General features: G+C 39.7%; 1 protein-coding gene across 2 annotated transcripts; it reads right to left on the bottom strand.

Annotated features, from left to right (window-relative positions):
• Nucleotides 1-19,728: 19,728 nt before the first annotated feature.
• Nucleotides 19,729-70,058, bottom strand: EGLN3 (egl-9 family hypoxia inducible factor 3). Of its 2 annotated transcripts, none has more exons than XM_039351851.1 (5): nt 69,329-70,058; nt 29,698-29,817; nt 26,557-26,693; nt 25,110-25,183; nt 19,729-24,367 (listed from the first exon to the last, which is right to left on the bottom strand). In XM_039351851.1, exons 1-5 carry the CDS (start codon nt 69,923-69,925, stop codon nt 24,330-24,332), a joined length of 966 nt encoding a protein of 321 aa, XP_039207785.1. In that variant the 5' UTR covers nt 69,926-70,058; the 3' UTR covers nt 19,729-24,329. The 2 variants fall into 2 exon arrangements, with proteins under 2 accessions (XP_039207785.1, XP_039207786.1); XM_039351852.1 differs by lacking the exon at nt 69,329-70,058 and adding an exon at nt 67,349-68,186.
• Nucleotides 70,059-72,089: the final 2,031 nt, after the last annotated feature.

The following is a 72,089-nucleotide window of genomic DNA, read 5'->3' as shown; positions in this document are numbered from 1 at the left end:
CTGTCCTAACAACTTGATATTTGTTCCCAAGCTGATATCATTTCCTTTTCTGAAGAAATATAATCACACAATCTCTAAGATACCTGGGAAATTTTGTACTTTAAATATTTTGAAACAGAAAAAGAAGTATCTATGACATAGAATGGTTCAAAAAGTCTTTGAGAAAACTAATCTTGAACTTAAAACTAAACATTAGGTTCACAGTGATAGTGGTTCACAGTTTGCTAATGGCCTTGCAGTTCAGTCCAATTGCAAGATTAAAAGTTTCAATTTTCCTCCTGTTTCATACATAGAAATAATAAGTGAACAGATTCCTGATGTGCTTTGCTTTGAAGAATAACGAAATTTGACAAATTGATCATTTTAATGTATCTGGCATCACAGTGACTGGAAAACAGGAAAAAAATCATGGCAATAAGTTAAATAGGTCCTAAATTAATTTGACCTGAAACAACGCCTTGAACCTTTTTGATATGTGCCTGGAAAATAGATAGGTCTATTGATAAATATATAACAAAAAGTCTAATTCAGAAATGAATAATTGAATGAGGATATGAACAAGCTTGCTTTATATTGTTTCTTCTTAAATATTCATAGTGACATGTTAAGAAACATGTTTAGATAATAGGTAATGGTTGCTAATGTTATAATGTCTAAGATTTGGTTAAGAACATTGGGACCATACAGAAGCTGCATGTACTCAGCATATAATTGCAGCAATATGTTGGGAACCATGAAAATCACAGCAGTCATGTGTAACCAGGAATAAACATACAGTATATCCAACTCATATGCTAGTTTCTGCTATATAATTATAACCTCACCCAGGATATCAACTGGAGCCTAGTGCTTGGAATGTTAATTCTAGCTACAATTATCTAACTAGACTGTTATGTAGCAAGCAGCTTTTGTATGCAAATAACTTCTCAAACACCTTTCATTTTTGCAATGTCTCTATTCACATAACCAGAGGGCAGCATAGATAAAATGTATCCTTCAAATGAATTATCTGGGATGTCTCATATGTGCCAGAATCTAGATTTCATTTGACACATAATGGAAGAAAGAATCAAGGTTGTGGGCTATATTTGAGGGTAATTCCTCCTCCATCTAATTGAGGAGACAATACTAGCAGAGGTTCCAATTGCTTCAAAGAACCTATACAAGAGCAGAGTGCTTCCCCTTTTGTAGAGAGCCAGGAAAATGACTTGGGAAAAGAATCCAGAAGAAAAACAGTGGAAGCAGAAGAAATAGTGTTCATTTCAGCCACCCTCAGCTCCTCTGACTCTCTGCGGCATAAGAGGGCAGAAAGGAAAGACACAGCTAAGCTTATGAAATTCTATCGTTAACTATTCGATAAAGTAATTCTAATCTTGAGGGGCAGATACCTTCCAATTCTTGCCTAGTACAATTCTTGCTGGGCTGAAAAGGTGCAGCTGTGCACCATGGCCAATACTGCATCAGAGTTACAAAACACTTTGTCTTGGATTGAACTCTTAACTCAGTTAAAATGTTAAAAACCAAGCATTTTAAAGTACTAATTAAGAAAACAAAGATGATCAACTGGTAGCAAATTATATCTTCTGCTCATAATAAAAATATTTGGTTAATTCAAGACTGAGAACAAACTGGTAATCCATCCCCCTTTTGTGCTTAAATTATCCTTCTCGTGGGATGAATAATTTGGGAGATGCTATGTCTTATCTGCGTTTCCTTGCCTCTTTTGGAAACAATAACCTTTTCTAAATGGCTTTGGAGAATAAAAGTTTATGTAAACCAACATGTTGGGCACTGGACTTACGCAGTTGTAAGGATACCCAAAAGAAAAATGGCAAAGATGACAATTTAATGATTGAGCAATTACTCTAATCCTGCATCTCTTTCCAGATAATTCATTGTATGCATACTTTCTCTGTATTCCTCAGATACCTACTGAGAAATAAAGATGAGCGAGTCATGCTTGGTGAACCTGACCTGTATAATGAAATGGTTTATGAGAAATTATGATATATGATGAAAATACAAAGCCCTGATGTTAATGGGCTTATTTATTGATTGCAAATAAAATTTGTGAAGTGTGAAGCCAGAACCAGGGCTGTAGGGAATTGAGCTAGGAGGACATTAGCCAGGGAATGTGCGTTACACCTAAATGAAGCTAAAGGTTGCCTAAAGTCCTCTGCTTCCAGAAGCAAAGCCTTTGAGGATACAACAGGAAAGCCTTTAATACAGCTAAGGCTCTGTCAAGCTGCTATTTGCATACTTTGCTGACAAAAGGGAAATGTTGTATTAATTCGTTTTTATTTACCATTGTGAGCCTTCCAACAGAAACCTCCCAGGAACACCATCCATAGTGCAGCTTTACAAGATTATTTATACAATAGAGTTGTGGTTAGGGTTTTGGAATGGAGTGAGATAGGGGAAATGCAAATAAAATTTAGGTTATTGCTGGTACAGTTATTGTCCAGACAATATCTTGAAACCTATAGTTCTAAAATTTGAATCTGCAAGTGCTTTGACCCCTTCCTGTTACTCGTCTTGCTTCTCTTGATTTTTCTCTGCCTATCCCCAATCTCCTTCCCTGGTACTTTCAGAGATTTTCTTTTTTTAAAAAAATAAAACAGTCGAATAATGGATAGAGACTCGGCAGCCCACAGCTCTATTTTCAATGCACTGACTTATTGATTTCTATTCTACCTAATACAAAATAATCCTATAGGAAATAAGCCATTCCTTCTAGACCAACTATGACTTTTTATTCATTCTGAAGAGGGCTACCACTCAGAAACTTAATCTAATCCCAATTCTCCAGAATACAATTTGTGTGGATTCCATATTTCATGGCTAATCATCCAAACTATTCTTCAGATACTTGGGGAAGAGGCCACCCTCCAGTTGAACAAGCTATAACACTCTTGTTTCTACTGTTTGATTAAAAAAAATGGTGCAATTCTTCTGCGTCTTGTTCACTCTAGAACAGAGATATTAATATTATGATTAATTTTATCATTCAGTGGCCCAATAATTTTTTTTCTGTTGCATGTTGTTCTGTTTTTCTCTTTTTCCCATGGTGTTATGACCCAGGTGGTCAAGGCAGGAAAGACTCTAGAGCAGTGGTGGCAAACCTATGGCACGCGTGCCAGAGATGGCACGCAGAGCCCTCTCTGTGGGCACGCGTGCTGTTGCCCCAGCCCCACCTCCCCTTGCAGTCCCCTCCTCACCAGCAGCCCCCCTCGAGGAGAGTTGCCCCTGGATGTGGCCCGCACAGAGTAGCACAGCCAAGGACATGGCAACTGGGCAGCAGGGACAAGACTCCACCCTCACGACCCATCATGTGCAGATGATACTGGGGATGTGGGCAGAGGGTGAGGCCACCATAGCGCTGCAGGGCCACCTGGGTGATCTGCAGTGGGCTGTGGAGACAGTAGGTGGCCCTGCAGGTGGGCAGGGCAGGGGGTGGAGCGGGGGGCAGGGCGGGCAGGGGGGGTTGGAGCAGAGGCAGGTGAGGGGGCAGTTTTTGGGCACTCAGTATCTAAAAGGTTCACCATCACTGCTCTAGAGAGTCCTTTATTTCTCTCACCAAATGGTCCAGCAACAACCCAACAGCCCTCCAACAACCAGTAAGGCTCCACCCCACACTACCTTGAAAGTCATTCTGAGTCCCTCAAATCCTATAGTACAAATAAAGTCCACAGTGTAGGAGCATGCTCACAGGGCAAGGACCAGGGTTCCAAGTCCAGTTCACAAGGCAGAGTCCAGAGACTTTTGTTCTAGGATAGATTATTTGATTGCAAATGTTGGAGAATTATTGTATTTTGAAGGTTGTGTAAGCTTTAGATCCCATTCCAAATCTATACTGAGGGATCACTGAATCTGTGGCTAGATATCTTCACTCTATTACCACACCCTGCATAACATTAGAAAATGCAGAATCTCAAAAATTTCCAGCCAAGGTCAGGTAGCTCTTGGGGCAATTCATCTTACAAGCAACACTCTTGTGATGGAGTTAACTAGATCATCTGCAAAGCTGATTACTACTAAACCACACTCATTTCAAATATAGTACTATATTATTTGCAGAATGAAAAATAAGACTTTCCAGTATTAGACTCAAGTCTCAGCTAATCATGTAGAGATTTTCCCCACCCTCACTTGTTTAAATCTAAAGCAGATTAAAAACACTTCTGGGTGAAAAAAGGATGAAAAATTGTTTATACCTAATGAACAGCAGGGATTTGCACATATAAGTATATGGATAATATGGATAATACCTATCAAAGGCAAAGGTTGCAGGTTATTATCCCCTTAAATATCTTACACAGATATTGTACAAGGATGTAGGTTAATACAATTTTTATCTAAATTACGTAAGCATAAAACAGACAAGCCCCAGAATTTTTTCAGCATTAGGAACATTTCATAAACATATTCTTTATTGCATCCAACTTTTATGTAAGAATCATCACAAAACATAAAGTCAGGATATATAATTCCCAGTCTAGTACTTACAATCAATGAATGAAAAGTTTGAGTTGATGAAGCTACAACATAGGAGCAAAAGTCTGTTATGTTGGGACAAAAAAGGTAGAAAAGAAACTGGCCAGGTTGGGTAAGGCAGTCATAAAACACTTGAATGGAAATAAATCTAGAGTTATTAAAATTTACATTTTGTTTAAAGCAAAATTTGAAGCAAATTTGATCTGTGGGTTTATTTTTCCTCACCCAGAAAATGTTTCTAAAAGTTTAATGAAGCCTGAAATAATGTTTTCACTTTAATATTTTGTTATTGTTCTTTTTAAATGGGAGGGTCAATCTCTGTACATGTTTTTTTTAAAAAATGTTTTGATAACATTTCTGAAAATCTCTGTCCATTTCCTTGGCAAGGATGGATATTTTTCCAGACACTGAAACATCTGAAAAGACAAAACACTTTGTGGATGTTCCACTCCTTCTGCTGGACTAATCCCTCTTCTCTGAGGGCTTTTCCACATGGCCTCCTTCAGCTCACTGGCTCCTCTGCTGAAAATGAAACTGACTTTAGAAATGCCTTTCCTGCTTTCAGGGCCTTCATGTTTGATGGCCTGGTGTTCATTTACCAGAGACTCTGATTGGTAGAATCTCCTGCTTCTTTACTCCTCCTGGACTGGTAAAAAGAAAAGAAGAAAAGTCCATGTTACATCACTTGCTCCCATAGAAGGGTTAGAAATGAAAGAGGCAGAATTCTGGTCAATTTCCTCTGGTTAAAAAAAAAAAAAAAACACCAAGTGAGGTTTATCCTTGCTTCGTTTCATCAATGAACATATCTAGAAAAATCAACATTTCACTATTCCCTCAATTTGCTTGTTTTTTAAATTCATTTTTGTTGCTTTTAAAATAATAACAGAGAAAGGAGAAAAAACAAAAGGAACAAAACACAAAGATATATACATTATCAAAAAAATACATAACAAGTATTTTAAAAAATAAGTGGAAAATGTATCAGAAAAACTTGTAGGGGGAGGGGAATACAGCCTCCAACCATCAAAAATCCCCCTCCCCAAGCCTATACTTTTCATAAAATTGTGCTACAATTCTGAATTCAAGAGAAGTCGTTGGTAAAGGATGTGCTTGTAAACATATGCATAGTGCTAAAAGAATATTGAGTAATGAAATAGCATTAGGTCCAAATATAATTGTCTTGGAAGCACATGACTTAGTCCAGCAATCAATGGATATCAGCAGACACTATTTTTGAAGCAAAAGTTTGATTTATTAAGAAATATATAAGAGAGAACCAAATCTCCTGTCTCTTATCAATCTCTTGCCATTTGCCCTTGTGATCAAAACTGCTCATTCGTGTAAAGAAATGTGCTAATCTCCGACACTGAGTTTACCTACATACCTATAGTATGATAAATAACATGCAGACTTCAGTCCCTCCAAGTAAGCTTGGGAGAAAACAAATCTGCCTGAAATATCTGCCTAAAACCTTGATAGTATAGTATAGTAATGCCGAACTGAAAGGGCAGCTGTCTGTTTCGCTTCCCATCAAGCAGTAGACAGTGCCACTACATCTGGGCTATAAAAATCTAGATATCACCAAGCAAAAGTTAGAGGGTAAAGTATATTTTTATTGCAACCGATAGTTGCATGGATTTTTGCAGACCTGTTCACCCTAACGCATATAGTATTTTCAGGGCAAGATGAACAATCAAGATGGAGCACACAACAAGCAACTCCATTTATATTATGTGCTACTGCAGCATCTATATTTTTCAACAGAAATATTCATCTTGTTCCTTCTCTTTTACCCATTCTGACAATCATAGCCATCTGGGATATGTTGAGCTGCTTGCTGATGAAATGATACCCTAAAATAAACATTTCAGTATGCGGATGGACTTATCACTGTTGATACATGAAAAGATGGCTAGCAACCGAAGACGTTAAGCTTTTCTAAAGAGTATTTTTTAACACTAAATTAAGGTGACTAACCCATCTTGCACCACTTGGTGGCAACACTTCCATATTTGATTTATTGAATCTTGTCAGTATTGCTGTCGTTCTGATAATTGAAAAAAAGAAGTGTGGGCCCAAGAATGAAATGCTCTACCGCTAATTACAGCAGATATCAAAGATGTCAATTTCATCATGATGATTAGTCTTCCACTTAACCATAAGTCTTTCCCCCACCCTTCTGTTCACCAACAGCAATAAATAATGTGTTATAACATTATGCTGCCTGGAATATTTTAATAAGATGTTTTGCTTACCACAGAAGCATCATTGTTGGGTCATCATCACATCAGAAATAGGGATTTCAAATATTTTCAATGTACTTAATTCCTTCTTTTTACGCTGCAGCCAAGGCAAAATTATTAGTACAATTGGTGAGATTAGTTTTTGCTTTTGTTTTAATACCATAAACGTCAAACAGAATTGTTTGCAGAGCAAGGACTGCCATCTAACATTTTCACGGCATTTTCATTGTATAAGATCTCACTTCCAGGACTTGTAAGAAGAAAGACATGTTAGTCGATGATAGTCAAAAATCAGAAGGAGACTGGCAGCACCTTTGCAGACTAACAAACATTATTACAAGGCAAACATTCTCATGACCTACTGTTGATTTCATCAGATGTATGGAGTGGCTAAAGTGATGCAAGATTTGAATTGGCATGGCGGGAAAAAGAGGAAGACAAGAGGGCTTTGCACCAGAGGCATGCTGCACTTCTGCCAGGAGAGGAGGCCTTCTGCAGGTCCTGTCAGCCTGATTATTCTGGCTTGCAGGGTCCACGTGGAGGGCCTTCTCTGCTGTTGCACCTGCCCTCTGGAACATCTCCCCCCCTTGTAAGGTTGGCCCCATCCCTCCTATCCTTTTATAAGGACCTAAAGGCTTGGCTCTGTCATTCAGAAGAGTGGAGGTGATTATTAACAATAGATCTCTCCTTCCCCCCTTCTGGCCCCGCTCTCCCCACATGTCCTTAGATTTTAATCTTTGGTTTTAATTTATTAATGTAGCTATATTTTTATGACTGTAAGCCACCAAGGGTTACCTTATGGTAAGATGGGCAGCCAATAAATGTTATAAATAAATAATAAATAAATATAGATGCTGGTTATATGAGAGACAGTTACAACTGATGTACTCTTAACAACCACAATATATTAAAAACCCATTGTGCTTATTGAGACCTTTTGAGATTGCCTGAAATCTTGTGATGTACGTGAGTTCATCAATCTTTCCTTTAAAGATACTGTTAAAGTTTTGTTTTCCCGGAGGATCACTTTGAAAGATAGATGATGTCATATCCCTCCCCCTCTGTTGAGAGAGGGCTGTTCAATTTTGACATAGATGGCGATACGACATCATCTCTCTCCAGTCTACAACACAATGCTTTCAGCAATTCCAAGAAGGCTCTACATCAGGAGTGTCAAACTACCGGCCTGCTGGCCGATTGCATCATACGGAGGCCGGGCTCACCCCAGCTCCAGCAATGCAAAAAAAGTCACGATACGTCACGACCTATCACGTGACATGGACGAGTTTGACACCTGTGCTCTACATCCATTTGCACTACTCAGGTACCCTGAAGACCCAGATAAACCTCGAGGTTTATGACTCTCTAAAAAGAATGCAAATGACCAGCTGTCTGCAAGGAATATAAATCCTTCCATTCCCCACCATCCAATCAGAGCTGAAGAAGCTTCTTGGTTGAAAAGTGAAATATCTTCAAAGAAAAAAAAAACAAAAAAGACCAGTTGCCTCATGAAAAAGCACCTTTGGGATAACTATGACCTGGATGACTGAGAATCTCCGTAGACATAAAGCACGTTTTTTTTTCCCTCTACAATCCCCAAAGGAGTTTTTTGGGGGAGGGAAAGGGGGGTAATATGCCCATTCACAAAAATGGGGGGGGGGCTTAAAAAGATTTGTAGAAAAAGGAGATATGGGGTGAAGGGGGAAAGGAAATGCCGAATAACCCCCCCTTTCCACTTCTCTGCACCCTAAATCAGCCTCTTCAGATAATTCCCATCAAAGAAGTCTCTTGTAATTGTCTTCCTGCATACACTTGTTCATAACCCAGAGTAAGTTGGTGAATTCCTCTTTGTGGCTGGCAGCTTGGTAATTAAAGGAAATGCAGGCCAAGGGAAGGGGGAAGTGTGGAGGGAGGAAAACGAGGAAGCCAGAAAACCATTTGTATTGACACTTGTTTTAAAACTAAGGACATAATTACCCTGTTGTGATCCTGTGCTGCAGCGAAAGCATCTTGTTGGGAACTAATTAAAGAATTATCCAATGTTTAGCTTCTCATAGATAAAGAAACAGAAGCTTTGAAGCAGAAGTGTTTGCAGTGAGCTTTTGAAAACTCTCTAAAGGATGGGCTTAAGACAGTTAAGCTTTTTCCTTTGCCAATTAAACAGCTTCTGAACTTTTTTTTTTTTTTAGAAAGTATGATAGAAGCTGTCAAAGCTTCTGAAATGTGACCAATATATTTCTTAATCTCCAGGCGGTGACAAACCATAGCATAATGCTATTAGGCTTGAAATTAATATTAGGTAGGTCAGGCAGGGCTATGGATGGGGCCCTTTTACCCTGCAAATGAGGGTAAAACAAACCTTCTGATTCAGGATGTCCTTCCACTTTGGGCTTTCTAAATCCCTGGGCTTAGGTGGCAGCCTGAGAGTCGGCCTCTGAATAGGAAGGATTTCCTCACCAAATCAGAAAACAAAGGGTGGGAGACAAGCTTAGGCATTATATTCCTCCTGCACTGATAAGCCATAGTATTTGATTATTTGCAATAAGCTAGGGCCAGGTATCCTGCAGGTTATGGGACCCAGAGATGTCTCCAAGATCAGAAGCTCAGTTTTCTCACAATGTGATTGTGCTCAAAGGACCCTTCTTTACTATCTTATTATGTCACATGCATCTCCTGGCAATATCATTATTTTACTATGCCTCCATGACATTGCCTTCATTTCATTCTCAGCGCATGTGTCATCTAAAATTGACCTCAGTTCTGTATTCTTTGTGTTTTCCCCTTAAGCAACAGCAACAAGCAGCAGTTTCAAGGAGATTCAAATCATAAAAACATAAACACTGCCCTGATGGAATCCTGCCCCATTTGGTCCAGGATTTTGTTCTTGCAACAGCCAACCAATTGCATAGGAAGCCCACTAGACTCCTAGCAGATGACTTTCAGAGGCAAGCCACCTTACCATCAATCCACGGCTTCTCTTAATTGGTTCAAACTTTTTTGAAGCCAGCCAAGATGGTAGCTAGCTAGCCTCCACGTCTACAGATAGCTGTCAGAAGTGCAGCCCAGTGAATTATGGGAGGTGAGAAAAGCCCAAGTGTCATAGCGCTGTTGGATCCTGGTTTGGAGGAGTCGGAGTCGAAACTGAGATCATCTGATGGGGATGGTACATCTTCTCTGAAATGTCAGGAAAGTCCAGGGTCTGAGGATGATGCTGTCCCAGGCCCCTCCAGCATTGGGGGAAGTGGTAATCCAGATGGAGAGCCAACTGCCTTTACAAATGTAGAGGATCATCTGCAGATGGGCAGCAATGATGAGAGACAACAGATCCCCTCTGATAAGGAACAGCTGCCTCCCCCACCTGATCTGTGGGCATAGAGAGTGGAGTGGAGGGAAGCTCAGAGGAGATCTACAAAGCTGCTTGCGAGGAGACAGCCCTGCCCCACTCACAAGGAACACCTGGTTCAGGGTAATTTAATTAGAGGCCAGGGGAGGGTGAGTTCGTAGGGAATAACCATTTGTCTTGCAACACTCTCCCCTGACTTTTGGAAACATTGATTCATGGACTTCAACTGTGTTTCAGCCTTTGGATTTGCATACCTAGCTTTGCAGACTCTGACTCTGGATTGTGGCTTATGAACCTTGTTCATGCACCTGGTTTGTGGGCTTAGACTTTCTTTCTATTTGGGGTTTTGGTTCTCGTGACTAGTGGACCTAGCTGGTGTGACTGGGTTCTATTGACTGTAGGTGGTTGTTTTCTGGGGAAAAATGGAGTGGAAGTTTCTCAACACCCCAGGAGGGCTCTCTGTCATGGTTTAGCAGTGCAATAAAGGACTTTATAGGTGCCTGCATCTGCCTAGGCGACCTGGGTCAGAACAGCAGCCCTTTTTTTCAACTTCTAATCAATGTAAGCAGGCCCCCCCTTCCAGTCCTTGGATATTCTCTTGTGTTATTTTTCTGGTCATCATTCCACTGAAACAGCTGGGGACATCTGTGGAGAAAAAATATTTTCTGTTTATAAAATTAAGATTAAGAATAGCAGTAAATATTTAATTCTATTCTGAGACTTAAAGGAGTATTATTAGATTTGATGGAACAAAATGGGTTTAGGCTGGAGGAGGGCCAGCGGAGGAGGAAAGCTGGCTGTAAATGGGCTGAGATGGGTGGCAGAGGGCAAAGGAGGCACTGCCAAGGGTCCGTGCCTAAATGTCCCATTCTGGACAAAATTACAGTATCTTCAAAGTTAGACATATAAAAATCAAACAGATTCCTGACAAACCTAGCAGACAATTATGTCTCCCAAAAAGTAGAGAAGGGAACTAGGGGATTAGCCATTTTGGATTTAATTCTCACTAACAGAGATGAAATGATAGAAGGCGTTGAAGCCATAGGAACCCTGGGAGGAAGTGATCATGCAATATTGGAATTCAACATTATGGAAGCACAAGCAATAGAACATAGTCAAACTAGAGTCTTGGACGTCAAGAGAGCTAATTTCAATAAACTTAGAGAGGGCTTGGGAAGGATTCCATGGATGAGAATCCTCCAGGGGAAAACAACACAAGAAGCTTGGGAAATTTTGAAAAGCAAGATAATAGAAGCCCAGTCTAGCTCAATACCAACAAAGAGGAAAAAATAACAGCTCTCAAAAGAAACCAGCATGGCTGCATAAAGAACACTCTGATAAATTGAAAGATAAAAAGAACAAGTATAGAAAGTGGAAAGAGGGGCACATAACTAAGTCAGAATATCAACAAATAGCCCGAGCCTGCAAAGATGAAGTGAGGAAAGCCAAGGCTCAAAATGAACTAAGGCTTGCGACCAAAGTCAAAAATAACAAAAAAAGCTTCTTTCAACATGTAAAAAACAAGAAAAAAGTGAAGGAAATGATTGGTCCATTAGTGGGTGAAAGTGGTAAGAAGGTGACTAGCAATAGGGAGAAAGCAGAATTATTTAACTTGTTTTTTGCATCTGTCTTTACACAAAGGGAAAAAACAGACCAACCTATCAAAAATAGTGCCATAAAAACAGTATAGAAACACAAGTTAATATAGGCAAGAAAATAATAAGTGAACACCTGTCCAGTCTAGACGATTTCAAATCACCAGGACCAGATGGATTACACCCCAAGGTTCTCAAGGAACTGGCAGATGTGATCTCAGAACCACTGGACTATATTTTTAAAGATCTTGGGGCACTGGGGAAGTACCAGAGGACTGGAAAAGAGGTGATGTCATTCCCATCTTCAAAAAAGGGGAAAAAATAGATCCAGGAAACTACAGACCTATCAACCTGACCTCAATACCTGGGAAGATTCTGGAAAAGATAATCAAACAATGAATCAGTGAACACTTAGAGGCAAACAAAGTCATTACTAAAAGCCAACATGGGTTTGTCAAAAACAGATCATGCCAGACAAACCTTATTGCATTCTTTGACCAAGTGACAAAATTAGTGGATCAGAGGAATGCTGTGGACATAATTTACTTGGACTTCAGTAAGGCATTTGATAAAGTAGATCACAACTTACTACTCGATAAGATAGAAAAATGTGGGTTAGACAGCATCACCACCAGATGGATTCATAGCTGGCTGACCGGCCGTACTCAGTGTGTGGTCTTCAATGGAAATGCATCTACATGGAGGGAAGTGTGTAGTGGGGTGCCCCAGGGCTCTGTTCTGGGCCCAGTGCTCTTCAACATCTTCATCAATGATTTGGACTAGGGGATACATGGGGAACTCATCAAATTTGCGGATGACACCAAGCAGGAATAGCCAACACTCCAGAAGACAGACTTAAGATACAGGAGGACCTGGACAGACTTGAACACTGGGCGCTATCTAACAAAATGAAATTCAGTGGTAAAAAAAGTAAGGTTCTACATTTAGGCAAGAAAAACCAAATGTGCAGGTATAGTATAGGGGATACCTTGCTCAATAGTAGTAATTGAGAGTGGGATCTCGGAGTCCTAGTGGACAATCACTTAAATATGAGCCAGCAGTGTGCTGCAGCTGCCAAAAAAGCCAACACAGTGCTGGGCTGCATTAACAGAGGGATAGAATCAAGATCACGTGAAGTATTAATACCACATCACAATGCCTTGGTATGGCCACACTTGGAATACTGAATCCAGTTTTGGTCACCACGATGTAAAAAAGATGCTGAGACTCTAGAAAGAGTACAGAGAAGAGCAACAAAGATGATTAGGGGATTGGAGGCTAAAACATATAAGGAATGGTTGCTGGAATTGGGTTTGTCTAGTTTAATGAAGAGAAGGACGAGGGGGGATATGATAGCAGTGTTCCAATATCTCAGGGGCTGCCACAAAGAAGAGGGAGTCAAGCTATTCTCCAAGGTGCCTGAAGGCAGGACGAGAAGCAACGGATGGAAACTGATCAAGGAGAGAAGCAACCTAGAACTAAGGAGAAACTTGCTGACAGTTAGAACAATTAACCAATGGAACAACCTGCCTCCAGAAGCGGTGAATGCTCCAACACTGGAAGTTTTTAAGAAGAGACTGGACAGCCATTTGTCCGAAATGGTGTAGGGTTCCTTCCTGAGCAGGGGTTGGACTCAATGACCTCCAAGGTCCCTTCCAACTTTTTATTATTATTATTATTATTATTATTATTATTATTATTATTATTATTATTATTATTATTATTATTATTATTATTATAAAATGTTGAAGCAGAGAAATTAAATGAGAACAACTTCCTTGGTGTCAGGAAAAAAAAGTATGCTGATGAATAATCCTAAGGAAGCAATTTTAGTATAGATATCAATGAGGATGGAATAAAAACATGGCTGAGTATTTTAATTAGAATTCACAAAGAACAAAACATTAAAAGAACTCCCTTTGTATTAACAATGAAAATGATCTCATAAATTACTAGCTGCCTCTGTTTGCATCATGTTTTTATGTGAATAGCTGCTATTGCTACATCTAATTAGGATATAGAATGGCTGCCTGCTCGCTCTGAGTGAACAATATTGCTGTAGCTTTTTGGCCTCATCATCTTGGCTTTTGTTGTATGGGAAGAAAGGTAATAAAAAGGTCTTCTGTTTATCCTTGTTTCTTAAAACAAAAATCAGGATTTATTGAGATAATTTAACTAAATATAAATACTTGAAAGCACTATTTAAAGATTCCAGCATAGATTCAACAAGTGTTAATGCTGAAATGAGAAATATAGGTGAGGATGGAATTCATTTCAGAACATGACTGGAATGTCAAGAGGACAAGTCTGCATTAAGCTTCTATACTTGTACACTATGAATCCATAATGACAAAAGGGTCTTTTCCTTGCTTCTAGGATGGATATGTAGAGAGATACAGATGATATAGATATTGATGACAAAAAAATAGATGGCACAGACACATCGTATGGATATATTTTGTGAAACTGTTGTATTCAGAGCCAATTCCAAGTTGGAAGGGATGGTTCATTTTCTTCTCCAAATGCTGGTTACAACCACTTTTGTTCATGTGTTCAGCAAAAATGGAAAACAATTTTACCAATGTAGTATAGCCCACAGGAAAATCACTTTTTTTCTTTTGAGGGCCTCAGTTTTGGCCTAAGGCCAAAATGAAGAAGGTTGGATCAAGAACCAGACACATCCTGAGTTTGTACAGCCTGGATAGAGTTACCACACATTTGTCCTCCGGTGCCCATCTGGAAGGCATAGCCTTAAAATAAAATATTGTCCACTTTTTCAGTACCTCTTTCTGAGTAGCAAATTCAAAGTTAAGTTCAGCTCTGTGACTTTAATTAGCTGATTGGTATACTCCCTTCCTGCTGCCTGAAATTCACAAGACCTTAATCAGTCACATCTTAAAGGCTTTTGCTTCCAGCTCTAGCACATTCCTGTGATTTTGGTGCTGGAGAAAGTTGGTTCATATACATGTAGGTCTAAGTACTATTTTGTAGTTTTTTACTGTAATTTTTGTCACAGATGCCAAGAAAGTTTAACAGTGTGTTCTTTCCCCCCCTCCCATTTGTACTCCTTTCTGTGTTCAGGGGGTCTATGACAATTTGCCACAGCCAACACGCCAGGGCCAACTTTTCACAGACAACTCACCACAGCCAACTTGCTGTGGGACAACTCGCCAGAGGACAACTTGTTGCGGGACAAAAGTTACACTAATCTCAAAGAAATGATCATTAAAGGATGCAAAAAGAAGGACAAAAATGAAATATGAATGGTAAAAATTAAAATAAATTTTAATTTATTTTAAATAATTAAATACAATTGTTAAATTGTCCTACAGTGAGTTGTCCATGGCGAATTGGCCATGGCGAGTTGGCTGTGATGAGTTGGCCATGGGGAGTTGGCCGCAGTGAGTTGGCTGTGGCAGTTGTCCCATTCCCGTTTCAGATGTCTAGTCACCATAAACCTGGATCCTCAGCATAACACTGGTGGGTATCCATCTGCTATAAATCTTCCCTCAGTATCTCCCAGGTTTTCTGTATTATTGATTTAACTTTTGTAAAAGGATAGCAAAAGAAAAGAAAAACGAACAGTCTTAGATGTAATCCATATTTCTAATAATACCTTTGGCCCAATATAGACCCTAAAAGTATTCTTAGTAAAATCATAGGGGACTGCAATATGGTCCTTAATTCGGAAAATTCCCCCCCACCCCCCCAAAAAGGCCCAGACAAGCTGGAGTAATGAAGAGCAATGGGGAGCAAACTTATTTGTTTTGGGAGGATGTTGTAATTGTCTCTCAGCCTCTCAAAGTTCAAATGTGTCAGTGCTCCCAGGTCAGCTAATGGTCACTTACTCACACACTCACAGCTCTGGAAAATAGCCACACTCAAATCACTTTCCTTCAAACACTGAGGCACAATAAATGGAGAGCCAGTGAATTTAAAATAACAGGAAAACTTTATTGGATATATAGAAAAACAAAAGAAGAATTGAACACCAGGATGAAAATACAAACAAAAGCTGTTTAATGTAAAACCACTTAGTTTTCGTCGGCCAAACTGCTGACGTCGTCAGAGTGAAAGCAAAGGATCTGGAAGTTTACTTATACGGCCTGCTGCTTCTGCGCCCTGCTCTTTGAGCGAGTCACCAGTCCATATATATATATCGGACTTGGGAGGGGTTTTCCATGTGCTAAGGCCCAATTTCTCTTGTCTGCTTCAGGGGACATTTTTTTTCTTTGTTTCCTTAACAACATGGTTCCTTCTTAACTACTTCCCCTAAGGGATCTTTTAGACAAGATTCCTTGCTGTCCTCTTGATCTTTAGGTATGGCAGCTTCAGCCTAGTCTCATGCTATAACACATTTTCTTTTTCTTTTTATGCTGTACATGTTTCTGATACGCTTCTTTCTCTCCTAAGCTTACATTGCCAGAGAAGGGAGAAAATATTCTCAGCAATCCAAACTGAGCATATGTGGATGGATTTGAAAATAAAGCAAGGACCGTATGAAATTAAGTGCTGGGTTTTGTGTGACCCTACATTTCCAGATGGCCTTATCTGGCGTAGATGTATAAAACTCATTCAGATAAATAAGGATTATTTCTGGCCCAGCACAAGCTGCCTTTCTCAGTCTTATGTGCCTGGATATATCATCATGTAGAACAATTATTCTTTTTGGTCATGTCATGTGAGTTTTGGTGAGTACCTTCTTCCCCTGGGTCCTGCATGTAGGCATAGACTCCATAGGGTAAGCACTATGCCCCATTTTAGTGTGTGTGTGTGTGTGTGTGTGTGTGTGTGTGTGTGTGTGTGTATAAAATTATTTTTACAAATAACTTAAAGTGGTGAACATATCCAACACACCTTCCTCCTCCTATTTTCCCACAACATCAATCCTGTGAGGTGAATTGGCTTGAGAGAGTGATTGGTCCAAAGTCATCCAAATGGCTTTCATGGTACAGTATATTCTTGTTACTAAGACTAAACTTTCACCTTCAAAGCATTATATGTGTGTTCTTTTCTCATCAGAATATTGCCTGGTGGTTTAATAAAAGGATAAAATAAAATGAAATGCTCTTAGGAAGCATTTTGAAGTTGATACTACTAAATGCCTATTATTTTAATAGATCTGATCATTTCAAGCTATAAATTAGAAATCAAAAGTAGCAACATGAGGCTCTTCCACTGTCTCCAGAGAAATCAAGTCTAGACTTGATTAAAACCATAAGTTCTGTTGGGATTGTGTAGTTCACAGACTTTTGTGATTGAATAATAAGGAGCAGGGAAGACTGAGCATTTATTCAAAATGTGCCACTGGCAAGTTTGCTCACACTTTGTAATTACTCTGATACTTGTTGATCCTCTGGCAAATACTAACTAGATAGACCTCTCCAACCTCCTGCTCTTCAGTTGTGTGCAGATTGCAAATCCAGTGCCTCTGAACGGTTAATATGATTCAGGAAAACACCCAGTGCAGAACTGCTTATTTACATAATTCTGTTTGGTAAATCATCATTTGATGACAAGAGAGACCTAGGTGAAGATCTCTCTCTCTCTCTCTCTCTCTCTCTCTCTCTCTCTCTCTCTCTCTCTCTCTCTCTCTCTCGTCTCTGACTTTCAGAGACTTTATAGATTACAGCTCTTTTCAGTCTTTCAATGTTTTATAACTTTATTTACTGTTTCCAGGATTAATCCTGTATTAACTTTATGGTATCTATACAGTACATTCTTTGCCAGCCTCATTTGCTAGCATAACTAATTTTTCTAAGGAATTTTATTGCATGATATAATCAAAATAAGATCATCTTAATTTGATAAACTTAACTTCCAGTGATATCTTTGGCTTGATGTCTAAAATTTGCTTATTTTTGCTACCGGGATACATGCAATAGCCACATTCAAACCCAAAATTCGAAAGAATCCAGTTTTTAAATGTTTTTTTTATTATCCAACTTTCACAATTATAGATCGTTAGAGGAAAAACAATAGCATTTACTATTCTGCATTTGGTATCAAGATCCTGGTTTTCAGGATTTTCAGTTAATAACTGCAATGTCCCCTAGTGATATTCTGCATTTAATTTAAGTGCATAGTGTTTTCTGTTTGGCCAGTTTTAGAACCAAGGAAAATAAAAGTCCTGAACTGATTATTTTGTTTTGATTCTTATTTTTTATCTAGATGTCACTATGGCAGACTATTATCTTTACTTTAATATTCTTGATGTTTAACTGTAGTTCAGTTTTTCACTTTGACTTTTAGGATATTACTTTATTTTATCTGTTTTACATCCTCTTCATTTTCTGTTGGTGACATGGTGCCATCTGCTTATCTTAGATTGTTAATATTTTTGCCACCAAATTGTATTCAGATTTGTACTAAGATTCCTGAAAACTGTCTAGAATGCAACTCTGCCTCTTATCTTTTCCTATTTTTCTTATTTGTGTTTATTGAGGATTTTATATAACATGAAAGACAAATCTAAAGAAAACAAAAGGAAAGGAAAAGAAGAAACTAAAGTTATAAAATATGACTTCTGACATTCTCTTCATCAGATAATTACAATCTTGTAATCTCTTAGATGTTTTACAAATCCCTTGCTATATAAAATTTCTCAATGTATTTCTTTCATCTATTTTTGTTGTTTCTGATCATTAATGTGCCAATTTTGTTAACTGTATTCCAGTGCAAAACTTCCAGAGCTGACAATATCAAGAATTGCATCCAAAAGAGCAATATAGCAATGATCATTGTGCTGCTTCTTCAATTTGAGCTAATCCCCTTCGTGGGATGATGCTCCCCTTTCTTAATCCCAATCTGCACATAAATTTCTCTGGATGCAACAGCTCCCAGATAAACTAGTCACTCTCATCTTTCACCAGAGAAATCTGAATCTGCTATATAAAAGCCCCTTGGTTAGGATCAAGGACCAAAATCTCTTATCTCCTAGCTGTTTTGAGGAGAGTTACCTCTGTGGGAATCCAACAGAGGAACCAAATAAGATAGTGGCATTAACTAGAGTTGTCAGCATGAGAAAATTGCTGTACTGAGATCTTTTAGTTTAGTTGGTATAATATTTGTTATAGTCTGCAGCTTCTGCTCTAAGAGAAGCATTGCTCTGTCTCCTTTCACAGAGTGTTTTTAAAACAGTGAGAAATAGAAGACATTTTCCAGGAGTGTGTAACTCATCAGTCAGGGGACACTATAACCACATCTATCAAAATGTGGTGTGTTTGCATCTTATTTAATCAACCAGATACTCCCCAGGTAGACTGACAGCTCCTTATTTTGGGATGAGAACAATGAAAGTATGGCATATAAATATTATAAATAAAATAAACTATCAGAACCTCCATTAGCCAGCCCCAAGGCTAGTTAATATGTTCTTTATATTTTAACTTATTCAACTATTCTTTTCCCTTTGAGTGATCAGAATGCTTTTTTTCTAGCTTTCCTGGTTTCCCTTCCCTTTAAATCTTTTTATTCTTTTCTCCCCAAATATCTTGCATCTCCGGGGTCTTATCACTGTACTCTTCTGCATCTCTTATTAAATGTTTCTTCATTCATCAGAAAGGAAAGGATTACAAGAGAGTAAGCAGGTATACAGTGGGAAAAACATATTGAAAGGAATGCACTGGTGCTGGCAGTCGGAAGCATACTAGGCAAACAACTGATTGTTCCCCATTATGTGCCTGCTTATTCACTGTAATCCCTTCCTCTACTCCTTAAGATGGTGGGAAATGGGCCAGCCACAGAACAATATGTATTGACAATAAGGGCAATTAATTACATGACTGAGGGATTACTGTGAAGATTGTAAACGTACTTTGGTTGGAAAATTATTTTTTCAGGACTGTCATAACTTCCAATAATTGCTGAATGGTAACATTAAGTCTATTGTATTTTTATTGTCACTTGTACATTTCCTAGAACATTTAAGGGATTGGCTGGTTTAGATATTTAGAAATAAATAATACATTGCCTATCAGTGAAATCAACAGTGGTTCAAGGCCACTTTTCCTGAAATTTTAGAAGTCCCATATAGAAGAAAAACAGACTACAATCAAATCCACAGCTTAGTTTATTGACTCCTGCAAGATTTTATTTCATTCTACATCGTTTTAAATAACACAAACACAAATGTGGATAGGATGGCAACATTCCACAGTATAGACCACTATCCAGCCCACCTGCCAGCAACAATGACCAGCATGTAGCCTGGCAAAAGGTTTGCCGTCCTGAGAGACGATTGGGGAGCCAGTCACAAAATACGATTAAGAATGGGCAGCAAATTAATGCACTTTCCAAAGCAAGCAGTAGTAGAAATAGTTACATCGAAAAGCAATCATGCAGGAATAGAACACAGTATTAATTCTTTTTTTCAAAAATGACCATCTCTGAATTCTGTTTTTCCACAAGTTCCAATCTTATTGGAAACATAGGAAACACATGAGAGATAAAATATATTTCATTGTGTTGTTTTCAAAATGTGTATTAGGTTTAAAAAATACAAATGGACTCTTCATATTAAGAAGGTGAAATTGACCATTTTGCCCAACTTTTTTCTGTAGTAAATACAATTTATTTTAAATGACTTTGTACAGTACTCAGAGGGATTAGGTCTGGTGTGATAATTATTGGATTGCATTTAAATTGACTATTAAAATAATCCTAGAAAGCTATAATCCTGACAATTTAACAATGGATACAACAACTTTTTGTAGATCGAAAAAATTATCTCACCACTCCATGAAATGTAGAAATGAACAGTTAGCCCTAGATATGACTTTAAACTGTTTAGAAATCATGGTTTATTTATTTATAAATGCAATGAAATTATTTCACCTTTGCCCAGCACACTTTCCAACTCCAATGGGCAAGGGGGGGCCTTCAGTCATGGCAAGAAAAAGGCAATAAAAGTACCTTTGGCTCCTCAACTAATAAATAGCCAAATCACCATTTTTTCCTGTTGATCCAATAACGTCATTGGTGCTCCATTATGACAATTTTTTAACAAACTGCTTATTGAAAATGCACTCAGAACCATTAAAAGAAATGTTTTTGCAATATTCTGGAAGTTAATCATTTTGCATAAATAAAACACAATGAAACATTGTAATAAAATAGGTAAATAACATTTCACTACCACACTATAATCACAGCCAATTGATGATCTCATTAACTTTTCAAGTTCTAAATTGCTTAGGCAGTTGAAGGATTCATCTATGATTGATAACAGTAGATTCTTTCCCAACTATAAAAAAGCTGATACCTTTTACAAAGGATATTACATAGAAATTGTTACCCGTTTTTTTCTCTTTCAAGACATACTCACTCTGAAGGAATTCCCCATGATATGCATCTACAGCAAGGTGGGAACAATAATAAAAATAACATTTTTTTATCTTAGGTGAATGAGAAAATAGGTCTGATTGCACAATCTTGTGCGGGAATCATAAATGGCTTTATTTTGTCACATGTGAATAGAGCAAAAACCTATTTCTTGAAAGAGAATGTGGGGTTATGAGTGTGCAGTTTTTTTTTCCTTTGAAGAAGCTTCTGTGGATGAAAGACTTGTCTCCAAATTAAAGGAGACTGAAGGATGTTATGCAAGTTTCCTGATGCTATGCAAACAGATCTTTGTTTTTCAGACATAGTGATCTGGAGTTCTATTTATTCCTAGTAATGAAGTACTGAATTCCTAGTAATTCCTATATATTTTAGCATATCTCTTCAAGGATGCATCATTGAGATGATAATGGGTTCCTTTAAGGTTATAGTTGGATAGACTTGGCAGTTGGCAAGGTAGACCTCATCCATTTCCTGACTTTCTACAACAGGGGTCTCCAAACTTGGCAACCTTAAGACTTGTGGACTTCAACTCCCAGAATTCCTCAGCCAGCCCTGTGGAGGTGAAATCCACAAGTCTTAAAGTTGCCAAGTTTGAAGACCCCTATTCTACAATTTGCTCAGACTGCCTTCCACTTCATGATTCAACTGTTCCGTCCCAATACTGATCAGCCTTGGAGCAGACATCTTTTTCTGTTCTTGAGACTAGAGACCTGAGACTTGGACATTCTGACACAGAATAGAAATAAATATGCTTAGGCTGATGCCCATCTTCACTTTCATGTAATTGCTAGAAGATTGGCTATTATAGTCTGTGGCAGCCAAAAAGAAACAAAAAAAATCTATTATAGTCAACTGTAGTCTAAGAGAGTTAAGCTATAATCCATATCAATCTTTAAGATGCCACCAGATGCTTCTCATGGTTTTTAAAATAAATACTACCATCTTTTGATTTGTAAAATCTCACTTTGATGCCTATAAAATTCTCCTGCTGCAAATATATACTGTATAGCCACACTTTCCTTCCAATTATGAGCTCTTTACACAAGAAAGGGGAGGGAGGAATCACTCACTAGCACAAATGAAAGCAATTAATTTTTAATTCTATTTTGCACAAGTCAAATTTAACTGATTTGTTCTTTCCTGAAATATTTTATACAAGAAAAACACATCATAAACTCTCCGTGTATAAAACTATGTGATCAAAGAGGAACATTCAAGGAAATATTTAAGAAGAAAGGGAATCATCATAGAGCATCTTAAAATTCAGACATCAAATGCAGGCAGGAGAGCCTTGTTTCCTGAAGTAAACAATGGCAATTTTATTAGAAATTATATTGCTTTATACATACTGTGTTGCTGAAAAAAATATTTTCAATTGGATTTGGGCTTAGTCCGCATAATTCTTAAATATATTAGCCTTGTTCTGTGGCTCATGTTTTGGGGAAGCGACTTCCATGTCTTCAGAAATTACAAGGAGATATCATATCAGCCATCCCTTTTAAAGCCATAATAGTCAAAACTGAACTAAAAAGTTTAATTGGAATGAAAAGGAAGAATAAAAATGGAACCTGGAGAAAAGTATGGACACTTGGAAGAACAAATAATCTCCATCACAATATTCAAAACACTGCTAGAGACAACAGAGAAATGAGCAATTATCTTCAAAGGATTGAATTGCATTCATTCATTCATTCATTGCATATTTTGATGAAAACAATTTGTTTTTTTGTCTAAGTGCATTTACTGCTAAGTTTATTCATTAGAAATGCTTTTCTTTGAAAAAGTGACATTAGAAGAAAGTATGTGCTTCATAATCTCTCTCTGTAAAACCCATGGCTTCAATGCAGGAATTTATGTGTAGCAAAGTGACATTTGGGACCACATTTTATATTTGTATTTGTAATCTCAATACATCACGATAGCAACATCTATCCTGACCTCATACTGGTAACACAGATCTATGAATCTTATCTTAAATATTTTCATAGTGCATCTGCTCTCCAAGATTCATGCTATATGACACTGCATAGGTACAGCAACTGGAACATCCCATCCAACACATTATTTATTTATTTATTTTGCTGGCATCTCAAATCTTAAGACTGAGTTGTAAGTCTACAGTTCAAAGCACACTTTCTTACGGGTTCCAAAACAATAGTGATTAGGTCTGAAATTCAGTTGTACAATCTTAGCCCCATTTATAACAGATCCAAAATTTACACCACAACCGAATGCCAGTTTACATGCCATTTTCAGTGGCCACTGCAAATGTTTCCCAAATATAACAGTTAAGAGCCAGCTGGACATTGCTTTCTATGTCTCTTCAACAGCTAGTTAGTTATCAAGCCCATCTTAACAATACGCTTGATTGCCAGAGTTCAGTTTTTGTCACATACAATATGTGACTAGTGGAAGATCAGTTGAAAAATATTAAAATGAAAATGAAATTTGATTAGATGATTTCTTGGCATACTTTCTCTTAGCTTGCCATCAAATTTCCCAAAGTTTGTAATGGGTAGGAGCTGGTGAGGCTGGCTAGCTATTTTGCCAAACAGTTTTAAAAGATGATAAAAATAATTCTCAGAGCTAACCCACAAAGGAAGTACTTTTTAAGAACACTATAAGTAGGTGCACAATGGCTACCACTTCTATTTGGGGGCTCTAAAAAGGCAAAGTGATAGAACTGCTGTTGCTTGGCTTGAACAATGTGGATAAAATCCAGGCAATTTTATGGCAAGCGGGAGGCTTTGATTTGGCAATGAGACAAGTCGAAGAAGTCTGTAATAGTCTGTAAGCAAAACGATGAGGCACAACATCAAAAGCTCTGCACCGACATAATGAAACTAGTTCCTGACAAGTATGCAGTTCTGGTTTGCATCTTGGCTTGCTTATGTTGCTCATCTGAAGTTTGCCAGTGAGGATCCTTCGTAAAGTTCCTTTCTACCGAACCAGAAAATGTAACTAAAGTGCAAATAGATTCAGGTTCCTCCAATTGTTCAAATGTTTAGTATTTTTATTACTAGTATTGCCATCTTCACCTTGATATCATATGAGATTTGGTGATATTCTTCATTCTGTATTCTTCAATTAAAAGGCAAGAACAGAAGAGGGATGTTTACGCCAAATAGAAGAGATTGGAAGCTGTCATGAGTACCATCATGGTAATATGCAAACATTAGTTAATGTCAAAAATAGTGCACTGAAGAATATCCAATAATCATAAAAAACAGACCATGTAATCTTTGGATCTTATTGCTTGCAAATAGTCCGAAAATTTTCATTATACAAAAATTGTATCAAATTATTTGTTATTCAGTCTTTACCGAGAACTGCTTCTGTCTTTCCTGCATCTGCAATGAATAATTGAAGAGATGGTTAAATAGCCACGCAACAGAGAAATAAACAAATTCATACGCAAGCCCTGCGCCAAGTTAATAAGGATGAACATTTCATATGCTCTTTGATGACTTTTCTATTTTTTGTTGCAGAATAGTACACATGAAATTATAAAAACAATATAATAGAAGCATGAAACACAAAAAATCCCCTATCAGGAAAAATAAATCTAACTGTAAGTTAAACATAGAATGTACATTTAATTCCACGTCCAAATTTTCTTTAGAATGCTTAAGCCAAGAGAATTTTAATTTAAGACTGAAAAGAGCCAATCTTTTGGAAGATACCCTTAAGTTCAGTGCCTTCACAGAAAAGATCCATTTTTGTACACACGTAGCATTTCTCTGAACAAAGATATGTAAAGGAATTCTTTGAGATGTCAAACTGATTATTATCACGGGGGGTGGGGGATTATTGCTATTGATTATTTTTATACTAGTTTTTTTTATCTTTCTAAGCCACCAGGAATCAATGAAAGCTGAATAGCCATATACATTTTCTTAAATAAAAGAAATTCATATTTGGGTCCGAGTCATTTAGTCATGAAATGGGCATAAAAATGAACAGAAACTTGTTTCAATGTGTAGTTTGTATTTCTGGACTGGGCAAGGTGTTCTCTATGTAATTAATAATGTGACATCAGAACATAGTAGAATGTGTTCCCGGAATACATGGGTAAAAAGTAAATTCTCATACCAACTAAATTCCTGAATTTCTTTTTGGCTTCTGCTCTTTCCTCAGCATCGAAATACCACACAGTCATTGCATACCTACAAAAGGGGGGAAAATCCATGATCCATTACATTGAGGCTTTATTATGTCTTTGGAAATTCATAGAGCATACAACTTATTATATTGCTCGGTGACTTTAGATGGCAATAGTTTCAAATATGAAGACAGACAGAGAGTTACTAAACTATCTTCTTCATTTTGGCACCTTCAGCTGTGCTGGAACTGCAACTCTCATTACTCCTACAGTAACCAATAATGCAAGCCCAACCAAACTGGAGGGCACCAGCTTGGGGAAAACTATTGTGAAGTCTGTAAGTCCTCCTAAAGTGCCATGTCTTGCTTACATATTGCTATGAAAAGGGACATCATTAGTAAGAAGCAGATGGGCACATTCTCTAACCAGGACAAAAACAATTATTGAGAAAGCATCAGTATCACAGATGCAGTAATGCTGAAAGAGGACTTCACTATTTAATTTGGCAGCATAAATAATTGTCATGGGTGCTTGTGACAAAGAAAAAAAATGTCTAGATTCCAAAAAAGCCATTACTCATAATTTGCTATATGGATCCAAACACACCTATCAAAATTTTACCAATTTTGCCTAAATTGGTTAAAAAAAAAACTCTCAAAGGGTTTGTGTGTGCATGCACATGTATATAAGGGGGTTCTTTAACCAAGGCTGAATATCTGGAACACAGAACTAGAGGACAGAAACACCTATTGAGCTAGGAAGTTAACATTAATTTGCATAACTGCATACTTTTTTTTTCTTTCTGTTCAGTCATATCTGATTCTTGGACATTGCCTGGGCAAGTCCTGCAGTTTTCCTGGCAAGGTTCCCCCCCCCCCCCGGAAGTGATTTGCCATTGCCTCCTGCCTAGAGCTGAGAGAAAGTGCCTGGCTCAAATTCACACAATTGGCTCTGTGACTAGACAGACTAGAACTGTGAATGACTCTCAGTTCCCAGGTTGATGCCTTAATCGCTACATCAAACTGGCTCTTAACTGCATACTATGTATATACACATAGTAAATACCAATCAGCAGATATTCAATACAGAATTAAACATGAAAAAATGCAATGATTTCCTTTTCAATAAAGTAATTAGAAAAATGGGAGGATAAAAGAGCACACTTTCATATCAAGTGTTTCTACATAATAGATACTTCTATTTTTCCAGTATAATTCCCAAATTATATGATTTAACCAGAGTATTGTTCCTTTCATCTAGCAAGTTTGAAAATTCAAATTTCAGAAGTCTATTGGATTCAGAGGTCTTTCCTGAACCTGCTATCTGAAATCATTTTACTGACAATGCTGAAATAGTACATCTAACTATATATGAAGTCTGTCCCTAAGCACAGGCTGCTTTCCTACATTAATTAAAACCCACACCTGCAGTCTTTACCTTGTTGCATAGGAAGGCTGCACTTCATGTGGGTTCCTTCGGTCTGACCAGAAAAAAAGTAATCTGTCAAAGATGGGTTCGACATCCGCTACATAGGACTTGCCCTCTGGGAATATTCGTAGAATTCCTCCATGCAGCTTAAACAGAAAGAAAAGAACCAGATCATTTTTTGATTACACAGGATAAGCAGACGGCTTAAAATGGCTTATTTTCTATATATATGTGCATAAAAACATAAGTCAGATGGGGAGATTTACTGAGGACCCAACTGGACATGAATGGGGAGAATGAAGAACTCATCTGCTGATGAAAAATTTGCCACAGCCATTGGGGCCCCATCCTGTCATGTTCCTTCAATAATCCCAGGGCTGACCTAAGTATATACCATTTGTGTTGCAGTTCCTGAAGGGTCTTTGGATATAATATAGTCTAAGCTCTTGCCAAATCACATTCTCTCTGCTCTACTGTAATGGTGGACATTTTTACTGATGTGCCTGGAGACATCTAGCACCAATTTAGGTGTATCTCTGTCAGCTGAGAAGCACAAGAGGGCAGTTGCATCATTTGTGAAGTATTAATGGGAATAATTAGTGGGTAATAAATGGGTCAGCTTGAAGCACTGATCACTTCTTTTCCCTGGTACCATGAATAAAGCTAGGAATCCCGATAGATATAATAAATGAATGCATTTTTTAAAAAGGTAATCATGTCTAAGGGCATGATCATTGTTAAATATAAAGCAAGTAAAATAGTAATGTACAGATAATACAATTCTTTAAAATTGTATTTTTACTTAGCCAAATTAATTTGCTCTTTGTGTTTATTGAACAAATCTTAAAATGAATCAAGTATTAATACAGTGGATGGGGAAAACAATGCTCCTTTTCTCAAGGCTTTCTAACCACAATTTTGTCTGGTTTTCCCTAGCAGACCTGTTATACTCTTTTTTGTTATGATAAAGCTCTCGCTATCATATCCAGATAAGTGAACCACTTCCATCCCCATACTTAAGTGTTATATATAATGAGCAAAATATTTTTTTTAAAAAATAAAGTTTTATTTTCTGCTGGAAATTCTAATTCAGTTTGCTCTGTCGTTTCAGAAGCAGGCACCACAGTATGATTTCATATAAAACTACGTGTGTTCTAATTTATTTAAATGTAAACATTTAATTTGTTACAGCAATTAAAATGTGCAGAATCCCTTGACAATTCTTCAGAGAATACTTTATTTAGCCATTTATTTTTTAACAAAAAGCTGGAAGATTCTTGACACCTTCTAGTGTTGGTGGAAAGCAGTGTCCAGAGATGCTGCACAATTAACAGGTAATTATTATTATTATCTGTTAGATTTATACCCCATCACCATCCTGTCTGTAAAGTTGATTGAGAGAGAATGTCACATTCCAAGTCATAGTTTCTCAGTGGCTGAGGGGAAACTTGAACCTGGCATGGTTACCGTGTTTATGTCAGATTATGCCAAAAGCACTTTCACCAAAATATTAACATTTTAAATTTAACTGTCCCCTTTTTCTATTTAAAACTTTCTCAGATCAAAATTTTGTTCAGTTTTGTGCTATTATATTTACTGCTATGTTCAAACTTCTGGACTATTATTTTGCTCCTTTTATTTTCCTTAATCCAGAATGAAGAATATCTCACTGTTTGTTTCTTTTTCTTTCCTGCTGTTCCAAAAACATTTCTTTAACTTTCACACTGTTGTATCCAAATGTACTTAAGAAAGTGAGGTTTCGGTTAAACTCAGTGTCCTTAAAGAGTCCACTGTGGCTATGAGCTAGATTTCTCTCTCTCATTTCCCAGCCACTCAACTCGTGAGTTGACCACAAGGATCTTCAAATCCTGTGGACTTCTCCAGATGAGTGCAGGTGGGCAATCTTTGGGTCAGTCCTTATCTAGAGAGGCTCCCCTGGCCTGTACTAGTTGACTGGCCACAGGTAGCACTATAACACAGTCTTCACTCCCTCAGAGATGTCCTAGTTTGCCATAATATTCATCCAGAAAGTGGATCTGCCCAGACTTAACAGAACACTACTATAATACCACTCTATGCATGCCATGTTGACAGTGAGGTTTTGCAGCCAGATTGTTATTATAATCAAATTTACATCTTTCTTATCCAGATAACACCTGTGGTCTTTTATACCATCAAATATATCTATTCATCAGAGGGCTGCAGTAAGAGTTCTTCCAGTATACTTACTACATTGGCATTAACATACAGAGGTTTAAAACATATAAATAATTTCCTTTATTGCTTGGATGCATCCAAATTATAAGAAATATCCCTATGTCATCTATTCATTTTGGTGTATTTTTTTAAAGAAAAGGAAAGGATTGTTTTTATTTTCCACTCTGAGAAAAGTCTGAGGGATCTCAGTGTCATATTAAAAAATAATGCTCAAGTTTTCCTGGGTATCCACAAGAGTTGGACATGGTTTGAAGTGGGCATTCTTCTAGATTCAGGGCTTTGAGTAGCTGAAAACAGATGCTTTTGACAGTTAGCAAACCTAAAGGCAGAATGTCAACTTGCTTTTCTTTAAATATATCACAGCAAACAGCCTCTAAGCTCTCCCACACATGTGTTAGCAAACACAATGCTTTTTATGAGGCCAAGGCATGGCAAACAGAGGGAGAAGTTTTCATGATCTTATACTGTGTGTAGGGCAAAATCAAACAAATATTCTTTTTCAAAGAATGTTTTATATGGGACAAAAAAAAAAAAAAAGATGACCACAGCTGAATCTGCCAATCTTCAGTTAAACTACCTCAGTTGTCAGAATCCATTTATTCCTTTATAGGCACCCATTTGTTTTCATCAAACTAAATCCTTTGTTAGCTGTATCTTTAAATAGTGACAGTCATGCCAATGGCTTAGAAATTCTAAGTTATCCCCATCTTCAATAAGCTGTCTATCGATTTGAAATTAAAAAATAATGCAAACATAAAATGGATTTATCTTCACATCTCAGCTACCCAGAAGCAACGGTGTTGTTGTATTCAGAAATTTCACGGTACTTCATAAAATATGGAAGAGCAAGAAAACAAATATGTGGAGAAGAATTGTTTCCGGAGTAGGTTCCTTTTGAGTCTGCATCTCAACTACATGTGAGGAGCTACATACCTTTGAATCCCAGTTCTTGTTCAGGTAATAAATGCAGGTGATACATCGCCCATCTCCATTGGGATTGTCCACATGACGCACATAGCCAGTTCCATTCCCAGGATAGCAAGCTACCATAGCCTAGAAGGTGATATAAAAAGAGAAGAACGATGCTTAGTATTTTTTCCTAATTTGGCAGTTTTTTTAAAAAAGTTTCTATTTGCTTTTCAGATGCAAATCAAAATATAACTTTAAGCTATCTGTCTTACAATGAATAGTTTCTGTAGATGCTGTTAAATTTAGTCAGACATATTTTATTATTCAAAGTAATTCTGCTCCTACAGAGCAGTGCTTTTAAGGAGAAATGCTCCTAGTGAAGATATTAAATCTTCTTTGACCTGACTGACTAGCAAATGTAGGCTGGAAATTAGAAGCCGATATTAACAGTCAGTAAAGAAATCATGGAGGTTATGAATAATTTTTAAAATGCAGCAGGATTTCACTTTATTTTATTGAGTTATTTGATCAATTCATATGGCTGCTCATCTTGCAGCTTAGCAACTCTATTTAAGAATAGTTGTCCACCAGAAGTCTGAAATGAAACGATTAAGATATGACACAGCACACCATAAGGGCAAATGGTTGGAATGTGATCTTAAGATCCATTCCATTCCTACTGGACACTACCGAGAAATACATATAATATATCTACAAATGTCTTCCCTGTACCACAAGCATGAGGACCTTTAGAGATATACTTTTGAATTTGAGTAGAATAACCTTCTCTATAATAATCTTTCCTAGGCATTTATATATTTATTTCAGATTTAAACTATTTTGCAGATTTAAACTATTTATTTCAGATTTAAACTATTTTGCAGAAGCACCCTGCCTCAAATGGGTACCTTTGAAATGTGTTGGTATTACAAATCCTGTAATTGCCTGAACTGTCAGGCCCTACACATTTGGAAATTATCTGAATGGGTTAAGAAGTATCCTTAACTTGTAGAAAAGTGCGAATACCACTTTTTTTCAGGTATTGTAACTCAGGCTTTTCCCTCTATATTCCCACTAAATAAACATAATAAAACAATCCATTTTCCACCCCTCAGGATGTTTATATCTAATGCCTTGATGAAAGTAAAACTTAGATACTGTGCACAGTTGTTCATTTCTTGTCAATATGGGACTGTAAGGACCTCCCTTGTCAAGGCTTAAACCACAGAATTAGTCAAACGTGTTTCAGAAGTAATTTCTTGTTTTAATATTTTCATGCCTGCTAATATAACCATCTTCCTTTTGTGGAATTAATCAGAAGACTAAATATGAAGCTACCCTCTTTAAGAATCATAAGGGAATGCCACAGAGGATATGAACGAAACCATATTTAGCACTGGTTATGGAGGAAATGGGCTCTTCACAGTACATACTCATTCTGGTTTTTTTTTTTTTTTTTTAACGCAACTAGAACCATGTCAGAGGCCTAAGGCTCCCATTCCTGATTATAGTAATCACCATTACCATTTCATGAAACCCAAAGCCCTATGGCCTGAGGAGGCAGATTTTAGTCATCAGAACAGCATATTCCTCAACTCATTTTTCTCTCAAAGACAAAGGGTATCATAGCATAAAACCATAATGTGATGACAAGGCTGTGAAAAAAAGTTATAGCTGGTGGGACAGCAATCATCACTCAGAATGGCTCCGGATAATTAGAAATGAATTGCTACATTTCTGCAGGGCAATAAACTAGGGAAGATTCTATCTCCTTCTTTCTTCCCCCTTTCAAAGAAAATCCCAATAGAGTAGTAGTTAGGCATTTTTAAAATATTTCCTTAGTTACCACCAAAGACCATTTTACACTGCAAAGAAAGACAAAACAAAAAACTTACTTCAACAAATCATCTGTCATTTTCATTTGAGAAACCTAGATTTAATGTAAGTTTTCTACATTCTTGCCCTTTTTCATGGAAAGCAAGACAGAATTATCAGAAATTAAAAATGGAAAAAAAGATTGCAAATCCAATTATTCATTGTCTGGTTCACATCTTTTTTCTCACCAGTACTTCAGTCCACCATTTACTACATCTTCTGGTACATTTTCTCAAATTAATAAATACTTGGCTCTGTAAATTTTTACTGATCCAAATATTTATAGAAGGAGCGACCAGGCTTCAAGTCACTTATCTTCTAACCTCACAACCAACTGTAAACATGTATGTGAGTTAAATTTGGATGCAATATGCAACTTGGGCAAAGGTTAAATAAGAAAGGTAACCTATAAATAAGAGCTACTTGTTTTAAGGCACGGACTGGTCCTGCTAGAATGTCAATTTTTGTCCTTTCTGAAAATGATGCATGCAATCCATCTGAAGATTAGAAGACTGAATGGAGCTAGTATAATATAATTATTAAAACAGGAATAAGAAATCTAAAATCCTCCACTGAGGATTAGAATCTCCTTTTTGCTAGCTGCAGTCAAATGCTAGTCCAACAGCATCTAGACCAGTGGTTCTCAACCTTTTTAATGCTGCGACCCCAACCGGTCGTAAGTCGAGGACTACCCAACTGGTTGTAAGTCGAGGACTACCCAACCAGTCATAAGTCGAGGACTTTCCCTGCCCAGGAGCCCCGCACATGCATGGTGCCGCCCCCTGCGCCGGCCAAGGTGTAGCTGGCAAGGAGCAGCGACGGCGCAGGCCGACCATCGGCTGGGCCACCAGCTGGCCCAGCCCAAGGGAGGTAAGGCACCCACCGGGCCCCACGCGCGCCAGCAACCCTCCCTGCGCCTGCCGGCCTCCGACCTCCCACCCCTGGCCCTCTTTTACTTATATTTTTAATAGTTGCTCAGCAGGGAGGGGTGGAAGCTTCCAGACAGCTCGCCTTCGCTGCAGACAACTTGCAGCACCGTTTGCAGAATGGAGCTTTTGGTGGGCTCAGCAGGGCAGAGACAGCCTGAACAATTCCTATTGGCTTTTGAAAGCCAATAGAATTAGACTCTATTCAAGAGAGTCTATTCTATTGGCTTTCAAAAGCCAATAGAATAAAAAGGAGTAGCACAGCTAAGGAAAAGGGGAAAAAATGGCGGACTGTGTTGTTTGGCGACCCCCGTGAAATGGTCATTCGACTCTAAATGGGGTCCCAACCCACAGATTGAGAACCGCTGATCTAGACTGAAAAAGGCCTCCACTTCTAAGGTTCCAATTTAGTCCTAGGCATTGTGAAGTAGGAAAATTCGAAGCATCTGAAAGCCTGAAGAACTACTTAAGGACTTTACTCGTGTTCTGTTTCCTCATCTTTGAGAAAAACTTCACATCTGAACAGAAAAATGTTCTGCACAAGAAAGATATACTTTCACCCAAAGAGCAGGTAATTCAGTTTAAAAATGAGAGCAAAAAGGAGTACTGAAATATTATAAATTTCCTTAAACCAGCAAACAATTTGGATGGAGGTTTCAACTAGCGGATCTTTCTGGATTTTCTAGACCTTTTGGAAGAAGATTATCAAAGTTCCATCTGGAATAATTCCAGCACAGATGAGGCTAGCCTCCATGTAGAAAACTGGCTGTTGACTGCTTCTTTTGGATGAATCTAAAAGCAAATATTAAAGACAGAAGAGGAAAAGGACCAGAAGGAGGAGCCAAGTGTCATATCAATAATTGTAGAATGTAGCTTAAAATAACTGAAAGTGGCCGAATCAATACGGATCACATCTTCCTCTGTCAATGTCCCAAATAACATTATGCACTTTGCATTTTCATAGCTGTGATATTGATACATAAACACCAAGTTTATTTGACATAAGCACCAAGTTTATTTGAAGTCCTTGTTTCTGTGTTTCGTGCTGATTTTTAAAAATTGCTTAACTCTATTACTTAAACACACTTTGGAATCCACTTTCAGTGGTGACAAATGATACAAACATATTATAAACAAGCATATAAGACAAAGAAGATAAGTTATTCCAAACAATGTTATTTATTTTTTTTAAAAAGGGGGAGGTTGCACTTGAACTATGTTTTCTTACAATAGGCCTCTATAAACCAGAAGCATGTTGGAAGTTTGTTTGAACCAGGCTTAGAAATGGGATCTTAACAGCTGAACACAAAATCAAGGCAGTCTCCAAAACAATGAGCAAAATTCTTCATGCCAAGCGCATGCTACATATGATCTTAAGTAGCATAGTGAGGGATTTCTTTTCATAGCACTTTTCTCAAACATGCCTTTTTTATGAGCCTAGAATGGATGACGAAGTAGGAGATATTTATTTTCTGAGCCTCAAGTCTCAAGATTCTGGGCTTGAGAAACATTTTTTTTTTCATTTGCCAGCTTCAACAAGAGAAACTGGTTATTTCCAGATCAAGTGGGGGTTGGGAAGAGAGCTCTCATGCAGGGGTAGCCAATCCACCTCATTTTGGATTCAGATCAGCAGACTTAGGTGTTTACAACTGCAGTGTTTCAATGCTGCAGACTGGCAACACCCTATTGAAAACTTCATCTCCAAAGCAGCAAGACAGTTTTAGATTCACCTTGTGAGCCTTGCCTCCTGCAGATGGCTAGAGGTATGCAAAGGAATAATTCCATTTCAATGTGTCTGACAAATGTAATTTTTCCATGTAATAGTATCAGCCAATTGTAGTGTAATGTCCCAGAAATGCAGTTAATACTGGCTAACAGTTTATGTTATCGCTTCTTATTCTCACTTATGAAGTTGCCCGGAAAGCCTCTCCTGATTTAGCATTTCCAAGCAAGATGACTTAAAAGACTTCTTGACTGCCGCTTACCTAATATTTTAAATTAGCATCAGCTATTTATAGTTGACCCCTAATTTTGGGTACTCATTCTTGGCTTAAAATTCAATAGTGATTTTCTTTTCAAACAATATATTTAATTATCCAGAACTAACAAATGATATACAGGTACTCCTCAACTTACAACCATTAATTTAGTTACCATTCAAAGTTAGAACAGCACTGAAAAAAATGACTTACAACCAGTACTCACTCTTATGACTGTTGCGTTTGCGGTATCATAGGGTCATGTGATTGCCATTTGCGACCTTCCCAGCTAGCTTTGGACAAACAAAGTCCACAGGGAAAGTCTGATTTGCTTAACGGCTGCATGATTCATTTAATGACTACAGTGATATGCTTAGCAAATAGTAGCAAAAAAGGGCCAGAAAGTTAGAATGGAAATTCACCAGTCAGGGACCATGTAAAATCTAGTTCAAAGAAAACTATGGGTCATCACCTGGCCAAAGTGTAGGAAACTACTGAAATACAGAAAGGATTTTTGAAATCCAGTTCAAAAAATCATTTCCACCTGATTTACTCATAGGAGTCCAGCAATTTAAGGTTGCAGTGTAGAAAATTCATTAAAATGAAAACAGTGGATTTCAACTGATGAAAATGTATATTTTTAAAAACAGGAGACTTTGAAATAAAAGGCTTAGTACCCCTATGAAAAACAATCTACTTGTAATTCTATAATACTTCATATTATAACAAATGGCTATAGCCGTTCATACTTTTTCTGTCTTCAACCTTATTGTTCAAACAGGAATTTTAATAAACTCTAAAGCAGGCAACTATTCTAAAATTTAAATTGGCCTAAATAAAAATATTATCACTGCGTATTTTTCATTCTGATTCTTACCATATGCAGTATACTAGGTAGGACTAGCAATCTGGTTCAGAATGAACTGGCACAATATTGTTTTTGGTTCACCAGTCATGGGATCAGATATTTTAATGGTTGTTCCAGGTGGCCTTCAGGAAATACAAGAGGTCTTGAGAAAGACACATTTACAACTGGTGAATTATTAACGCTGATCAGAGTATATAAATCTCTACAGGAATTTTCTCATACCCTACACTGTGTACCAGATTAACTCATGACTTGGGGTGGGGGTAATGAATGGGGAGGACATTGGTCACACTGGTTTGGAAGCAAAGGCCAGATCAAAATCAAATTAAGTTTTACCTTATGATAGAGGAGGAAGGAAGTCAAACATGCAAAATTTGCCTATCAACCATTCTATCCACTTGGCTTGGCAGAATTATATTGCAAGGCTGAGGGTTAATTTTGAAGGTATAAATTAATGAAATACATAAATAAAAGCCTGCAATCCCCATTGTAAAACAGTCTGTCAAAGCAGGCTGCATTTTGTCACATTGCATTTTTAGGACAAAGCAAAATGCTAAAGGCTATGACAACAACACTGAGGCTGAAGGGAATTCACTAGATAGAGAATCATAATTCTGCTTGCAATGAACACCCTCGTCTCTTCCCATTATCAAAACAATTAATCTTTCTTTTATAAGAAGGGTGTTGCCTTGCTCTTTAGCCTCACATACTTCAATATATACTGTGATGAATATTTATCTGTAAGCATCGTATTGCTCATATGCTTTCATTTTAGCTTTCCTGCAGTCCTGACTCTTATACTTTTTTTTCCTTTTATAAAGTTAAAATTGCTGCCAGCGGATGTTCTCTTTTATGTCTACAGAAGCGCATGTAATTTCAAGAATCATCTAGACCAAAGCACTGCCTGCTGAGAGCAGCCATACCAGTGCTACTTCAAATGCAAAAGGCTGTTTTTTTTTTTTTCTTTTTAGTGAGGACAACCCAAGCTAGCTTCCAATTAGCAGAAATAAACATTCTTCCTGCACTGATGTACACACACATATATATCCACTCTTTCGGTTTAGGAAGACTTCCTCAGAACTGTTGTGTGATCTGGCTCCTGGCCAGCCATATGATGGCTTAATGACAGTGCTACGTGCAGTGCGTGAGGCTATCAGCAATCAAACACTAACTTCGCTCCTGAGTACACTTCACAGAGAAACGGCTGAAGAAAGCAAAAACATATAGAAAACATACAGAACTGATTCTTGCTGAATACTTTCAGAAATCAGGAGGGACGAGGATGGGAGTTGTTTGTCTTCCCTCTCCTTTTCATGACAAATACATATATTCAGAACTTTTCTACTTGTTGTTTTTGTTATGGTTGTTTGTCTCTCATACTTTCTTTGAAACCTCAGCTCAGGAGAACGGGCCAAGAGGGAAAAGTATAGCAATTTGCTATTGTTTTTCTTTTTTTCTTTGGAAAAAAAAATCAAAATTCTAAAGCCCTGTTTTGACAATTTCTAACTTTAATGTTCTTTTACACCTTCAAAAAAATTGCTGCCAGATTTATTTCTCTTGTGCTTTAAAGGCCGTGAGATAAATTTTATAAGAGAGACCACATTCATTATTGCTGGGGTTCCCAGCAAGGGCGAGAGGGGGGGACACCAGCTTCTCCTGAAAGCCTTCCTTGAGAAACAACTAAAAGAAATTTTGAAAGACAATAGGTGGAAACTATTTAGTTGCACATAAAATGCTACTTCTCCCATTAAGGAGAAAGCAGCTGAGTTGAAGATGAGTTGTTTTGTTTTTTCAATGGCCTTTTAATGTTACTGTCCTTAGGATCATTTCATCTTTTTAAAGTAAGTCAAGAGAATTAAAATAACACATATATAATTTAAAATTGCATTTAAAAAGTGAGTGGGATTTTAAAAAATGATTTCATCTGTTTCACAAGGGAATGCATACCCCTGATCTGATAAAGACACAGTGGCCACTGCAGATAAGGTCCTGCACTCCTGGTAGATAACAAATAGAGCAGGGTTCATGGCAGAACTCATTTCTACACATTCCAGAATTAAGGAGCAGATGTAAAGGAAATTTAAAGATCATCTAATATAATCTTTCCTGCAGTGTCAATTCAGGATCTGCTATATAGGATAAGATTCTAGAATTCCTGTCAGACAGCCATATACGTACTGTTTAAATATTTCCATCATAAGAGAGCCAACTATCTTCTGAGGCAATCTGTTCCATTGTCAGTTTCTCTAATGTTTAGCCGAAATCTATTCCTCAGTTATTTCCACGCAAAGGTTCTACCTTTTTCTCTGGATCAACAAATAAATCTGTTCATCTTCCACTAGACAGCCTAAGATATCTGAAAGGCTGTTATGTTTCTTCTTAATCTTTCCCCCTAAGGCTAAACATATCCAGCTCTTTCAATCATTCTTTCTAAGATGTGGTTTCCAGACATCTCCACATCCTGTCTGCCCTCCTACTCTAGTTTGGTAAGGTCTTTCTTCGAAAAATAAACTGTCAAGATACTTCAGTAATCAGCAAAAGATTACCCAAAACTATGAAGGACAATGAATAACAGAAGGGCTCAACACAAAATAAATAAATACTCAAAGATAATTGAAAAAAACTAAGACAACAGGGTGGGGTGCATTGTGTACCGTACTTCTTTTGATTTAAATGCATGCAAGATGAATGTACGTGTCCCAGGATAATGTTATGGGATTCAGTATGGGTTTGTCACCTCAGGGTGTGTGGGTAATGTGACTGTGCTGTTCGAGGATTGGGTCAGGAAGCTTATGCGTTGTGCCAGCTATTTAACCAGGTTATATATAGGGGTGTCTGCCCTGAGGATGGGCTCCAGTACAAGTCCAAAAGCTTGGAAGAATAAAATTCTGGTCCCAGTGATTGACTCATATTGGATCCTGCATGCATTGCTGCTTTAAAGCAGTGGTTCTCAACCTTTCTAATGCCGCAACCCCATAATACAGTTCCCCATGTTGTGGTGACCCCCAACCACTTATACATCACCAGGTGCCAGGGGCATGGCCAAAGAAAAGGGGGAAAAAATGGCGGACAGCCTTGTTTGGCGACCCCCGTGAAATGGTCGTTCGACCCCAAATGGGGTCCCGACCCACAGGTTGAGAACCACTGCTTTAAAGCAATATACATTATAAGTAATGGGACATCCTAGTCTTCCAACTAGTTCTCATTCTGGAGCCAGACTTTAGGCTAACAAGAATACCCATAAAGTTACAGAATATCCGTAGAATTACAGATGTCAGAATGTCCATTAGATCAAGGGTCCTCAATCCCTGGTCCATGGCCCAGTACTAGTCCACGGCATGCCAGCAATCAGTCCGCACAAACAAGCAAAGCCCCATCCACGAGATGCAGGCAGCACACAAAACCCCGCACTCTCCGGTCCGCAGAAAAACCTGTCTCCACGGAACTGGTCCCTGGTGCCCAAAAGGTTGGGAACCTCTGCATTAGATATATAATTAGCTGTGTTACAAGCTGTGATATCAGCAGTAAGGAACAATTAGTGACAACACTAGCAGGATATAGCAACAGGAACATGTGGGGATCAGTACTGTCTTGACAAAAAAAGCAACATATATCTGAGGACATCACTGTAAACCAGTGTTTCCCAAACTTGACAATTTTAAGGCATGTAGACTTCAACTCCCAGAATTCCACAGCCAGCGTTGCTGGCTGTGGAATTCTGGGAGTTGAAGTCCTCATGCCTTAAAATTGTCAAGTTTGGGAAACACTGCTGTAAACTGACAAGTAATGTTGCAATTTATAAGCAGCTACCAAGAGCAAGCTTCAAACGTGTAGTTTGGAACAGTTGTATTTGCATATATTGTGACCTGAAGGTTTTCTGGTCTTGCAGCTCCTGCTGCATTAGCAGGTAGAATCCATGGCCAGGTCCAAACTCAGACAAGATTCATCAAACAGCGCCGAATGTAGTCAGTGTTAATACTCAGCACGAACAGAGAAAATATTCTGTCATGAGACACATGGGATACTCAGCCTTCCAGGAATCTAAAAATACATTCTCATTATAGCCACATGAAACATCTTCTTCTTTTTCAGCATCAGGCTGAAATTGAGACATGATTTAACATAAAATAACCCAAGGAGCTTCATTTCAAGTTAATCTAAATAAGAACTATGAAATGTTTGAAACCAATACTTGAATTTTCTTTTGTCCTTTCCCCTCCTGTTTCCTCCTGATCCTGTTTTTTTTTCTCTTGTCTTTTTAAATGAAAGGCCCAAAGCAGGGCTGCCTTTGTTTTAATCTTCTTTAAGTCAATCCAAGAGCCCTTCAAACTAAAAAGTGGAATATAAATGCATCAAATAAATGCATCTGCATGACGATGGAGAATGGCTAATAATAGTTCATTGATATGTCCTATAAGAGAACATGGGCCAATTTTCTTCCAGCCCACCAACTGAATGCAGAACATAGCAAGACAGAAAAATGTACTTGCTTCCTTTGCATTTGTATAAAAAAAGCTAAAGACAAAAGCTTTTTTAAATTCCCCCTCTCTTTCTCCATTTCTCTGCTTAGCTGAAATCCATGGAAATAATTTATATTATACAAATGGGTGGCCCTGGACCTATTCTAGTCAGGGCTACTTGTTACATGGATCTTTCACATATGTAATATATCTCCCCCCCCTGTGTGTGTGTGTGTGTGTGTATGCATTAGAAAGTAAGGATATGCTTGGACCGCTCTTTCTTTCTGAATGAAGGTAACATTTATTTACTTATTCTGATTGTTACTATATTGTATTTTTTATTATTTCTCATCACCCCTTCCTCCCCCTCTGCTCTCAAAAAATCAGCAGAGAAATGTTAACTTTTCAGAAGAATTCCAGATCAAGTCCTTCTTTCTAACTCAATCTGCTAGCGGGGTGAGAACTATGCTTGCTCTGGCAGTCTGTAGTTGGGCCCAATTTTCTCAGCAGGTCTACTCAGAAATAGAAATACATTTTGTGATGGACATTGTGTCTTCCTAGTACAATTTCTAGTCAGTAGAAAAAGTTACCTGGTTGTTACAGGCACACTTTCATTTCCACTCTGATCAATGGTACCTATGGAGATCATTAAACTCAGCAAGATGGTGGATGGAATGTGAAACACAAACCCTGCCCTTTTTGTACATGCATAAGTGTCACCAGTGCTTTTTTTCTATATAAAAAAAAGGTGCCGAACTCACACACGTCATACAACCCGCCTTGCCTACCCTACAAGGTTCCATCCAAAAAGCCCTGAGTATCACACAAAGATTCAAAGGTGCTGGGGCTTGTATAACGACACTTCATGCACCATCTATCCAATGGCGACATGCAAATCCTGCAGACATCAACAGTTTGATACTGCAATCTGCAACCTTTGTTCTTCTGAGTAATATTAGAAACAAGAAAGGGGTTAATGAATAGAAGTCTCATAGAAACAGTGATTCCCAACCTATGTGAACTTTACAAACTGCTGACAGACAACATCTCTGAAATACTTTCAACTTGGTAGTTCCTCATATGAAATTCACTTCAATGTAGCAATGTAGAATGAAATCCTTTCTTCCATTCCCGCATCTTGACTGGCTGTTTACTGCTCAGATGACACTACTGTTGATTCCCTTTTACATGAACCACTGCATCCACCAAATGTGCTCATGTTTTTTTTAAAGTAACATTGACATGTCAATAAGTAAAAATTATTTTGATTGGCTAGGTGCATTCATGCCAGTTATTATTGCCCCATGTATGAGTGTAATCTGTACTTAAGAGTTTCGTACTATTCTCATTATAGAAATATCCTGAAGGATCATGCCCACAGATTTCATAATCCAGATGCACAGAAAAACAGAGAACTGAAATATGAAAGTGTAACAAAATAACAATCCTAGCAGCTCAACCCAGAGATCTTCAAGTTAAGGATACAGTATCAATACAAAATGTGATTCACAGGTTTCCACAATATAATCACTTCAAAGATGAGAATGATTTTTCAATAAGCAGGTAACAAAAGCCTAAAAGCAAAGTGGAGACTGATTCTGGAAAGAATACTTGAGCTATTGCCAAGATTACTGAATGTATCAAAGCCTGATGCTGAATTAGACACTAATACACCTGTAAGAAATTGTAAATGTTTTATATTTGTAATGCACACAAATATTCTGCAAACAGACTCTGTCCAAAGAAATGTAGAGCACATACAAGCCCTAATTCATTAGCATTTTATTTTGAAAATTGGATGCAAGCACCTAAATGAGATTCTGTATGTGTACAAAACCGAAAGTTGGAATTGTAACACACGTGAAACAATCAGGAAGGAACTGTGGATTGCCCTCTTGGCTTAACCCAAAAAACCCTCACTATTTACATCTTTTTTATATTAATGGTAAAAGCACATAACTTTATGCAGCCCTTATTGTTTCTTACATCTCACTTTTCTCAAAAACTCATTTTTGATTTTGAAACTCAGAAGGGGCGTTGTCTTATCTGAACGCCTTTTCTCAGCACGGAGAGGGAGAATCCACCAATGGGTTTTCTCTGTCTAACTGCTCTTGAGACCAAGTTAGCCAAGCTTGACACACCCCCTGTTGCTAGGAGATCCCAGTCTTGACGAAGGCGAAAGCGGCTGATGCTAGGGCCAGGTGCTGGCTCTCAAACCCCTAATTCCGGCCTAATTGACCTTAAGGATGGGTGTGGATTCTCCATCTCCATGCTGAGAAAAGGCGTTCAGGTAAGACAACGCCCCTTCTCCAGCACAGGAGATGGAGAATCCACCAATGGGACATACCAAAGCCTCACTGTCCCAATGGATGGGAAACAGATGAGGCCAGCTCCACATCCCCGGAAACTACCTGCTGAAGGACCCTCAAAGGAGGCATCTGCAGAAGCAAAGCAGTCAATCTTATAATGGCGTACAAACGGGGAGGGAGAAGACCATGTCACAGCCCTGCAAGTCTCCTTGATGGACGCCTGAGTGGCCCATGCTGCAGAGGTCGCAGCGCTGCGAGTGGAGTGAGCTGTGATATGACTTGGAGCTGGCAGTGAAGAAGACTGATATGCGTCCGCGATACAAGCCCTGATCCACTTACCTCTGGTGGAAGCGGACACCTTCTGCCCATAGAAGTCAGGAGGAAGGAGACGAAGAGGGCCTCCGACTTGCAAAAAGACTCCATGTGCTTGATGTATCGTCGTAGCGCCCTGCGGACATCCACTGCCACTCCAAATCATGGGAAGAATTGGGACAGAAATCTGGCAAAATAATTTCCTGGGCTCTATGGAAGAGCGAATTGACTTTGGGCACGAATGTGGGATCCAGCCAAAAGACCATCCGGTCCCGGTGGAAAATACAAAGATCATCCGTGATTGACAGAGCTGCTAGCTCAGAAATAAGCCTGGCTGACGTGATAGCGATCACGAAGGCAAGCTTGTGGGATAAGAACCTCAAAGCTATAGTAGTGAACGGCTCAAAAGGTGGTCTAGTGAGTGCAAGTAGAACTCGGGGCAACTCCCAAGATGGGTACCTGCGTACCACGGGTGGCTTGGTGTTGCTGGCGCCCTTGAGAAAGGCGCGTATTCTAGGATGGTGAGCCAGAGGAATCGAATTGGTGCAGGTGAGTAGGGTGGATAGGGCCGCCACCTGTCTACAGATGGTCGCAGGGGCCAGGCCTCTAGATCTGAGGGATTGTCAAGTCCGAGATGTCCAGTAGCTGCCTTACACACCAATGGCAAAAATTCCTCCATGTGGAGTCATAGATGCGATTGGTCGCCGGCCTGCAAGAGGCCTGAATCATGGAAATCGCTCTGGCTGAGAACAACTCCTGAGTCATGATTCTGCGCTTAAGTGCCAGGTGGCTAACTGTAGCCACTGAGGTTCCAGATGCCGGAGAACCCCCTGGTGAAGAGACACACGATCCGGAGGGATTTTCCATGGGGGAGAACGGGAGAGATTCAATAGGTCAGCGAACCAGGGTCTCCGAGGCCAGTATGGGGCCACAAAGATTATCTCCGCTTGCTCCTGCAGCAGCTTGAGAATGGTCGCCAGGATCAGTGGGAGAGGAGGGAAGGCGTAGAGTAGCCCCTCTGGCCATGGAATTGGCAGGGCATCCGTCCCCTCCGCCCGAGGAATGAAAGCGGGAAAAGTACCTCGGGAGCTGAGCATTGTTCGGCGAAGCAAACAAATCGAGAACTGGTTGACCCAGCCTTTGTGACATCTTGGCAAAGAGATCCGGATGCAGACTTCATTCCGAGTGACCTATGGTGGATCGGCTCAGGAAGTCCGCTTGCCGGTTCTTCTCCCCTGAAATGTGTTCGGCCCTGAGAGAGGACAGGTTGGACTCTGCCCAGGAGCCTAGTAACCGGGCCTCGGACATGAGGGACTTGGACCAGGTACCCCCTTGCCGGTTCACATGGGCCTTTGCCACCACGTTGTCCGTAAGGACTAATATGTGTCATCTCGTGACCTGGCTGTGGAAGTGGCAAAGAGATAGGTATTTGGCTCTGAGTTCCAGCCAGTTGATATTGTGCCTCAAATCTGCACGGGACCAACGGCCCTATGCAAACTGAGACCAGAGATGAGCTCCCCAACCAAACAGACTGGCGTCCGTCGTAATTGTGAGATGGTCAGGCTCCTTGAATAGTGACCCCCTGGCTACCGCTCATGAGAACCACCAGCAAAGGGACCTCAGAGTTTGGACCAGGAGCCATACCTGTTGGTTGGACGAGCTGATATTCAACCCCTGAAAGGGGAGTAGGAACCATTGGAGGCTTTCTAAGTGGAGTCTGGCCCAGGGTACTATGGATATGCAAGAGACCATCTTCCCCAGGAGTTGGGAAAGTAGGGCCAGTGAGGCAGTGAGGTCTTTGTATACTCGGCAAGCCAGGTCTCTGATGCTGTCCAGACACTCCTGGGAGAGATAAACCATGCAATCTACGGTGTCTATGATGGCCCCCAAGTGGAGGAGTCGGGTCGAGGGAACCGTCTGGCTCTTCTGAAAGTTCACCGAGAACCTGTGCTGTTGAAGAACCTGGATGGCTAAGTTCAGGTCCAACTGGGCCGCTTGGAGGGAGGACGATTGAATAAGGATATCATCCAGGTAGCACTGTACGCATACCGGTACCTTCCGTAAATGTGCGGCCAGCACAGCCAGGATCTTGGTGAACACCCTGGGAGCAGAGGAAAGGGAGGGCCCTCTTCTGGAAGTGACAGCCCATGTAGCAGAACCTGAGGAACCACCGGTGGTCGGGAAGGATGGGGATGTGGAGATATGCTTTCGTGAGGTCTATAGACGTCAGGAGGTCTCCTTTTCTGACGCTTCCTAAGATGGACTGGAGCGATTGCATCTTGAATCTTTTGTATGCAATGTGGTAATTCAGACCCTTGAGGTCTAGAATTGCCCTCCATCCCCCCGAGGCTTTGGGAACAATGAAGAGGATGGAATAGAATCCCCTTCCCTTCTGATCCGGCGGCATCGGTTCTATGGTCTATATGTCCAGAAAATGACGAATGGCCTCTTGCATAAGACCCCATTTGATTGGGTCCCGGGACAGGGGACATGGAATGAAATGACCCAGGGGACTGGACACAGATTCGAGGGACAGGCTGAATTGAATGGTTTGCAAGACCCAGGCGTCTGTGGCGGTGATTTCCCACTGATGGAAGAAAAGGGATAGTCTGCCACCTATGGGAGAGATAGCCCGAGAGTCACTTGAACCTCCTGAAGGGACAGCCTCCCCCTCGAAATGGCCATTTGCTCTGATTTTGTTGTCTGGATCTAAAGCCGGATCTGTCATAAGGACAGTCCTGTCTGGGCGTGAAGGGGTGGGTGGGCTGGGTGGGTCCCGAGTCCAATGCTGGCCGAAAGGGCTGCCTATGGCCATAAGGAGTGGAGTGTCTATCGGCTCTTTTGTTGAGATAGGCCATGACCTTCTGTTTGTCCTTATTTTCTACTAAATACGGATTCAGGGCCTCCCCAAATAGATGGCCTCCTTGGTAGGAGGCCATTGTTAGACGCCATTTGGACTTGGCTTTGGCCTGCCAGTGCTTGAGCCATAGCATCCATCTTGCTGTGACATTGGTAGCATCTGGAAGCAAAGTTGGCCGACTGCAAGGTTGCATCCAAAGCATATTCTGTCGCTGCAACTAGCTTGCTTAAGTCCTGATGGGTCCGCATGTCCTATGGAGGGAGCCTGGCATGAAGATGGCAAAGCCATAGGAGGGAGGTTCTGATAAAAAAGGAAGCGCACGTGGCCGTTTTAATCGCCCACACGGCCACCTGATGAGTTTTACGGAAGGTCAGATCCCATTTCCTATCCTCTGACATGTGCCTCGGCCATGTCCCCGGAGACTGCAGATGAGGATACAAGAGGAGTCCAGGCTTCATCCACCCCTGGTACTTCAAGAGCATCAGATAGATCTGGTGAAGTACTAAACAATTTTTTATCTGTTCCTCCCATGGAGGGAAAGGAAAATCGGTGAAGCCCATTGTTTCTGAATGCCATTGAGGAAAATTGAAGGGAAAGGGACATGGTGTTGGATTGCCACTGTCTCAAAGAACACCGGGTTCGGGTTCGAGTTGGATGGAGTTTGCGGCTGAAGGAACTGATTGGACCCTATATTGGCTGTGGTGGTGGCCTTGCGTAGCAAGGACAGAAAAAGGGCCGAGTTAAAGAGGCCTCCAGGCAGAGAGGGGTCCGGGGGGAGATCCTCCTACTCCAACCAAGGAAACTCTGGTTGGTCATAATCAGTAGGAGATGAGATGCCACTATGTGAGGAGTGGGCAGGAGACGGGGGGTCATGATATGCTGGATGCCCTGTTGGAGGAACATAGGGCGGAAGTACAGGTGGAAGAGCCTCCTGTCCGGGTAAGTGAAATGACTGTGCTGCGAGTGCTCAGTCCACGACCCTTGAGATCAGAGCTTCGAGATGCCCCTCTGAGAGAATATCTTCAGGCTCAGCCCCCATGAGCCCGGCGGCTGTTGGGGTAAAAGTGGCCTCTGGGCCTGAATGTGGGGCCTGCAAGGAAAATATCAATGGTTAGGCGGCTGTGTCGTGAGCTGCCACAGAAGGGGAACCATGTGTGGTTGGGGCCTCCACCATGGACCACACTCCCTGAGAAGAGGTCGAAGGCCCTAAAGGGAGGTCAAAGTCTGGGGCCCCTGAATGATCCACCCCAACTCTGGCCTGTCTCTGCGCTCTGGAGAACTCTGGTGCCGACGGTCGGCTTGCTTCTCCGCCAATTTTGAAGGCTTTTTGAGCATGGCCTTCGCCTTGTCCTTGAGCTTGCCTGCTACCTCCTGTTTGGAAGTTTATTTTATTTATTTATTTATTTATTTATGAGACTTATATACCGCTTTAAGTGCAAGCACTCTCTAAGCGGTGTACACCAGTAAGCAATGTATATATATATGTATATATATATATATATATATATATATATATATATATATATATATATATATATATATATAGTAACCTTAGCCGGTAGATTTGTACCACTTGCTTCGCCCACGTAAAAGTGTCTTGGCGACGTTTCGACGAAGTCCCATTCGTCATCTTCAGGCTGGTGCTTTCAGCTTCGTGCCTCGAGCAGCAGTGTGTGGTCTTGGCTGTTTCTTCCTTTTAACTGCCAGTGGAGGTATGAACTGATTGGGTGGGAGCTTGGCTGTGTTCTGATTGGGTGGAGGTGTGTTCTGATTGGTTAGGGGCTTGGCTGTGCTCTGATTGGCTGGGGGGTTGGCTGTGCTCTGATTGGCTGGGGGGTTGGCTGTGCTCTGATTGGCTGGGGGAGTGTTCTGTTTGGTTGTGCTCAGGTTAGTCTGAGTTGCAGAGGGATTCAAGATTTTGGGCTGCCCTGCCATTCCTTGGCTTCGCGTTCGTGGTCGTGCTTCCTCTTCATGGAGGGTGTCAGTTTGCTTCATGTATGGATTGGGGGGGTTTAAAGTGGCTAATGATGCAGCTGTGGTCTGGCTTCTGGTTTGTGGTCGTGCCTCATAGTCAGTGTGGCTTTGGGTTTGTTTTTTGCGTGGATGTTTGGTGGTGACCTCCTGTGTGGTTTTTGTGAGTGTGGGTCTGGTATCATTTTTTGTGTTAGGGAGTCGTTTGTCAATGAGGGCGGGTTTCCAAATGGCTGGTAGGCGGGAGGTATCATCTCTCTTGTTCATGCTGTGTGGGCGTTTTTCTATCTCGATGGCTTCTCTGATTATTCTGTTATTAAAATGTTCACTTTTGGCAATGGTTCTGGTATTTTTAAAGTCAATTTCATGTCCTGTGGCTTTAAGGTGTTGGACCAGGGAAGATGTTGGTTCCTCTTTTTTGACTGAGTTCTTATGTTCTTCAATGCGTGCACTTATTCTTCTGTTGGTTTGTCCGATGTATGTGGTGGGACAAGTGGTGCATGGGATTTCGTATACTCCTTGATTTTCTAATTCAATTTTATCTTTGGGGTTTCTAAGGATGGTGGATATTTTTCTGTTTGTGCAGAATGCTGTTTTGATGTTGTGTTTATGGAGGATCTTACTGATTCTGTCTGTGGTGCCTTTTATGTATGGGAGGATGGCTTTGCCGTTTTCTTGTTCTTTGTCTTGGATTTTAGTGGGGGTTTCTTTTTGGATTAGGTTTGTAATCTTATTTCTATGGAATCCATAAGATTACAAACCTAATCCAAAAAGAAACCCCCACTAAAATCCAAGACAAAGAACAAGAAAATGGCAAAGCCATCCTCCCATACATAAAAGGCATCACAGACAGAATCAGTAAGATCCTCCATAAACACAACATCAAAACAGCATTCTGCACAAACAGAAAAATATCCACCATCCTTAGAAACCCCAAAGATAAAATTGAATTAGAAAATCAAGGAGTATACGAAATCCCATGCACCACTTGTCCCACCACATACATCGGACAAACCAACAGAAGAATAAGTGCACGCATTGAAGAACATAAGAACTCAGTCAAAAAAGAGGAACCAACATCTTCCCTGGTCCAACACCTTAAAGCCACAGGACATGAAATTGACTTTAAAAATACCAGAACCATTGCCAAAAGTGAACATTTTAATAACAGAATAATCAGAGAAGCCATCGAGATAGAAAAACGCCCACACAGCATGAACAAGCGAGATGATACCTCCCGCCTACCAGCCATTTGGAAACCCGCCCTCATTGACAAACGACTCCCTAACACAAAAAATGATACCAGACCCACACTCACAAAAACCACACAGGAGGTCACCACCAAACATCCACGCAAAAAACAAACCCAAAGCCACACTGACTATGAGGCACGACCACAAACCAGAAGCCAGACCACAGCTGCATCATTAGCCACTTTAAACCCCCCCAATCCATACATGAAGCAAACTGACACCCTCCATGAAGAGGAAGCACGACCACGAACGCGAAGCCAAGGAATGGCAGGGCAGCCCAAAATCTTGAATCCCTCTGCAACTCAGACTAACCTGAGCACAACCAAACAGAACACTCCCCCAGCCAATCAGAGCACAGCCAACCCCCAGCCAATCAGAGCACAGCCAACCCCCCAGCCAATCAGAGCACAGCCAAGCCCCTAACCAATCAGAACACACCTCCACCCAATCAGAACACAGCCAAGCTCCCACCCAATCAGTTCATACCTCCACTGGCAGTTAAAAGGAAGAAACAGCCAAGACCACACACTGCTGCTCGAGGCACGAAGCTGAAAGCACCAGCCTGAAGATGACGAATGGGACTTCGTCGAAACGTCGCCAAGACACTTCCAATTTTACGTGGGAGAAAACCCGAACAACCAAAGATATATATATATATATATATATATATATATATATATATATATATATATATATATATATATATTTACATTGCCCCCAACAATCTGGGTCCTCATTTTACCTACCTCGGAAGGATGGAAGGCTGAGTCAACCTTGAGCCGGTGAGATTTGAACCGCTGACCTGCTGAACACGGTCAGCTAAAGTGGCCTGCAGTACTGCACTCTAACTGCTGCGCCACCTTGTGCCGTTCGCAGCTTGAGGATGGGGAGGCGGTAGCCATAGGCTGGGGAACCATGGAATCCTCCATCCTGCAACGAGCTATCTCAGGGAAACTGAGAGGGAGCTCTGGCAGGCAAGCAACTGGTGGGAAGAGTGGTTGGAGCAGGGAATATGGACTGCTCCCCTGACCATCTGACCGGGAAAACAAATCTCTCTGGTTGCCGGTCACAGCTATTGAGACTGAAGCTGAAGGCATGGTTGGGGCCCGCTGTGAGGCTCCGCTCGGTGGCCTTAGGTGGCCAGGCAACTGCACTAGAATGCCCAAGTATTGGCGCAGAGGGCCTGGCAAATATGCAGGGGAAGGCTGGATCACTCCTAAGATCAAATTGGTGGCCTGGATGGACTTCAGGGCATGGTTGTATGAGTGATCAATTTCAAATCCAAGTATCTGAGCTCTCCCCTGTACCAGCGTATGGCTGCACCCCTGGCAATCTTAAAGGGCAATGGTGCCAATGTAAATGGAGGGCCTGCAGAGGCCTTCAGGCCGGTAGCCAGAGAGCTAGGACAGCTATGTGACCAAGAAGGAAGACCGCGTGGCGCGTCCAAAATAGCAACCTCTGCAATCTCCATGAGGGGTTCCTAGGGGGGTTCGGGGCTCCGTGGTGGAGCCAGGAGCGCTTCTCCCGAGGTCGAGTGCCTTGAGCCAAAGGCAGGGTCACCTGTGCAAAAAGGATTCCCCTTTTATCGAAAAACGGTTCTGTTCCAAACTTTGTTGCCTTTGGTGGCAACCAAAATGGCGGCCACGACTTTCAGGCCATTCAAAACGGCCGTCTGAGGCCTCGTAGGGTAATTTTAGGCTGTTGTTCAGATCGTAACGGCAGCGCTGAGTGCTGCGCAGGGAAGGCTGACGAGGTAGACTTGAAGGGAAATTTCCCCAGAGCCCTGGGGAAGGAGAACGGAGAAGATACACCCCCATCCTCCCAAGGCTCAAAAGAGCCGATTTGAGTTAGCACTGATCCCAGCACTCCTGGGGAACCAATGGGAGGAAAAACCACTAACCTGAGGGGAAGTGATTGAGGTAAGGAAAATTCACCAATGGATATCTAACCTGGATCTCTGAAACCTGAGAGCCAAACCTGACACGTCCTCAAGAGCTAGAGACCAAGTCAAGACTGGGATCTCCTAGCAACATGGGGCGTGTCAAGCTTGGCTAACTTGGTCTCAAGAGCAGGCAGACAGAGAAAACCCATTGGTGGATTCTCCATCTCCTGTGCTGGAGAATAGCTATCTTACATTTTCTGTTGATTATTTTGCTCATGTTTTTTTTTAAATTTCTTATCTTTATTCCATTCCGATTTCTAAGATCAACAGCCCAACAAAAAAGTAAATTTCAAATAGATTTGTTTCAGCAGTTTTAAGAGTATGTAGAAAGGGACTAATTTCATCTGACCTGTATTATACACACGATGTGAGATTAAATATCAAAAGATAAAAAAGAACGCAGAATAACAAAGTTAGAAGGGACCTTGTAGATCTTCTACTCCAACCCCCTGTTCAAGCAGCAGCCCTATACAATTGCAGACAAATGGCCGTCCAATCTATTCTTTGTTGTTGTTGTTAATTGCGAAGTCGTGTCCGACCCATCGCGACCCCATGGACAACGTTCCTCCAGGTCTTCCTGTCCTCTACCATCTTCTGGAGTCCATTTAAGTTCACACCTACTGCTTCAGTGACTCCATCCAGCCATCTCATTCTCTGTCGTCCCCTTCTTCTATTGCCCTCAATCTTTCCCAGCATTAGGCCCTTCTCCAGTGAGTCCTTCCTTCTCATTAGGTGGCCAAAGTATTTGAGTTTCAACTTCAGGATCTGGCCTTCTAAAGAGCAGTCGGGGTTGATCTCTTCTAGGACTGACCGGTTTGAACGCCTTGCAGTCCAAGGGACTCGCAGGAGTCTTCTCCAGCACCATAGTTCAAAGGCCTCAATTCTTTTGCGCTCAGCCTTTCTTATGGTCCAACTTTCACAGCCATACATTGCAACTGGGAAAACCATGGCCTGGACTATACGCACTTTTGTTGGCAGGGTGATGTCTCTGCTTTTTAGAATGCTGTCTAGATTTGCCATAGCTTTCCTCCCCAGGAGCAAGCGTCTTTTAATTTCTTGGCTGCAGTCCCCATCTGAGGTGATCTTTGAGCCCAGAAAAATAAAATCTGTCACTACCTCCATTTCTTCCCCATCTATTTGCCAGGAATTGAGAGGGCCGGATGCCATGATTTTGGTTTTCTTAATGTTGAGTTTCAAGCCAACTTTTGCACTCTCCTTCTTCACCCGCATCAAGAGGCTCTTTAGTTCCTCTTCACTTTCTGCCATTAGAGTGGTATCATCTGCATATCTTAGGTTGTTGATATTTCTCCCGGCAATCTTAATTCCAACTTTTGATTCATCTAGCCCTGCCTTTCTCATGATGTGCTCTGCATATAAGTTAAATAGGCAGGGCGACAGTATACAGCCTTGCCGGACTCCATTTCCAATTTTGAACCAATCAGTGGTTCCGTGTTCGGTTCTCACTGTTGCTTCTTGACCCGCATATAGGTTTCTCAAGAGACAAATGAGATGGTCTGGTACTCCCATCTCTTTAAGAACTTGCCACAATTTGTTGTGATCCACACAATCAAAGGCTTTTGCATAGTCAATGAAGCAGAAGTAGATGTTTTTCTGGAACTCCCTAGCTTTTTCCATGATCCAGCGTATGTTGGCAATTTGATCTCTAGTTCCTCTGCCTCTTCGAAATCCTGCCTGTACTTCTGGAAGTTCTCGATCCACATACTGCTGGAGTCTAGCTTGTAGGATTTTAAGCATAACTTTACTTGCATGTGAAATGAGTGCAATGGTGCGATAGTTTGAACATTCTTTGGCATTGCCTTTCTTTGGAATTGGAATGTACACTGACCTTTTCCAATCCTGTGGCCACTGTTGAGTTTTCCAAATTTGCTGGCAAATTGAATGTAGCACTTTTACTGCATCGTCTTTTAAGATTTTGAATAGCTCAGCTGGAATACTGTCACCTCCACTAGCTTTGTTGTTGCTCAGATTTTCTAAGGCCCATTTCACTTCACATTCTAGGATGTCTGGTTCGAGGTCAATGATCATCTCATTGTGGTTATCTGGGATGTTAAGCTCATTCTTGTATAGTTCTTCTGTGTAGTTTTGCCATCTCTTCTTAATCTCTTCTGCCTCTGTTAGGTCTCTGCCATTTTGGTCCTTTATCATGCCCATCTTTGCATGAAACGTTCCCTTCATATCTCCAATTTTCTTGAAGAGATCTCTGGTCCTCCCTATTCTGTTGTTTTCTTCTATTTCTTTGCACTGTTCATTTAAGAAGGCATTCTTATCTCTTCTAGCTACTCTCTGGAATTCTGCATTCAATTGGGTGTATCTTTCTCTTTCTCCTTTGCCTTTCGCTTCCCTTCTTTCCTCAGCTATTTGCAAAGCTTCCTCAGACAGCCATTTTGCTTTCTTGCATTTCTTTTTCTTTGGGATGGTTTTAGTTGCTACCTCTTGTACAATGTTGCGAACTTCCATCCATAGTTCTTCAGGCACTCTGTCTATCAGATCTAATTCCTTAAATCTATTTGTCACCTCTACTGTATATTCATTAGGAATATGATTTAGTTCATACCTGAGTGGCCTAGTGCTTTTCCCTACTTTTTTCAATTTAAGCCTAAATTTTGCAACGAGAAGCTCATGATCTGAGCCACAGTCAGCTCCTGGTCTTGTTTTTACTGACTGTATACAGCTTCTCCATCTTTGGCTGCAGAGCACATAGTCAATCTGATTTCTATGTTGACCGTCTGGTGATGTCCATGTGTAGAGCCGTCTCTTGGGTTGTTGGAAAAGAGTGTTTGTTATGACCATCGTATTCTCTTGACAAAATTCTATTAGCCTGTGCCCTGCTTCATTTTGTACTCCAAGGCCAAACTTGCCTGTTATTCCAGTTATCTTTTGACTTCCTACCTTAGCATTCCAATCCCCCATGATGATAAGGACATCATTTTTTGGTGTTAATTCTATAAGGTGCTGTAAGGCTTCATAGAACCGGTCAATTTCATCCTCTTCAGCACCAGTGGTTGGGGCATATATTTGGACTACTGTGATATTGAATGGTTTGCCTTGGATTCGAATTGAGATCATTCTGTCATTTTGGGGATTGTATCCCAGTATTGCTTTTCCTGTTCTTTTATTGACTATGAAGGCTACTCCATTTCTTCTGAGGGATTCTTGCCCACAGTAGTATACCTGATGGTCATCTGAGTTAAATTCACCCATTCCTGTCCATTTTAGTTCGCTGATTCCTAAGATGTCGATGTTCAGTCTTGTCATCTCTTTTTTGACTACGTCTAGCTTGCCTTGATTCATGGATCTTACATTCCAGGTTCCTATGGAGAAAAAATCTTTACAGCATCGGACTTTCCTTTCACCACCAGATATATCCACAGCTGAGCGTCCTTTCGGCTTTGGCCCAGTCGCTTCATTCTTTCTGGCGCTACTAGTACTAGCCCTCTGCTCTTCCCCAGTAGCATATTGGACACCTTCCGACCTGAGGGGCTCATCTTCCAGCGTCATATCTTTTTTCCTTTTAGTACTGTCCATGGGGTTTTCATGGCAAAGATACTGGAGTGGTTTGCCATTTCCTTCTCCAGTGGATCACATTTTGTCAGAACTCTCTGCTATAACCTGTCCGTCTTGGGTGGCCCTGCACGGCTTAGCTTATAGCTTCATTGAGTTACGCAAGCCCCTTCACCACGACAAGGCAGTAATCCATAAAGGGGAATCTATTCTTAAAAACATCCAACATTGTGGATAGAGCACCCACAACTTCTGGAGGTAAGCTGTTCCAATGATAATTCTCACTGACAGGAAATTTCACCTTAATTCTAAGTTGAATTTCCTTGTTAAGCTTCCTTCTGTTACTTCTTGTCTTGCCCTCACGTGCTCTGAAGAATAGACTCACCCCTTCCTTTCTGTGACAGCCACTCAAATAGTGGAAGATTCCTATCATGTCACCCCAATCCTTCTATTTGTTAAACCACACATTCCCACTTCCTGCAACCATTCATCATATGGTTTAGCCTCCAGTCCCCAATCATCTTTGTTGTTCTTCTGTGCACTTTCTGGAATCTCAATAACTTTTTGTATCATGGCGACAAAAATTGGATTCGGTATTCCAAGTGTGGTCTCCCCAGTGCAGTATAAAGGAGTACTAATACTTCATGTGATATTGATTCTCTGTTAATGCAGCCTAAGACTGTATTGTTTTTTTTAGTAGCTGTGGCACACTACTGACTCATATATTTAAATGATTGTCCACTAGGACTTCTGTACAGTTACTGCTGTTGAGCCAGGTACTACCTATTCTATATCTGTGCATTTGGAGCTTTTTTTTGCCTAAGTGTAAAACCTTAAATTTTTTCACCACTAAATTACATTTTGTTGGATTGGACTTAGTGTTCAAGTCTGGCAAGACCTTTCTGATTCCTGAGCTTAAAAAGTGTTGGCTATTTCCCCCAGCTTGTTGTTCCCCTTCTATCCCTTCCTCTAAATCATTTATGAAGATGTTGAAGAGTACTAAAATAGAATCTAAAATAAATAAATAGAATCATGAGGTACTCCACTGCTTGCTTCCCTCCATGTCAATGTAATTCCATTGAGGACTACACATTGAGTGCGATTGGTCAGCCAGTTACAAATCCATCTGGTGGTGATGCTGTCTACTGCCCCATATTTTTCTACCTTACCAAGAAGTACAGTGTGATTTACTTTGTCAAATTTAGTCATAAGGCACCCTCTTGATTGAATGTGGCCAAGAAAAAAAAATCTTAGGCAGATTAGGAAGAATGTCTACACATTTCAATTCTTGACAACCTTTTATTTTTCTCTATGTAAATGAATTATTGGCATTCCTTCCTAGGATAAAAATTAAAGTTGCACTTCAGATCTTCACCTTGATATTAGGAGGCTTGACCCTTCATAATGGGGTCAGGAAAAAGCATCTCTCAGAGCTATATGACATTCCACTACACACACATAAACATCATAACGATGGCACATTGATAGTTAATAGTCAACTTCTACTTCAATTACAAACTGTACTAAACCTGTGCTATAAAAGCAGACTCTAGACCAGCAGGCAGACCAGATAGGAGGTCAGGTCTGTTGTTAATGCAATGAGATTTATATCAATGGCTCATTGGTGTTACCCAAGTAATCAATGAGAAATAAATGTCTTAAGATGTATAACCTACCATGGAGGAGCCCTGATTATTTCCTAGTTCATCGATCATGCTGGAAACTGCTGCACGAAGAAAGCAAGAGTATTAATCTCCTAGCAATGACCCCCACACACACCTTTTTCTCCCCAACAGATACAGCTTTTTTCCTCAAATGGAGATATATAAATATATATGGTTTGTCCTTTGGATATAGAACCTAGAGAGATGCTGCCACCATCTGACAATAAGAATTGTCTTTTAGATGTTTAAGCTACAGTTACTCTCAGTTTAGGTTAAAAACAGGATGCATTAGAAGAAGCAGTCAACCACAGCATTCTTATATTAAACTGTCAATGAAGACTTTCTTCTATTCTGTTTAAATATCAAAGTGACACTATAGCAAATGAAAAGGGAAAAAAACACAGATTGTGAATACATAATAATACAACACAAATGACTCCTCCCGGCTGGTGACTACATATGGGGGCCAAACTTTACAGAATATAAACAATTGGGTGTTGGAAAGGCTCAGCCTTTTTATTTGTAGTGTATTGACTGCTTCTTTGTTTTAAAAGAAAAACTTTGTTTCTCAACCAGATTTTCACAATTGCACTAAAAGCACAAAAGCATCCCCAAGCTATCCACAGTCTGTCACCATTTACAGAAGGACAAAACACATATTTAAGATGTTCTCCTTGTTTCCCTGAGTTACTTATGCCCTCACTTCACAGAATAGTTTCTTGAAAGCCTAAAGGGGAGTTTTCAAAAAGCTCCAATTTTTGACAGGCAGAAGTTTTCCCAAGGGCAGAAGTGCTTACCACTTCAAGGCCTTGCTATGTAATATAGGAATCTGACAATTGTTGATATGCTTCTAAAATCAGTCAGCAAACACAAGAATTTCTATGTCCCTTTGTGCTGTGTTTTGTATAATACAGGCTCCAATCTATACTACCTCCTAGATTCAGTATTCCTGAAAACCAAACCAAGCCTCTGTTTTGGGCTATAAAATTGTTCCTAATCTAAATGTAATGCTGCCAAACACCCTGTTGTAGCTAAACACTGCAGTTAGCGAAACAATCACAGTATTCCAATGACCACGTTAACTGCTGTAAATGCAACTGATTTTTATTGTCAAAAATTACTTTTGTTGCAACACATTATTAATCTGATTCTGTATAGGTTTGCAGGAATTTGTATAGAAGCAAGCAGTAGTTTTTTAAGCAAAGCCTATGACAGTTATAGTAAAAGGCCAACTACAAAGAGGATGTATTGACTTGGAACTCTAAACTACAGGAACTTTGCTCTCATTGCCCACTAAATTCTGCATACTGGTGCTTTTGAGAAAACAAAAGGTAAAAGTAATGTGGAATTCAAATGTCACGATTTTCTGGATCAGTCAACAAGTTAAGATCATTGCTGCATTCAATTATTAAAGTAGATGGGGCAGAAATTTGTCCAAAGTCGACAGACAGCTGTCCTGGGCTATGAATACGACCTTTGGCAAAGTTTCTAATTTAGACTGCCAAAATTCAAGAATGTGTCATCTGTTGCCTATACTTAATATAATATCATAAAGATGAGGTAGGAATGTTAGGAATAAATATGTTATACAAGATAGAAGTGTATCTGAGTTAATATGCTGGTCCAGTGAAGATTAAAACGAAACATAGAGATCCATGTTAAACCTTAAATTACTTTAAACTAGAGAAGAAATAACCCCTAAGGGAGACAGGGACATGGAAAACGGCAGCGGCAAAAGCTGGTCCTTATTTGAAAGTTACTATAATGAGGAAGGTTAGCCTAGAAAAAAAATCATAAAACTGAGTCAGAGTGTGTTGATGTCAAAGTACAGTAAATGATTGATTAAAAATAAAGAAGAACCCCTTTTTGGTCTGTTGTTGTTAAGGGAGAAATAAAATAGAAGAAAGCATTGCTCTGCCCCTCAGAAGGGAGTTTTGTCTCTCAGACTGCAGAATATGGAATAAGTGTCCTACACAAACAAACACATGATACAAAAAAGGCTGGAATGGAGGCTTAGAATTCTTTGGGACTTGAGTCAACCCTGACCTTCCCTTTGTGGACTTTCTGAGGTTAGGAGTTCTTCCAGATGCTAGAAAGATCCATGGCTCTTACAATCTCCCTCTCCAAGGTCACAGCCCTAAGCTCCAAGTCCAGAGAGGGGGAAACAGACACATATCTATGTTCCTTGGGATATTCTATATATATTCTTCAAAAATGAAAAACAAAATGAGCTTACATATACCTACAAGCACAATGGGCTGACTGTATGATGACTAATGTAACTCAATACCACAGGCTATAAATCATAGTGAGGGGTGTCTGTGCGAATTTTCCTTTGCCTTTTCATGTGAAAAGTCAACCTAGCATTTGTAGTGTTATCACAGGGTTGACCCAAGACATTTCATTCTCTAAAGGTGAAAAGCAAATAGCAAACTCCCCATAAACTAAGGTACAAAGTATCTAAGATTTGGCACTTGAAGCAGAATTCCCATAATGGTCAATCTCTAACATTAATTAAATAATGACAAAGTAGCCATTTTCCTTAACCCCTACAGTCAGCTGATTGGGGTGATCACCTCAGTTTTCCCATGATAGGCTCCTTAATCTGGTAGCGTGGAGTTTCTCAGAGATGACCTTAGAGAAATTGTACAGCAACAGCTACAAAAGCAGGTTTTCAGCCCCGGAAATGAATATATTAGAAAGACATTCAAACTGGCTTTGCCTTAACTCCCTAGGATATAAGAGGGAGAGAAAGAAAAACATAGACAGCTTTCAAGAGCCCATTATTAGAGCTTATCTCAATAAAGTATAGTTTCAACCATTCCTGAAGAATCTGTTTCCTGATCTGGTCTACCTGGAAGGTATTTTCCTGAGGGATCAAAAACACATCTGTGCAGCTAATTAAAAACACTGCAGTTCCAAAGTATTTGGAGGCCTTAGGATGTCCCTATTTTGCTGTACATATATAAGATATTATAAACCAAGATTTAAAATTCAGAATATTTTTTACAAATCCTAAGATATATACTTCTTGAAAACAGTTTTTTTAAAAAAATAGTATTAAGTTTAATAAATTCATCTAACATTAAATCTAGTAAAATGAGGTTTTACTGATTTTATCACATATTTTTCTGATAACCCCTGCTATGATTTTTATGACAATGAAAGGGATAGGTTAAAACAAAATATTCATTTGTTTGTTTTTATATACAAGTCAATAGTCAAAGAAAACATCATGTTTTTAAATAATTTGCACAATGTCCATTCAATCCAACTGGAAATTTTCTCTTAATTTTCAGCAATAACTTAAAAATGGCTATGCTATTACAATTATCATAGAAGAGCCATGGTGGCACAATGGTTTGAATGTAGTATTGCAGGCTAATTCTGCTCACTGCCAGGAGTTTGATCTTGACAGACTCAAGGTTGACTTCCACCCTTCCGAAGTCAGTAAAATGAGGACCCAGATTGTTGGGGACAATATGCTGACGTCGTAACTTCCCAGAGTGCTATAAAACACTATCGAGCAGTATATAAGTCTAAGTGCTATTGCTATTATGAAAAAACAGTAACTTTCCTTAGTGCCAGAAGCTCTATATTAAAATACATCATTTTATGCAAAAAATATAAAAGAATGAATAGATTTTTATTTTATTATATTCAGGCAGCATAGACAGCATGCAATAAAATAGCTTTTTAGTTGTTTTATTTTTACCATCTTCAGAAAATCTTGCATTTCATACAAACCCCCATAAAAATGAGATGATAGAAAACTGTACAATCGCTATTATATCTGCCACATATGCTGCTCAGTGACTTCAAGATGAACATTTCATACGAAACCCATGCCAAGACCATTTTTTCATATACTACTCAACTATATGGTATTTTAAATCTTAAGTGAAAATCTCAAATTCATGGGTCACTCAAACATGAAAACCAGGCATTACTTGCTAGTAACCAAATGACAGTCAGCTAACTATTTTTACCACCCAAATATCACACACAGTACAGTTCATATTTAATTAAGATGCCCAACAAGGACATGTGGTAGAAAAAATCACAGGGACATGTATGTAGACAGATGGAAAGTTATTCCAGTCTTTTATTCAGTATGCCTAAAACAGTATGCCTAAAACAACCAGAATGTAAAACAACAGAACTATTAATTTTCACTTGCTACTAAGGCACAATTAACTGCCGTCTGACCTAAGATGAAAGATCTCTGCATAAACTATTTCCCCTTAGCACATTCCAGATTTTTTCATTTACTTTTGCCCATAAGCTTATGAAAGAAGAATGACATTTACTGAAGCAGCTGATTCAAGAAGGAAATAAAGATACCAACGAAATTAGTAAACTCAATTAGACACCTGGAATTCCTTTTCCAACCAAACAGGTTTGCCTTTCAGCAGACACACTTGTTCACATCAATCAGCATAATGAACATCCATGTCTTTCCATTCATTAGGGATATGTTTCATGCATTATTCATTTTGAAAGCATTTCTGGGGGTAAAAGGAATTATAATAAAACATGTAAGCAGAAGAAATTGTCTAATTCTCAGACAACCAATGTCCATCTACTCTGATATCCTCCAGATGTATTGAGACTATAACTCCCAGAATTCCCAGGCAGTAAGAGTGCAGCATATTGATGAGAAATCCTAGGCACCAGAGTAACAGATACCAGAAGGCATCGGGCAATGAAAGGCTCTTCTATGAATTGTGTGGGTTCATATAAAACTAATCATATAAATGATTTTTCTGGGTTTGGAGAATTTAAGGCTCAGAGGAATTCATTATATGAATGCAGATTTTTAGAAACCATGGCTTGGTTATGTCTGCTTTGGTTTAGAAATTGCACTAAGTTGTAAATATTGCTTGCTTCATTTTGCATATTGTGCATGCCCAGTAATTTATCCAATAACCATAGTTAAGCAAAATATGGCTTATTATGAAATGTTCACTATGCTCAATATGACTACATTTATGGGATACATATATCCTACATCAGTGATGGCGAACCTTTCAGAGACCGAGTGCCCAAACTGCAACCCAAAACCCACTTATGTATCATCGGGTGCTGGGTGGGCGTGGCCCATTGGGTGGGCATGGGCCATTGGGTGGGCATGGCCTATTGGGTGGGTGTGGCCCATTGGGTGGACATGGCGGCGGTGGTAACGGCAGACTGGGTGGGACTAAAAAGTTCAATCAATCAATTCCAACTTTGCGAGATCTTTTTTTTTCCCTGAGAAATTGAAATTGACTGATTGATTGAACTCTTTTTTTTTTTTTTTTTTTGCACACGGTGGAGGAGGCCTAAGGTGAAAAGGTTTTATAAAACCCCGCTGAAGGCCTAGGACTGGGGCGACAGCGCACGTGCCCCAGAGGGCTCTGAGTGCCACCTGTGGCAAGTGTGCCATAGGTTCGCCACCATGGTCCTACATAGTTTCCTTTGTGGAATGGAGAAAAATCACTTCAGAAGGAAATGACACCCAGACAGAATTTCATCTATTTTATTCCAGTTTAATATAAATACTGTAAATCCGATTATATGGATCCTTTTCATGAACCCATTATGTCAAAAATGACTGCAATCCTATGCATATTTAGTTGTATGTAAGTTCTACTGAATACAATAGGACTTTTTCAAAATAATTTTTTTTTAATTTTTCATCTGAATGCAGACATCCTCATGAACCAAAAGGTACAAAAGGTACAATTCTGTGAGCTGACGGTGGCTGACAGACTAATCAGAGACAAGCCACTCACTATCTAGGAAGCAAACATCTAAGCATTGCAAAGAATAAACACAGTATGAAGATCTCATATGAGATGAACCCATTCCCATCAAAGTGCAAAAAAGTTACTGGAAAACAGGGAATGGGAGAAGGAAAACACCAAGTCTACCCAGGGAAAATCTAGAGTGGAATGGTGTCTTATGGAGGAGAACGCTACAGTTATACTCCACGCTGTAATGTTTTATTATATAATGTAAGATTAAAAAATCACAACTGTTGTAGAAAATATTTTGAAGACTGGACAATTTTCTTCCATTTGTGATACCAAATATTATTCCATTCAAATACACTAATTGCACCTATATAGGATTATTTCCAAACAAATTGGTTACCTTTTGATAATACATTTTAAACTGTTGATTACATTACTAATTTCCTGAATAAAACCATTAAGTCATTTCTATATATTTTGTTAACAATCAAGACCAAGTTACAAATCCATGTCCTCCAGATGTTTTGTGACTATATTTCCCAGAATTCCCTGGTGGCAAGAGTACAGCACATTAATGAGGAATTCTAGGCAATGGAGTATCAGACACTGGAAGGCAAGAAAGGAATGTCCTATACACCATGGTTTGTACAAAATAAAATATATGAAATTAAGAATGGTTCGTCAAAATTTCAAAAACATGTTTCAAAGTTATTTTAGTATTTGATGATGGATGTCACTGTTTTAATCTCCACAGTAGGCTAATTTGCTTCCACCGAATTTACAGGAAAGGTGACTTAAAGAGTCAAAAATTTTGGTTCCTATAGGAATAAAAGAATAATAATAACCAGAGGCAATACTGATTTACAATTTGATTAAAACTAATCTGCTGCTATATTTTGATTCCAAGAAAACAAAATAAAAGGCATGGTATACCAAGAATCCAGATAAAATCATAGGGCATTTAAGTGGCATGACAGATAATCATTTATGAAGCAGAGAGATAAGAAACATGTAGAATGTGGGGTCTGTTAGACCAGTGGTTCTCAACCTGTGGGTTGGGACCCCATTTGGGGTCGAACGACCATTTCACGGGGGCCGCCAAACAAGGCTGTCCGCCATTTTTCCCTTTTCTTTGGTCACGCCCCTGGCACCCGGTGATGTATAAGTGGTTGGGGGTCACCACAACATGGGGAACTGTATTATGGGGTTGCGGTATTAGAAAGGTTGAGAACCACTGTGTTAGACAATTAGTTCTCCTCAAATGATATCCACAAAACTGGATTATCAGTCTTCATAAGAGAATTTTCTATTCCCCAGCCAGAAGATTCACCCTCTCAGAAATGTGTACTCTATCATGGTTCAGGCCAAGACTTCTGGCACCACCAATCTACATTGATCAATAATTTCTATAGCAAATATCACTCTACAGATCCTTACATTTTAAAATCTGCCTTTCACAAGAACATTAGGCCTAAAATATAACAAAGAGCAGTTGAAAAATTATATCATTATATAGATTTTCCTGAATCCAAATTAAATATTCTAACTTTTGCATGAAGTTTTTATTCGATTGGGATGTTGTTTTTTCAGACTGAACTGGATGAAAGCATTTTCAAAACAGTGTTCTTATTTTTTCACAGGATTCTAGAGCTAGGTCTCCTTGTTCACACTGCTTAAACCAAGTTAAATTAGATAACTAGTTAAGATGAGAGAGAATATTTTGTTGATTATCAACGTTTCATAATATGTTTCTTTTGAAAACTCTCAGTGATAAACTGATGTCTTAATTATTAAATATAATAGGACTGTGATCTTTAAATTACTGTATAACCATTGGCAATACATGGACAATACATGATACACAAACATAATGAACTAAATAAATCATCTATGCTCTTATTTCACTTTTTAAAAATGCTGTTAGAAAAATAATGTGAAATGCACATTTTCCATAAAGAAAACAGAAATCATAGAAGCATGGAAACAAAAGTCCATCAAACTGGAAATTTGTAACACCTTGTTTTTGTAAGAAAAAGAAAAAGAAAAAAGGCAAAACAAGAAGCAAGAAATAAAACCACTCAAAAACCTATACCTGAACATAATATCAACTAATCTTGCTTGACAAGTACAATATAAACATTAATTTTAATACAAAGCCACAGCAACTGCTCCGGGATCTCTGCCAAAGCAGAATTCCTCCATCTGACATTATAAAATAAATGTGTTCTATTTACAATTCTAGTGATTTTGGTCCAGTCTGATGAACACTGGGCAATAACATGCGTACTTGGTTAGAAAAAGAAAGGCAAACTGCATATTTCTCCAGGATCATCTACTGTAAACTACAGCAATGCTGCTTTCCAAATATGAAACTCTTTTGTGACTTTATAATAAACAACAGTAGTTTCAAAGGTGTTAAGTCTTCAGTAGTGCTATAGTAAATCTTATTCACATTGCCACTAAATTTTAAACCCAGAAGAGAAACACATTCACACTTCTGAAGCTTACAGATCTATGAGATTTAACAGTAACAGTGATTTTTTTTTAAAGATATGCATAGGCACCAATGGAGAGAAACAGTCATTATGAGTTGGATCCAAAACAAAGTTTCCACAAATTAATATACTGACGCCGAGATGAGAATTATGACAATCTTACATTCATTTGATTCAGTGAGCTCATACTCACGTAATCATCTTTTGAACTTTCTGACAAGCAAAGTCAATGGGTAAGCCAAATTCACTTAATAACTGTGGCAAGAAAGGTTGTAAAATGGGGCAAAACTCACTTAACAACTATCTCACTTAGCAACAGAAATGTGGGCTCCATTGTTGTCATAAATCGAGGATTACCTGTACTTTTCCTGATCTGGCAACAGCAGTGGAATTATATCAATGCAAGATAAAATATTAACTATTGTGTGAATTATTAGAATTTGGCAGTTCTTTTAGATGAGAAGCAAAAAAAGGTGCTGCATTTGCACCATTGTGCACTCCCAAGCCTCTTTTTAAAAACACTGTGTAGCTTTCTAAGATACAATTAGATTTCTTTAGAAGCAGGCCTTTATCTTCTCCTAGGATTTGTTAACATGCCAACATTATTTCAGTTAATGCCAAGGAAAAGCTAATCAAAAGCATTTGACCCACCAAATTTGACTTTTGACTGTGATAGGATATAAATGCAATAAAGAAATAAATATTCCTGCCCAGTATTTTTTAAGCTGGTATATAGCAGTGTATAAAAATGAACTATAAATTTAAGATTAACCGATAGGACACAATCATTTTGTTTTTATTAGTTACTTTAATAGGAAATATTGACTTCTGTGCCTGTATAATATGTTATCTTAGTCTGTTTAAGACTAAGAACAATGTGAGGCTTATGCTTCCAACTATGCTTCTTAGTAACAGATATACCTGCTTAGACTTGATTTTTTGAAACGGGAATCATTACCATAATTACTACTTGCTAGTACTGATTTTACATAAACACTCCAGGATGGTTTATAACTATGCAATGTCAGGTGTACCTAGTCAGAACTAAATCTTGCTAAGATTTACTAAATCTTACTAAATCTTACAAAGACACTTGTTTCCAAGATCATAGCCCATTTAAAATAATATTAAATTTGCAAAAATTTTGTAATTAAATACTTCTAGTGCAAATGTAATAAATTTCTAACAAATATAAAACAACCTTTGGTTGCAATGTACATTTGATTCTTCTTAAAATTTCAACCCCTGGGAATAGCATTAAGCAAAACGTAGATGTCTTTCAAATGTTCATTAAAAATTATTGGATTAAAGTAATACCCCTAACATTTTATAGTGAAGATTCTATTTAATATTTTTCCATCCTGCCTGAGATTTCTAGTGGTCATCCCAACACAAGAAGGCACCAGATGATAGAAACTGCACCACTGTAACCAAAGGATATGGCTATGCCATTTCTTCAGCATGCTAAGGAAATCAGGAACACCCTGTGGTAATGTGCATTATTTACATCATGGATGACATTCTCTTCCATTTTTAGGGCTAGCCAGCATGACAGGCTCTGCACTGTCCTTAAGCTATAATTAGATCAATTGGATAGATGAAGTTTGAATTTACTATCATGGAACATTAATGTTTAGCTCCTACAAGGTAAAGATCAGCTATATACTATGACAGCTATATTTAATTTTGAAAGTGATTGGAAGAACATGAAATTGAGGGTCTTATCTGTATTAGGTATTATATTATGGCAAGTGGATAAGCTTTTTACATTTTTAATTATTTGCATTTTGTCATTTGGACAGCTTATAAGTTTAATATATTATTATTACTGGTTTGTCGTACAGCCAGCCAGATGTTTAAAATGGATTTGGAATTATATTTATCCATGTTTCACCAATGTAAACACTGTGATCTGAGGAGGATGTGTGTGTGCATGACACAGCACCTTTTAAAATAATGGAGATTTACTGTAACATCTCACCAACAACATGTGTTATGACAGATGGATGAATTGTTGCAAATAACCAAATCAATTAAACTGAAAACCAAATGACAAGAACTTGGCTTTCCAGACATTCAATCAACCATTTTTTTCAAGGCAAGTAGTTTTCTCAAAGTTCTCTGTAGGAATCAGGTATATGCAGTTTGACTTTGGGGGGGAGGGGGTTGGTTGGTTGATTAGGAAACCTTGACACTGTAAATTATAGGTTGGATAACCAAGACATATTGTCCACAATACTTCTAAGCACCTTTCATACTGAATTCAGTGGGATCTACTTCATTATAAGTGTGCTTATACCTGTCACTTTGGAACATTAATTGTCAAGAAAAAATGAAAAAAGAAAAAAGTCTAGATGAAATTCTGATCAAAAGTTCCACTTGTGACCCAAAACAATGAAGCTTTAAAAACAGTTTAATGTTATATTCTGTAGACTAAATCACTAACAAAAGAAGAGCTTTAGAAATTCTAGTTCATTCAGTCACTAGCAGAAAGAGACAGGCTTTTGAGTATGATTTTGGTTTTGTTCAAACATATAAGTGACACAATTCACTCTTCTACTTCAATGACAAAAAATTCAAATTGCTTTGAAAAAAATTTTAGGAATAAAGTTTGATACAAAGGGAAAAATATTAGTATGGCTATTATGGCAGGCCTTTCTGTTACACTAGTGTAATCATTGTAATAAATTTAATAAATTATTAACCTTTCTAAGCACACCTCTGAACGTTCTGTATCAGTAATCCTAAACACATTTACTAAGCGGTACTTATTCTGAGTAAACACTCATTGTTTCTGGTTAATAAAAATTTGAAGTGGCATATGAATTATACCAATGCTAACTTCAAACATCAGAAGGAATTAACTCTTGTACACATTCTGCAGCATCTATTAAATTTATTAATTAATATGGATTTTACAGATTCAGTTGTGCAGTGGACTCTGTTGGAATAAAAATGCATTAATTAGAAAGGTAATAAAGTTAATCCCTCAAGACAAGCTAAAGTAGTTTGATAAGCACTTGATTATTTGAGCACAACAATCAAAGTCAAGTTTAGTTGAATTAGACTTTTGCAAACTTTTAACAAAATAAGGTTGCTATCTACAGCTGCGCCAGCAAAGTTTTAAAGATTTATTACAAGGCTGGTATTACAACTGTTGTTCAAGAACTACTTTTAGAAACCAGAAACAAAAAAATCCCCAAAAATACTCTGCATATAGGCAGATTTGTCATTCACACTAATATCTTACTAAATTTAACTTTACAAATTGTACATTCATTCATTAGCATATACTAAGTTGTTAAACTGACTTAGACATCACAATGGATCTTATTTACATGATAAAGTTTAGGTTCAAGGTTTTAAAAAATGAGAGAGAAAAAGACTGAAATTGCTCTCTATGTGGCACTTCCAGCTCACCAATTAATTCCAGGAGCAATAGTGAAATGAATGAAATAAACCCCTTAAGTCAAACATTCAACGTCTTATTTTTGAAGCTCTTACCTTGGACCTTTCCTTGACATAGTATTTGCCCAAACTACTGCCACAAAACATCACCAGTCTATCTATCAGTGACAGGAGAAAGTTGATGGCCTCGCATCCTTTCTCAGTGCCTGAGATCCACTTTATCTTGTCTCCTCTTAAGTGTCTCTTGGAGATGCCATGGCGCTGGCCGGCCAGTTGACCATCCTGCAGCTCCCCACTATAATGCATCTGTTTTACACATTCCAAGACGCAATCCCCTATGATCTCGCCCAAGAAATTGTCCAAGTAGCAAAAGCCAATATCGCGCAAACAAGGTACAATGTAGCCCAGGGCAATTTTCTCTAAATCTAATCTCATAATATCGCCCAATGGCATTTCACCCTCAACCCTAAATAATGTCAAAAAAGAGCAATCTTGGATTTGTCCCAGAGCCTGGGCTGCTTGAGTATCGGTTATTCTAACAAAACGAATCGGCCGCTCGCTTCAGCAGGTCAAACTTCTCAGATTGCGACGGAGAACCGCAACCAGACAGAGTTGCTCTGTATCAGGGAAGTAATGAAGCCGAGCGCTCAAAAGTTTTGCTCAAGTAATAACACTCGGTCTTCCGTGCAGCCAGCAGTCACCATCTCAGTTTCTCGCCACTCCTGGCGACCCAAAGCTTCAGAATAGTATGAAGGGCAACTGCACCACTCCCCCCACCCCCGGGGCTGCCTTCCACCTACGGTAAGAGTAACACTTTGGCTGAAGATCTTTGCTATTCGTTCTGAGGCCAGGAGATCAGTGTGAGAAGTGAACACCCCCTTTGGCTGAGACGATCACTTCCCCCCTTTTGGGGAGCCACGTCCGGCAAACTCCTTTCCCATTTATTTACCAAGGCAGCAGATGGCCCCTCTCTGATTAATACGTCTGCTACGTGCAGGATGTGTTCCCAACTTCTACAGCCAGCGGCACGTGGGTGGAGCCCCGGCCCAGAAACAATCTCTCTCCGCGCGCCCACACATCAACCAAAGGGAGCGTGGATGCAGCCAATCAACGAAGAGACGAGGTGTGGCTTCGAACGGCGTTTCCAGCCCCTTCCCCCGCCCCCAATTCACGGCTGGAATTGCCGCGTGGGGGGAAGGGGAGTCGAAGAGCCGCGTGGCTGCAGGAGGCGTGACTTGAGGCTTGCCGGGCCTGAAGGCCACACTTCGAGGGGGCGTGGTCTCCGCCATTGAGGAACTCTACCCCAGCATGTACGCTTCTAATACGGCCACATACTACAGGCCAATGTAAACAAACGGGAGGGAAAGGGTGTAAGCGCGCAAGTGACAGTGGAGTTTCTTTTGGCAACTGACTATACCCGAGAGGTGTTGAGTTTACAAGTGCTCAGCATTTTTTCCCCGGAAGGCGGCTTCTCCTTTTTCTGCAGACAAAGCCTTTCAGACGCACAACAATTGTTTTATAAGCAACGTTAGTCGTATTTTAACGTTTAAGTGCCCTCACTGCGGATGCTGCATTCAAAAAGCTCCTACGATTTTAATCGAAAGGATTCTGCATCTCATATATGCCATCTTAAAAAAAAAAAAGCAAAATACATCCGATTCTTGCTGCGTAACAATATAAAAATCAACATGATGAAACTTTTGATTAAAAATCTTCCGGATGTGCTTCTAATGAAGTGTATTTGTATGTTTCCGAAAAAGTAAGAGGAAAGAAAGAGAGAAAGGAAGACAGAATTGCCCTTAATGTTGCGATAATACCCCTTCTTGTCCGGTTCGGAAATCAATCACGTGTAACTAGTATTATATTGTGTAAATTCAACCCTTAAAGTTGTATTTTTACTAAGCGATCGAATTAGGGTATTTGGAAGAAAAATAACTCCAAGACAAACAAGCATACAAGAGTGACCAGAAGGGCACAGCTAAAAGTTCAGACTCCGAGTGACAGCGAGATTAGAAACTTTGGGAAAGTTGCTGGTAGTAAGTGAAGAACAAAGTCCTCGATACTGAAACTACTAACCTTGTGTCTTCCTCTAATTTTGTAATGCCCCAGCTTCCCATCTGCGTACATGATGAGCTTATCCATTTTTTTCAGGAGGTAGCCTATGTTCTCACATCCTGGTTCACTGCCCTCTACCCATAAGATCTTGTCCCCGCGGATGGCTTTGTTGCTGCCCAGTTTCTGGCTCGCCAGGGCTCCGTCCTGGAATTTGTCACTCAGGTGCAAAGCCAGGACTTCTTGGAAGATTTTCTCCGCTATCCGGGATCCAAGGAAGTGGTCTACAACGCACAAGCCATAGGCGTTCATGCAAGGCACTATATAGTGTAAGACTAGCCTCTGAGCATCTCGGCGATGCTCTCGGACGGGCGCCCGCTTAGGAGGCGAAGGGCCGGAGGGCAACGCGCCCTCGGCCGCTCGCACTTCGCCTGAGTTGCCGGGGGAGAGGAGAGCTCCCAGGGAGCCTCTCTCCGGCCCGTCCAGCTGCTCCTTTCGCCCGGCTCGGTCACCATCCTCGCTGCTCTCGGGATGACCGATGAAAATCTTCCTCATGCTTTCTACTGAGTCGCCACTGAGCTCCGTCGGAGGCTGCACGGTTGCTTCCCTGCCCGAGGCCATTTGCAGGCAAGTCAGATCCGCCGGGCGGCCGGCATCGCCTTACCGGGGCGACGGCATGCCGCTCCTGTTGCGTATAGCCCTGCCCGAGCGAGCCCCGTGTGGGAAATGCCATGTTCGCCGAACACTACCGGATACCAGAGGACAAGCCGCTCGGGAGCGTGCACACGTACCAATGGGAGCGAGCGGCACTTTCCCCTCCCCCCGCCTTCCTTGATCCCGCCTCCTTCTCGTGCCGCCGCCTCCCCCGCCAACCCTCTGGGACACGGGCTGGGAACACGCGAGATCCAACGAAGCGCACGAAAAACTCCCGGGCAATGCTGGACGTGCAGGGAGAGGAGGGAGTCTGGGATTGGTACGTGCCCTCTCTTGTTGGGAACGACCGACGTGAGTTACCCAAAAAACTGGAAAGCACTGGAGCTAGCTTTTTCCGTTCACCTGGATGGACCCGGTCTTTCCCCGGCAAAATATATTCCCGCAGACCCTCACTCCTTCTTGTCCCAAGAGGAGATCGTGAAAATGGTGGCTGTCCGCGAATTGTCCAATCTGCTTGTTTGGGATGGAGCAATAATGCCGGGACTATAGCAGCACAAAATTTCAGGCAGTAAATATTTTTCATAATCCCCTCTTGAAGAAATGTGATGAAACCAAGGGCGAGAATATGCAGTCCCAGGAAAGCCTTAGGAGATAATAGGAGCATGCATATTTCATATGACTGGGTTCCATTACAATCCAATTTACAAGGATGGATAAATTCCTGCGGATAGTGCCCAGTTTAAGAGATCAGGTTTGGTGTATTAGTTAAGGCAGCAAGCTAAAAATAAAGACTTGAGTTCCAGTCCTGCCTTAGGCTGAAACTGGCTGGGTGACCTTGGACCAGTCATTCCCTCTCAACCCTAGGAAGCAGACAATGGCAAGCCAGTTTGGAAAAACTTGAAAAACTGCAGAGACTTGTCCAGGCAGTCACCAGGACTCAACACTAACTTGAAGGCAGACATACACACACACAAAACCACCCAGTTTAGTTTGCATCCAGTACACTGTTTCCAGATCAGAGCAATTATGCACACCATTCAGTTCATCTAGCAAAAAAAAGAAAAAAAATACAGTTTGGAGTTTATTTTTGAAATAGCAGCAAACATTAAAAACTTAACTGGGAAAACGGGGTTAAAGGCAGGTGGGATTCCTTTATTAGATCTTTGAGCTCTTAATACTAATTCTGGTTCTGGATCTGATAGTGTGTCAGCAGTTCCTTCTGAGCCTAATCTGTGTCATATTCTTTAAACTCATTTTCAGAAACCCCTTCTGACTGTACACTATTCTGAATTAACTGTCAAGTTCAAGCTCAGAATTATTTCAGACATCAGCAATCTATTTTTTTTCATCCAAGTTATCTTGGCTAGTCCTAGCATGATTTTTTTTTAAAAAAAAATGGTCCAAGGTTACTGCCACTTTCAACACTTTATGCTAAGACGGCTCAATTAGGATGTTTTAAGCCCTAATGAAACTCCATGGTATACAGTTCTTAAGTGCTGGTTCAGCTATCTGCTTGACCGAAAATATATAGCGATAGTTTTGTGAATAAGAAGCTTTGGGACATTCTGGGTGCTCACAGGTTGTTGCTGGTTTCCTGGTGAGCCCATATTTATTTACTAGCTGTTAAGTGTCTTTAGCATTTATCTAGTGTTCAAGAACAAAGAAGGGGCTGATGCCATTTTGTTTTTTTAAAAATAAATATATTATCTTTTGGATGTTCAAAAGGCAGAGGCAAAATAACTATTTATTGCGATACCTTAATCTTAATTTTTGCAGTGGATGAATGGCATAAATGGCTATTTCCAGTCATTAGGGTGCATGCAAGAGAGGTACAAAAGTACTTCCATAAGAGTCTTCCTCATTGATAGCATTGTAGAAAATACATCAGGCCAAAGAAGGTGAAGAACTGCTTTCTGCCATCCCAGAGGTTAGGAGACAGAGTAATTAAATTAGCTTGCAGGAAGCCAGATGAATCTGCTTTCATAGAATTTAAATCAACTGGATATCTTTAAGCAGAGACTGGATGGCTAAGTTCTGGGGAAGGTTTAGTTTGGACTCTAGTGTTGGATATATGCCTTCAAGAGACAGGACTTTAATATTCCTGTCTGTTGTCATAATTTTCTATGAAAAT

The sequence above is a fragment of the Crotalus tigris genome, unplaced genomic scaffold, assembly GCF_016545835.1.
Source record: "Crotalus tigris isolate CLP2741 ecotype Arizona unplaced genomic scaffold, ASM1654583v1 scf7180000018371.15429387391:27106975, whole genome shotgun sequence".
Taxonomy (NCBI): Eukaryota; Metazoa; Chordata; class Lepidosauria; order Squamata; family Viperidae; genus Crotalus; species Crotalus tigris.
This window is presented reverse-complemented; position numbering and strand designations above follow the sequence as displayed.

Bases quoted from the DNA above. Each gene is read 5' to 3' on its own strand.
- EGLN3 (XM_039351851.1), bottom strand. From the start codon at position 69,925: ATGGCCTCGGGCAGGGAAGCAACCGTGCAGCCTCCGACGGAGCTCAGT. The intron at 25,184-26,556 runs GTAAAGACTGCA...CCCCTTTTGTAG, and splicing joins CAGCCTTCCTATGCAACAAG to GTATGCAATGACTGTGTGGT. The intron at 24,368-25,109 runs GTATGAGAATTT...TATTCATTGCAG, and splicing joins GAAATTCAGGAATTTAGTTG to ATGCAGGAAAGACAGAAGCA.